The sequence below is a fragment of the Populus nigra genome, chromosome 7 (assembly GCF_951802175.1).
Source record: "Populus nigra chromosome 7, ddPopNigr1.1, whole genome shotgun sequence".
NCBI classification, from domain to species: Eukaryota; Viridiplantae; Streptophyta; class Magnoliopsida; order Malpighiales; family Salicaceae; genus Populus; species Populus nigra.
In genome coordinates this window covers 1,465,748-1,537,836 of record NC_084858.1, presented here as the reverse complement: position 1 = coordinate 1,537,836, position 72,089 = coordinate 1,465,748, and the positions used below count along the sequence as shown (strand labels likewise).

General features: G+C 31.4%; 7 protein-coding genes across 8 annotated transcripts; 1 reads left to right on the top strand and 6 right to left on the bottom strand.

Annotated features, from left to right (window-relative positions):
• The first annotated feature begins 7,314 nt into the window (after positions 1-7,314).
• LOC133699601 (uncharacterized) lies at positions 7,315-14,626 on the top strand. 2 transcript variants are annotated; one of them, XM_062122903.1, is made up of 11 exons: positions 7,315-7,762; positions 8,156-8,280; positions 9,390-9,834; positions 9,964-10,079; positions 10,213-10,996; positions 11,323-11,760; positions 12,170-12,358; positions 12,431-12,658; positions 13,049-13,388; positions 13,556-13,745; positions 13,957-14,626. In XM_062122903.1, exons 1-11 carry the CDS (start codon positions 7,553-7,555, stop codon positions 14,423-14,425), a joined length of 3,534 nt encoding a protein of 1,177 aa, XP_061978887.1. In that variant the 5' UTR covers positions 7,315-7,552; the 3' UTR covers positions 14,426-14,626. The 2 variants fall into 2 exon arrangements, with proteins under 2 accessions (XP_061978887.1, XP_061978885.1); XM_062122901.1 differs by having other exon boundaries at positions 9,949-10,079.
• A 93-nt stretch (positions 14,627-14,719) lies between these two features.
• LOC133699602 (pentatricopeptide repeat-containing protein At2g22410, mitochondrial-like) lies at positions 14,720-16,816 on the bottom strand. Its single transcript, XM_062122904.1, has one exon. The coding sequence runs from the start codon at positions 16,766-16,768 to the stop codon at positions 14,762-14,764; it is 2,007 nt and encodes a 668-aa protein (XP_061978888.1). The 5' UTR covers positions 16,769-16,816; the 3' UTR covers positions 14,720-14,761.
• Positions 16,817-30,396: 13,580 nt separating this feature from the next.
• On the bottom strand, positions 30,397-30,759 carry LOC133699279 (uncharacterized). The gene has a single exon (XM_062122481.1). It carries the CDS (start codon positions 30,757-30,759, stop codon positions 30,397-30,399), a length of 363 nt encoding a protein of 120 aa, XP_061978465.1.
• Positions 30,760-38,969: 8,210 nt separating this feature from the next.
• LOC133699277 (uncharacterized) lies at positions 38,970-39,329 on the bottom strand. Its single transcript, XM_062122480.1, has one exon. The coding sequence runs from the start codon at positions 39,327-39,329 to the stop codon at positions 38,970-38,972; it is 360 nt and encodes a 119-aa protein (XP_061978464.1).
• Positions 39,330-47,606: 8,277 nt separating this feature from the next.
• Positions 47,607-51,044, bottom strand: LOC133698904 (serine/threonine-protein kinase SRK2A-like). Its single transcript, XM_062122010.1, has 3 exons — positions 50,760-51,044; positions 49,489-49,587; positions 47,607-48,135 (listed from the first exon to the last, which is right to left on the bottom strand). Exons 1-3 carry the CDS (start codon positions 51,027-51,029, stop codon positions 47,785-47,787), a joined length of 720 nt encoding a protein of 239 aa, XP_061977994.1. The 5' UTR covers positions 51,030-51,044; the 3' UTR covers positions 47,607-47,784.
• A 3,413-nt stretch (positions 51,045-54,457) lies between these two features.
• LOC133699276 (uncharacterized) lies at positions 54,458-54,817 on the bottom strand. Its single transcript, XM_062122479.1, has one exon. It carries the CDS (start codon positions 54,815-54,817, stop codon positions 54,458-54,460), a length of 360 nt encoding a protein of 119 aa, XP_061978463.1.
• A 5,202-nt stretch (positions 54,818-60,019) lies between these two features.
• On the bottom strand, positions 60,020-65,333 carry LOC133699761 (serine/threonine-protein kinase SRK2A). The gene is made up of 9 exons (XM_062123196.1): positions 64,882-65,333; positions 64,714-64,788; positions 64,525-64,626; positions 64,374-64,427; positions 64,184-64,276; positions 63,997-64,089; positions 62,188-62,292; positions 61,998-62,096; positions 60,020-60,641 (listed from the first exon to the last, which is right to left on the bottom strand). The coding sequence occupies exons 1-9, from the start codon at positions 64,999-65,001 to the stop codon at positions 60,291-60,293; spliced, it is 1,092 nt and encodes a 363-aa protein (XP_061979180.1). The 5' UTR covers positions 65,002-65,333; the 3' UTR covers positions 60,020-60,290.
• Between the last annotated feature and the right edge of the window lie 6,756 nt (positions 65,334-72,089).

Sequence of the window (72,089 nt, the reverse complement as noted above, 5' to 3'; positions counted from 1 at the left end):
CTCCAAGCCGGACTTCAAACTATGTCTGCAGCATTGCTATAGTTTTACAATAAGATTAGAAATTATTTCTGTAAACTTAAATGCTAACAGTCAAGGAGAGAGCCTGCCTGCTTAAAAATCATGTAAATTCTCGAAAGATTATTCAGAACAATTTAGCCCTAGTACTGTTCTTGAATAACGTGCCCATCGAGGACAAAATATTAGCTGGCGTTGTTTCACCTTCTTAATGAACAATGCCAAACCTACTCCCAGAAACCTAACACCTAGGAGTTGAAAAATGCAGGCAAGAGTTGCATTCAACTTCCGTCTTCATTTCTGTATTACATCCATCTACCTAACGAGACCTACTCGAAATAGTTTTCAGCTAGATATAAATGATTTAATAATATTACAAAAAATAATTTAAAACTAAAAATTTAAAAACACAGTTAGATTCCAATACCAAATTTTTTTTAATTTTACTATTAGTTTCTAATTTATATATATAACATGTTTCGACTTTTAATTTCTTGTTATTTTCTTTGTTTTTTTTTTATCAAAGTCTTTATTGCTTTTAATTTTATTCTTTAAATCAAGTTTATGATTTTTTTTTATTTTTTCAACAAAAATAATAAGGATTTCAATTTAATCCATCTTCTTTGGATTTCTTATTATTTTCCTTTATCTTTTTATCAAAAATTTTAAAGTTTTCAATTATATCATTCAAATCAAGTTTAATGTTTTTATTTTTTTAAAATAATAATAACAATAATAATAATAATGGTAGTAATAACGATAGCAATAATAATAATAATAATAATGAAACTGATAATAATTATAAGAATAATAACATTGATGATATTACTTATTAATAATAGTAGTAATCGTGATATTGATCATCATTTCTTGAATTGCTATTTTTTAAATCCATTTGTATGATTGAAATTCTTATTTTCTTTCAATTTTACTCTTTAATATTTAATTTATTAGAAATTGGACTTAAGAATTTTTGTAGATTGAATGCTTCAAGTCTAATTATTCGGATCACGAGTTTAAAAAGTCAACATATTTTATTTGAAAAAAGTCTTTATGATTATATTTATTATTTTATTGGGTTGTTCCAGTTATATAATCTGGGCTGCGGGTTTGGTGAGATATCCCGTGTTGACTTAACTCTAATTAACGTTATTATATATTTGTCTTGAATAGTTTTTTATGTTCTTTTTTAACCTCATTTCAATACCGGAACATTATTTTTTAATACAAAAAATAGTTCAGAGTGCGAACACCAAGGCTAGTAATAACTAAATAAAGTGAAGTGTAGAGCGATTTATGTTTTGTCCTAACCACAACTTTAAAAATATTTGATTAATTAACACACATCATAGTTTTGTTTTAAACTCTTTCTTTAAATCTTGATTAAAAAAAACAACAATTTATAATTTTTTTTAAAAAAATTATATTTTTAAACTGCAACTATAAAAACTACTATAATATATAATCTTATATTAAAAAAATTATTGAATGCATAACTTTCAAGTTATGTTTGCTTCCCAGGCAACTGAATTTTCTTAACATGGTATAGTATTATAAGTCTGGTTGTTTTTATGTTTTAAAAATGTTTTTGAAAAAAATTAATTTTTTTTATTTTTTCTTTGCTTTAAACTAAATTTTTTTATATTTTTAGATTATTTTAATGCATCGATATTAAAAATAAATTTTTTAAAAATAAAAAATATATTATTTTATTATATTTCTAAATAAAAAAACATTTTAAAAATTTGAACAACAATGCTGCTATTTCTTTTTTTTTCTTCAGCAGCTATTGCAGGATCTTGGTCGGCACCACAAATTCCAACCACCAACGAGGCCACCAAAGAAAGAGTGGCCCTAGGTCTCAGGTTCAAACCCTATGGCTGCTCATATGATGGCCACTAGAGGCTTACATGGTCGTTAACTTCAGGACCCGTGGGATTAGTCGAGGTGCGCGCAAGCTGGCCCGGACACCCACGATAATCAAAAACAAAAAAAAAAAAAAAAAAGAAAGAGTGGCCCACATGCTTCTGTTTGAGTTCTTTTACAATTTGTTCCTTTTATGCCTGTTACCATCAGCAACAAAGATTGATCACAGCCATGTACATTCCACAGCCGGCAGGATTTTAATTTACTTTTTTTACTGCGTGGGTGGGTCTTATAAAACTCTGTAAAATGAAGAAAAATATACCATAAGCTAATATATCTGAAAAAAAAATCAATTCGAATAATAGAAATATACCATCCTCAGTATTCTCTATCAATATTTGATTAGTCTATTTTATTTATCCATTTTGAATATAATGGAAAAAAAAACTGTAATATAAGCAGGGGGAAGGCTGAGCATCAAAAAAATATATATATATTTATTTCAAGTAAGGTTGGAATATTGATTGTTTAAAAGGGTAATATAGGAAAAAAGGCGTTTAATTAAGCTTGTCTACAGGGGATGTTCATTGTAAACCTTCTCATCCTGGAAAGATAAATTTGTTCTATTTTCTTTTCTTTATCTTCTCGAGTAAATGTGATGTGTTTTTTTATAAATTAAATTAAATTAAATTATTTTTTTAATTTTTTTTCAATGAAATTAGCACAACTTTGCGACTCATAAATTTATCATACTAATTCAAGTTAATTTATATAAATTTTTTTTAATTTTATCATTTAGCATTGAATTGTTTTAGAATTGAGCTTCATAATTATTTTTCTCTTGATAAATATTTTTTCTTTGTAGATCATCATTACTACCTTTCTTTTTAAATTTGGTCTATTTACTTTCATTGATTCTTTTTATTTAATAAGTAAATGAAATAATCTTATTAAATTTAATAGAGTATATGACTTATTCACAATTTTTTTTATTTTCTAAAGTACACCAACAATGTTTGAACATTATCATGTTAAAGAAAAACAGCTCGTGAGTCACTTATTTAGGATCTGTTTGGGATTGTGATATATTATTTTTTCATGTTAAAAAAAACAGCCCGCGAGTCATTTATTTAGGACTTATTTGGGATTGTGATAGGGGTTGTGGTTCAAAATATTTTTTACTTAGAAATACATCAAAATGATATTTTTATATTTTATAAAAATTATTTTTGAAATCAGCACATCAAAACAATTTGAAAACATAAAAAAATAATTTTAAATAATTTTTTTTAATTCTTAGCAATGTCTTAGTATTATTTTTTTTATGTTAAAGAAAAACAACCCGGCCATAATGAACGAGTCAATCCAATATATGAAATACCTCCAAATTTGGACCTAAAACGTACCACCGTTTGGTAAATACATGGAGGCCATGCTTATGCTAATTCCTCCCAGATCAGGAGAACCTAATAGAGCAAGCAAGAATCAAGTTGGCTACTTGTTGGCAAAGCCATTGGCAGGGAAGATAGTTTTAGAGAGCACGGAAAGTATAGCTGAGAAAAAGGATATAAATTTGACTTTCTTAAACAATTGGAAGTGCTAGGGAAGTGGGTTGATCCATCCATTTTCAACCAGCTCATTAATCAATTAATCGACCACAAAAGCTTCTACTCAAACTCAAAAAAATTAATAGTTTTTGAATATTAATTTTAAATTTCAAACTCAAAATTCAAGCTTTTTTTTTACAATAAAATATATTTTTGAACTAGTTTGTATGTTAACCGATACCAAATCTTGTTTTTTTTTTTTTTGGATTCGAGGAAACCCCACCTCCCCGGAAAGCGCACTTTGTGGGCCCAGGTGAGTGAGTAAAACCCCGGCTGTCCCAGGCTCTTACAAGAGATGCACGCCCTGACTCGAACTCGAGACCTGCTGTGCAGATCTCAAGCCCTTTGCCACCACGCTACACTCCCTGGGGACGATACCAAATCCCTTCCTAAATAATCTTAAACTTGCGCCTGTTCATTAAAAAGAATTTAATTTTAAGATTTAAACTCAAATGTTTTTTTTTTTTTTTGCTTTTTGAAAAGAAATAATATTGATTGATTTTGATTGAAAGTATTAGGATAGCGTCCCACAAAGCACAAATGGTCTTCATTGGCAACCTATGACTAATCCATTAGCTTAATTACGTCTGAAATCAAAAGAATTATTGCCTTTTCTTATGGGTTTGAACGTCTTAAAAGCATTATTAATCGATAATCAAGTTGTTATTTAATCTATTCCTATCAATTAAAGATTCAATTACAACAATGGGATCATTATTAATTATATATTAGTGGGCAGATTATATGAATCCATGGCTGGACGAGAGAGAGAGAGAGAGAGAGAGTCAAATAAAGCACTTCCTAAACACGATATTAAAACTTTCAAAATCAGTATCATGCGTTTAAAGTAATGTTAGTAAACATGTCAATTAGGTAGCTGGCTCGGGTTAGATTAAGAGAGAGAAAAAAAAAAAGGTGAAGAACAAGTCAAAATTTAATTTGACTTTTTTTATTTATTTAAAAAAGACTTTATCTTAATTTTTTTTTTAAGAGAAGTCTTAAAATTTGATTGATTCATGTTAGCTAACATAATCTATGACCTGAAGTCTAGATAGGGTTATAAACTGGAGTTAGGTTTAAAAACTTTTCTTAACAAAAAAAGGGAATCGAATCAAGTGAAATATGATTCATATTTTCACTAATTTAATTAACAGAATATATAAAGAGTGTGGTTTTTTTACTGTACTTTTTTTTTTTAATGTTCACCCTCTTGTAATTCACACAATTCAATATAGATTGTAAAAGTAAATTTTTTTAAAAAATTCAATTTAGTCCGTAAATTTTTTTTTGCACAATTGAATCCTTTTGAATCCAGATTAGAGCCTAATTGCAATTTTTTTTGTGAGGATTGAATTGAAAAAAATATGGCTTATGTAAAAAATAAGGGTAACATAAATGGCGGATCTGCAATTTATTTTCAAAGTTCATTTTAGTCTCTCATTTTTTTAGCTATTAGGTAATCAATCCCTATAATTTTTAAACATTACATTTTGGTACCATCATTTTCATTTTTTAGTCCTTTTTCGATGTACAAGAGAGAAGTTGTTGCTAAATTTCTATTAAAAAAAAGAAAGTTATTGTTGAAGATGATTCCGGATACTAAAACGATTGATTTTGGATTAAATGGTTTCATATAATGAGATGAGTTAAAATTAAGTGTTTTCTTATCTTGAAAACACCTAAAAAAACATATATAAACTTTGAAAGATTTTTAGTTTTTGGTTAATTATGAGTTTTGAGGCTATTTTTTTGAGATCATGATTGGCTAAACAAAGTTTCAAGGGTGTTTTTTTTGGTTAAAAAAGCCATTGAATTTTCTTATATATATTTTATATAGATGAAACTTACTTTTAAAATAAAAAACATTTATTCTTTTACAATATTTTTAAAATGTGCAGCCTTGCATAAATGTTTTTTTTTCCTTTTGTTTTATTCAAATAAATTTTATGTGTGTGTCGATTTTTATTATAAATTGATTTTCATAAATATATTTATCAAACACAATTGGGTAAATGACCCATATTGAAATATTAACTATCATTGATGCCTTTTTTTTTAATTTACTTAAGAAATGGTTTGTAATTTATGTAATTATATGTGTTCATAATTTTTTTGATTTACTTTTAAGATTTTTTGTATGTAAAAAAACACATTAAAAAAATTCTAGATGTTCAATTTTTTTTATCATGTACTGGTGTTTTCAATTTGATCCATATTTTTTTGATTTTTTTTTTGATTTTTTAATAAAAGTTTTATTGTTCTTAATTTCACCTTTCAATCCAAGTTGATTATGTATTGTTTTTTTTTATTCTCTTCAATTTAACTTTGAATTTAAAAATTCATTGCCGCCTTTTATTTTATTTTTTCTCATGATCTTAACTCTCATTCTTTTAATTGTTATTTTTTAGATTTTTTGTTTAATGTGTTTTGAGTCATCCTTCAACGTTGCATTTCCTAGAGACTGAGCTTTATAATTTTTTTTTATGTATAGTACTTTTGGCATAATGACTCAGGTCACGAGTTTGAAAAATTAACAAGGGTTGACATCTTTTTTTTTCTTTTTTGATAGTGTCATACGACGTTGTATTCTTTTAAATGGCTTTGTGGTTATCTTTAATTTATTTTTCTATCAAATTATCTTGATCTCATGATCTAAAAAACAAGTTTGTCAGGTTAATCCAGACTAGCTCACCCCTTAATAGTGTACCGTGCTGGCTTGGATTGGCTCACACAAGCTTTTTATCCATTTTTATCTTCTTTTTTTTTACTTTGTTTTGTCCTTCCATGTTTAGAGGGTGTTTGAGAATGCAACATCGATTGCTTTTCAAAGTATTTTTCATTCGGAAATTCATCAAAATAATATAATTTTTTAAAAAATTATTTTTGACATCAATACATTAAAAAAATCCAAAAATAAAAAAAATTAATTTTAAGCAAAAACAAAATTTTAATTTTTGAAAAACATAGTTTTAATCATGTTTCCAAACACTATGTTAACTAGTTAAAAATTAAACAATATCATTTTTTTTTGCTCTTGCACAAAATTTTTCCCCATGTTATTATGCTCACTTTTATATATATATATATATATATATATATATATATATATATATATATATATTTGGGACTATAACCCGGGTAATTAGATTTTTTTCTCCATGTAAACTGCATTTCAGTATATCTCAGAAGGCTACCTATCACACCTTATATCAGAGCATAAACAGTTAAACACAGTAACTTTTACACTCAAAATTATGATTTGAATCCATTTTGTCATTTTTGTAAAATGAAGGAAGTGGTTTATCCCAAACCACCTATGTGGTGTGCGTAATCTAATTTATATTAAAAAACAAAACATAACACCTTTTTTTTTAGACTAGATAATTATAATCATTAAAAAATTCTTTCAATTAATTCATAATTGTATTTCAGTTTCTCAAATAAAAATGAGAATCAATATTTTCTTTTTGTCATATTTATCTAATGGAGAGCATGAGTATTTCTTTTTTATCCAGGTAGATATCATGTGGGTTTAGCTTAGTTAATTAAATTAATTAAATTTAACTGAGTTAATCTCTAAATTAATTTAAAATAAAATTAAAAAAAATAAGATTTCATATCGATTAATTACCCGGTCGGCCTACGGAACCGAATTGATTTTCATGGCAACTAGTACAGCTATGTAAAAAAACAAAAGGCAAGGGGCAATACATGGAAAAAAGAAAAAAACGACAAAAGAGAGCCGTTGAGGTAGATGACGTGGCAGGAAATAGCCGAGGAGGTGATGAAGATAAGTAGAAGTAGAGGATGAGTAAAGAGAAACTCACGTAAACATAAACACACAGGCAGACACGCTTTCCGTTTCTTCATTCTCTCCAAAAAAAAAAAAAAAAAAAATAAAAAAATTCAAGCAAGAATCGACGCAGCTTTTCCCCTTTGATTTTTCTTGTAAATATAAATAAATATATAAATAAAACCAGAAATCCATCAAGAAATAAAGAAAGAAAAAGAGTTAGAATTTTCATCACTTACTGCTTCTGTTGCTGTTTCTTTGATTTTAAATTATGGATACCGGAGTAGAATCGTCGCCGGAGACGGGGGTGGTGGTTGGTGGAATTGCGCTTGATTTTCCTGTCAATGATACGGTATCGTTTTCGTCTCCGAGGAGAATACCGAGAAAGCTTCAAAAAAGACTCTTAGAAGCCAAGACTCCAACAACCAGTAGTGTTGAAGAAATCGAAGCTAAACTTCGACACGCTCATCTCCGTAGACAGGTTCCTTTTTATTTTTTATTTTTTTTACTTATTTTTTATTTTTTTCAATTTTAGCCTTTTATTTTCATGATCAAAGAGAGCAACGTTTTAACTTTCGTCTAAATTCATACTCATAATTATTCTTTTTTTTCTCCTTTGATTGATTGTCATAATTATTACCTGTTCTTTATTTTTTATTTCCGATTTTTTTTCCTTGAAGAAGCGATTTTCTGTTGATTTTAATATTTTTTCTCTATAAAGTTTTATTTTGTGAATGTGATGATTTTATAAGTCATCTGTGTTACTGTAGTGTGAATTTTTTTTTTCCTTTTCTTGTTTTGGTTACCCAATTCCATGCTAGAACCATTTTTAATTGATATACTACCATTATTTTGGCCATTTGTTTGAGAGCAGCAATTCTATGAGAAGTTGTCAAGCAAGGCTAGACCAAAGCCAAGAAGCCCCCCACAGTGTTCATCTCATGAAGAAGACCTTGCGCAACGCCTTGAAGCAAAGCTTCACGCCGCGGAGCAAAAAAGGTCGTGTCCTTGTTAGTTTTGAGTTATGCCGTAGTTTTTTAATGGATTATTTACTTGTTGTCTTTGACATTAAAGCTTTGGGGTTATCTTTGACATTAAAGGTTGGTGGTGTGGATTGTTATCCATGTGATCATTAAGCATCTACATGAATTATCATTGTTGTTCCAGGCTCACTCATATTGTGTTGATTTCATCACTTGCTTCAATGATGGGTCATGATGCTGCTTCCTTGGTGATGATTCATAATTTGTTTTTCTTTTCCTACCTTTTATTGACATTATTGTGAATTTCTTCTCTGTCTTTCTTCTCTATCTACGTTGTCCCTTAAGCTTTTAACCTGAGTTCTCATTCCTAGGATATCTATGTGTCTTTTACGCTCATAATCCATGGATACTAGTTGACAACACTTGTTCATGCACCGCATATTTTTTTTACAGTTTTTTCACTTGTCCTAATTGCATGTCACCTATCATCAAATGGTATTTCATTTAGTAAACAAATACTGACCCGTGCTATCCTTTTTCTTGACGGCATCTAAAATAATTTTGGCTGAAAATGTCAACTCTAAAAACAGATTTTGCATTTTTTATTCTCTTCCATCTGCACCGCAGACTTATTCTTTTTTGGCTTATTGCCCTGCATATTTTCTTTTTGTTTTTGCATTCTAATTTGGTTTCTCTATAGTCAATACAATATGTTAGATTTGCCCATTAGAAACAAATTGGAAGAACATTCCCTTCAAACCACTTTATTTTATAAATTTATAATTATTAGTCAAGCTGTGTGTTTGGGCTCTATCAAAGAACCATCTCACTCAAAAACTTAAGTTGTTTGGTGAGGTCTCAAGAATAATTTTGTATTACTCTCTAACACACCTCCTCAAGTGAAAGCTCTTTGAGCTTGAAACTTACACAAACCCACATGACCTTGTGCTTAATGTTTTTTAAAATAAAATGAGGGTGGTGAAATTTGAACTCGTGACTACTTGGTCAACAAATCTCTGATACCATGTCAAAGAATCTTCTTAACCAAAAAACTTAAACTGTTGGGTGAGGTCCCAAAAATAGTTTTATATTACTCTTTAACAGGCTCACATTTTAATATTTCAGGCTGAGCATTTTGGCAAATGCTCAGATGCGCCTGGCTAGGTTGCATGAGTTGCGGCAGGCAGCTAAAACTGGGGTGGAGAAGCGTTTTGAGAGAGAAAGGGAGAGGCTTGGAACAAAAGTGGAGTTACGGGTTCAGCAGGCTGAAGCAAATAGAATGCTTATGCTCAAGGCTTACAGGCAAAGAAGGGCCACACTGAAGGAGAGAACATCCCAATCATTATTGCGAAGAAGGGCTCGGGAAAGTAAGTACAAGGAGCGTGTACGTGCAGCAATTAACCAAAAGCGTGCAGCTGCTGAAATGAAGCGTATGGGATTGCTGGAAGCAGAAAGGAAGAGGGCATGTGCTAGGTTGTTGCAAGTTCAGCGAGTAGCCAGGTCTGTCTCTCACCAACGTGAGATTGAGAGGAGGAGAATGAGGGAAAAGCTGGAAGATCGACTGCAAAGGGTAAAGATATGTCTGAACTCTGAACTCTGAAATTAATAATTAATAACTTCTTATATTCAATTTGTAAGCTGGTTGCCTTTGCTTCGCTGCTCATTTCCTTGTTTTTTCGTCGAGTTTTATGATGATCAGGCAAAGAGACAAAGAGCAGAATTTTTGAGGCAAAGAGGACTTCAGCATAGTTCAGTTCGGGTAAACTGGAATAAGATGCACCAGCAGGCTGATCTCCTTTCTAGAAAATTAGCAAGGTATATAATCTGCACTTGCTATCTTGTGAAGTTTTGGTGAATCTGTCAAACATTAGCCCTGTACAAAAACATCTGGCTTGCTCTTTAGTATAAATTTCACCTGAATAATGTATACTTGCTCACATTCTTTTAGGTGCTGGAGGCAGTTCCTTAGGTCAAGGAGAACTACCATAGACCTGGCAAAAGGCTATGATGCCTTGAAAATCAATGAGAACTGTGTGAAGTCAATGCCATTTGAACAGCTTGCTCGTCTGATTCAATTGACTGGTACTCTTCAGACTGTAGAAGGTCTACTTCATCGTCTTGAGAGCCGCTTTAGAGTCTCAATGGCTGTTGCTGCCATGGATCATCCTTCCAGCTTGGACAACATCGATCACCTTCTTAAAAGAGTTGCCACCCCTAAGAAAAGGACCACTCCCGGGTCTTATACAAGGATTAGAGAGGCCAGAAAAGTAGGTGCCTCTGGGGAGTCTGCCAGACGTGCCGCAAAAATGTCAAGGTATCCAGTGAGAATAGTTCTTTGTGCCTACATGATTTTAGGTCATCCAGATGCTGTTTTCAGTGGTCAAGGGGAGCGTGAGATTGCTCTGGCCAAGTCTGCTGAATCTTTCATCCGAGAGTTTGAGTTGTTGATAAGGATTATACTGGATGGGCCCATGCACAGTTCTGATGAGGAGTCTGAATCCATTTCACAGAAACGTTGCACATTCAGGTCTCAGCTTGCAGCTTTTGATAAAGAATGGTGCTCCTACTTGAATTGCTTTGTGGTGTGGAAGGTTAAGGATGCACAGTCATTGGAGGAGGACTTGGTGAGAGCTGCTTGCCAGCTTGAGCTCTCTATGATCCAGAAATGCAAGCTCACCCCAGGAGGGAATAGTGATATCCTTACACATGATATGAAAGCCATTCAGAATCAGGTCTTATCTTTATCCACTTAAATAGTAGCTGATGTACATGACATGACCAAATGTTGCCACATTAAAATGGTTTTGAAGTTAAAAAAAAAAACAGAAACCTTTTTTTTTTCTTTTATAGTGATGTGAAAGTATTGAATAATTGCTGCCCTTTCAACTCTTGGCATGTACCATTAATTGCCTTTACCTTTGTTATTGAAAGGGGATGTTCGAGTAATTGAACAAATGATCATCTGAAATAAGCCTTTTGATAAGGTATTCATGCAGAATATTCCTTCCCATATTGGTATTTTCATTAAGATGATTGTCTTTTAATTGTTTCAATACAGGTTGCAGAAGATCAAAAACTTTTAAGGGAAAAGGTACAACACCTGAGTGGAGATGCTGGTATCGGGCGAATGGAAATTGCACTATCTGAAACACGATCAAAGTATTTTCAAGCCAAGGAAAATGGAAGTCCAGTAGGGTCACCAATAATGCATCTTCCATCTCCTAGCATGCCCCTAAATGCTGCTTCTGTTGCTAACACTGCTAATAGAAATAATGTGAGTGATGGTATTCAGAGGCCAAGCCATGTAGTTCGCTCCTTATTCAGAGAAGACACCTCCTCAGCTAAAGAATTTGGTTCCTCTGATGGCCCATCAGGTTCTGCTGTTGGAAAATTGTTAACAGAGAATGAAATGATCGTAAATGAATTTCTCCATGAGAAACGCCAGGGTTTTGTTGATCGATTCAATATTTCTGACAAAGATGAAAGTAGTATCAAGGTTTGTGCATTAACACAACTATGATCATTAACCAATAATCAATCCGTTGGAAGATATTGAAATTGGCATAAACATATCTCCATTAGTTTCATCACTTTTTTTTTATTTTATTATTTTCATTGCAGTTGCATGCTTTGCCAGGGAATAATGGTTGCTCCTCCTATAAAGCTTCTTTGATATTAATATACTGCTTTGTGGAAGCTTGTTAAAAAAAGATTTTGCCATCATTTATTAAGTCTAAGCCTTTAAAGTTCATTCAGACTTTGACATTTATCATAACTCTGTCCAGATTTCACTGGAGAAACTCTTGTCAAGAATCAAAACTTGTTTATAGTATCCTCCAAGCTGGTGATTAGTTGAGATTTAGAATTTAGATGCTAATTTTCCCTGCTCACCTTATTGCTTTCAGGCAAAGGTGAGAGAGACAATGGAGGCAGCTTTCTGGGATAGTGTCATGGAATCAATGAAACAGGATGAGCCCAAATATGATCGGGTTGTTCAACTGGTGGGGGAGGTGAGGGATGGAATTCAGGAGCTGGCTCCAGAGAGCTGGAAACAAGAGATTGTTGAAGCTTTTGATCTAGATCTTCTCTCTCAGGTGGGCATCTTTTCCTACTACTATGGTGTTATATATCTGTTGTCATACTAATTTCCCTTCTCTTATTATTAGGTTCTAAAGTCAGGTAACCTGGACATTGGTTACTGTGGAAAGATTCTGGAGTTTGCAATAGTTACGTTGCAGAAACTCTCCTCTCCAGCCCAGGAGGATTTAATGAAGGCCCTGCATCAGAAATTGTTGAAAGAGTTGACGGAGACTTGTCAGACCCAAGATGAATCGAAGCATCCACATATTGCTGCAATGATCAAGGGTCTACGATTTGTGCTGGAGCAGATTCAGGTGTGCATATTCATTCATACCTTTTATTTTGTTCTTGCTCTATGCTCATGTATTGCTCTTCCGAGTCAACTGTGCAGGAACTTATTTCTGGTCATTTCAGACAGAATGAAAAATGTCTTATTTTTGCTTCAATATACATAATCTTTCATATTTTCTGGGAAAAAACTGCTAGAAATTTCTCAGATCTAGCATGTATTTTTGTGGATCAAATCTGCTGTAATGTCCATATAACAGAATACGAGCACCTCTGCACAGCCAATCTCTGTATTATATGTGATATCTTTCTTTTCCTGTTCGCCGCTTTCTATTTGTGCTGGCCACATATTTTCTTGCTGAACCTAATACGCTTTTGAGAGTTACAGTTATCTGAATGATCTACATATTTGACAGGCTCTCAAGCAAGAGATTAGTAAAGTACGAATAAGGATGATGGAGCCTTTGTTAACAGGTCCTGCTGGTTTGGATTACCTTAGAAAAGCCTTTGCCAACCATTATGGGTCTGATTCGGATGCCTGTATCTCTCTACCGCTGACAATGCAGTGGCTTTCATCTGTTAAGAATAGTGAAGATCAAGAGTGGGAAGAGCACAAGAATTCTCTCTTTTCTTTGAAGAGCAATGACAATTCATCACAGGTTTTTGTACCTCTCACTACCCTTAGAACCGGTGGAAGCTTTCTGGTCAAAACAAATGGCATTGCAATGGGTTCTACTTCTGTACCTTCAGAGACAGGTATGCCAGGCTCATGGTAAAAATTGTAAATTTATACACAATATCTAGTTCTTTGCAAAGTTGACAAGAAAGTTTGTCTTCACATCACTATAAACAATAAACAAAGTTATCTTGTATGGGAATTACATTTCTTCCAAGACCCTCATTTTTTTAGCTGTTTCAATCAGATAACCAACAACCAGAACCAGAATGCACTGGTGAAAGAATTGATCTGTTGGTGAGGCTTGGATTGTTGAAGATTGTGAGTGGGGTTTCTGGTCTGACAAAAGAAACTTTGCCAGAAACTTTTATGCTAAACCTGTCTCGGTTGAGGTCTGTTCAGGCTGAAATTCAGAAAATGATAGTAATTTCTACCAGGTAAGTGATCCACAGACCATCCTTTGAGATGCTACTTCTAAATTTTCCAACAACACTGCCTTTTTGAGACCAGATGGCTTGATTGGAAAGATGCTCTGTCATTGTTTTCTATTTTCATTTTTTTGGGGCTGCATTAAGCGTAGAGCTTTCTCTTGCATCTTTATTTGATGTAAGAGGGTTACTAACTGATCTGAAACTTAATTATCTGCAGCATTCTTGTTTACCAGCAAACCCTCCTGATGGAGCGAGCGGTAAACAGCAATGCAGACATGGAGAGCATTCTATTAGAGCGCAGTAATAAACTGTCAGAAGTCCTAGACCGTGTTGATGATGTGGGTATTGAAGAAATAGTCAAAGTAGTGAGCGGGTTCACGCAAGATGATGAGGAGAAGCATAAGCCACGAAAGTTAGTCATGGCTAGGATGTTAGCAAAGAGCTTGCAGGCCGGGGATCCTGTTTTTGAAATAGTTTCCCGTGCTGTTTATTTGGCTCTAAGAGGAATTGTGCTTGGGGGCAGTGGACCTCGGGGAAGAAAATTATCACAAACAGCACTCCGGTCAATTGGAGCTGTCATGCTGGCAGAAAGAGTGGTGGCAGCTGCTGAAGTATTAGTGGTAGCAGCTACTGTATCAATCGGCGTTCACAGGCCATGGTATATAACTCTGACCGATAACATGTGATGTATTCGTGCTGTGTAAGAGAGGTGAATAAATAATTCATGCACGCCTGTACAGGGAACTGTGTGTAAGTAAAGCTTGTGATTAATTGCAGTTGTAGATGGGATTACGTGGGGGTGTGATGTGAGAATTCTTCTCGTGTAATGGAACAAGATGCTGTAAATATTATTTAAGATAACATCTATTAATTGTTTTTTATCTTTAGTTTTTATTTTAGTGCAATTAACATTAATTAAAAACATGCCTTAATAATCAAATAAACTAAATTATAAATTCCGGACCTTTATACAAAATTACTTTGATTATAAAATAGAAAAAATCAATTTAATAAATTCCAAGTTATTTTACAAAACAGTCCTCTAGTTTAGACATTGCAAATAATTGATCTAATGCGTTATAAATGCCTTCAGATTGCGGGTGTGATTCATCACCAGCCAAAAACTCGTGAAACTTGCCCTCAACTTCTACAATGCTACGCCCAGGGATCTTCTTCACCCTCCTCTCCCTCATCATTCTTCTTGCCATTTTGACATCACCCCATCTTCTCCCACTGGCACAAATATTAGCTAGCAGAACATAGATACCGCTGTCTTCAGGGTCCAGCTCCAAGAGTCTAGGAGCAGCAATCTTAGCTACTTCAACATTCCCATGCATCCTACAAGCATGGACTAGGGCACCCCAAGCAGCTGCACTTGGCTCCATTGGCATCTTGGTTATTAACTCGTATGCATCTTCTAGGAGTCCAACTCGACCGAGTAAATTGATCATACAAGCATAGTGTTCATTCTTGGGTTCTATACCATACTTTCGTTTCATGTTTTGAAAATACTCTCGACCTTCGGCTACTAAGCCACCATGACTGCAAGCTGACAGGACACCCACCAATGTAATATCATCTGGCTTAAACCCTCCATTTATCATTCGCTCAAAAACACTCAGAGCTTGCTTAGCGTGCCCATGAGAAGCATAAGCAGTAATCATGGAATTCCAAGAGACCAAGTTTCTCTCTGGCATGTCATTAAAAACTTTTGCAGCTTCATGTATGACTCCGCATTTAGCATACATGTCTATGAGCGCATTTGCTAAGATCACACTAATTTCGTTGTATCTCATTCTGACGTAGTTTCGATGGATCCACTGACCAACATCAAGGCAACCCAATTGACCACAAACAGGGAGCACACAAGCTAATGTATTCTCCATTGGAGCAAATGCAGCCTCCAACATGTTATGAAACAATTCTAAAGCTTCCTTCGGTTGGTTATTTTGAGAATACCCAGCAATCATGGCATTCCAAGAAACCACATTCCTCTCAGGCATCTCATTAAACAATGTTCTCGCCATCTCTAGCTCACCGTTTTTAGCATACCCGTTAACCATACTTGTCCATGAGAACACATCTCTAACCCCCATGGAATCAAAAATCTCTCTAGCAGAATCCAAGCAGCCACATTTCACATACATATCCAAGATTGCATTCATCAGATTTAAGCTACGAGTCACATTCCTTGTTTTTACATACTCGTGAAAAGTCTTCCCCAATATAAAATCCCCCTTCTGGGAGCAAGATGAAAGAACTGCAATCATAGTAACCTCATTTGGCTCAACACCACCATACATTAACATGGAGTCAAAAAGTTTCAAGGCCTCTTCACACCATTTATGCTTAGAATACCCATCAATCATAGAAGTCCAAGACACAACATCTCTTTCAGAGATTTCATCAAACACTAGACGTGCTAAACCCAAACAACCACGCAAACCATAAAAATGAACCAACCCGTTTTGAACCAACAAAGTATAAACAAAACCCATCTTCCAAACAACACAATGAACTGATTTTCCTTCTAAAACTCCCAAAGACTGCTCGCACGCCTTGAGCGCGAAAACAAAACTCCTACAGTCCATTTCAACACCTTTCTGAACCATTTGGCAGAAAAACAAGAAGCCAGTTTGGCCCATTTTGGCTTTAGAGTAGCCTCTAATCATGGTATTCCAAATATAAGTATTGGGGTTTTGTAACTGGGAAAACAGGAGATGGGCATGGTTTATATCTCCAGAGTCAGAGAGAGCGCAAAAGGCTAAGACACGACTAACCGGGAAAGTGTGGGTAATGAGAGCGGTTTTTGTCATGTGAGCTTGGATTTGCTTCAATTGAAGCATTGAAGTGCATGATTCCATTGCTAAGAGAATTGGGTGAGTGATTATGGTGTTGGTTGGTGAGTTCCATTTGGTTGGTTTTGTTGTCGTAGTCGAGAATTGCTTTAGAGACTGAAAAGTGAGAGAAGAGATTAAAGTGACGGCGGCGGTGGCTACGCTTCTTGAAGAAGACAATAATTGGTTCATATGAATGGACTTTCTGTTCTTTGCCTGAAATGTGAACTTTTAAAGTTTGAAGGCTGATTTTGATTCTAATATTTAATTACAGTAGAGAAAACTTATTTGCTTTTTAACCTTTTTATTTTTTAATAATACATTGATGGGTATTCTACTGGAATTAATTATTATTATTATTATTTTTATTTTATCTACTTGAGTCACTGATTTTTTTCATATTTAAATTACTATTTTTTATTAATAATGAGTGGCTTACAATTTTTTAGAAACAATGGAAAAAACTGTATATTTAGTGTCTAAATTTTTTATATTTTTTATTTGAATGTCTCTAAATTTTTATTATTCTATTATTTGAATATCTTAAATTTAGTATTTTCTATTTGAACAATTTTTATTTTTTTATTTTGTTGGATATTTACATGTATGCTATCTCGTAACTTGGTTCTAATAAGAATTTGTAAGAAAACAAGAATTAAAATAAAAAAAAAATCGGCAGAGAAAAAGAAAAGTTAATAATTATGGTCTAAGCTTACCTAATCTTTTGTTATATATCACATCTTGGTTTAAGCTTCTTCAATTATAGCTTTCAACTTCTCTTTTAAAATAGTATTATTAACATTTTAGGAGTGTTTGAAATTACTAGAAATTCTACTTTTGAGTGTCTATATTGTGTTTTAAAAATACATCACTTAATGACAATTATTTATTTATTATTTATTGTTGATATATTTTTTAATTATTTAATAAGTTGACTCGGATAATCTAGGATTCTAGATACGTGTAGTTGGCTCTTGAATACCTAATCCATGCGACTCGTTGCAATCCAATAGAAACCTAACCTTTTTAATTTTTTAATAAACAAAAAAATTAATTTGCAAATACCGAGGTGGAACAAATTACCTTGGAAGATTGTTCCCGAAAACAAAGTAAATTTACAAACACCAAAACTAACATATTTATCCGCGACAGGAATTGATTGGCAAACACTTTTCACGGGTGGGTGCTTTTTTCGCCCGCCAAGCCAAAAAATTATTATGCAAACACCTAGCCCCATATTTCTTGTTTAGGTGGGTGTTCCTCGAAGCAAAGCAAGCCTACCACTCTTTCTGCTTACTAATTAATATTAAAATTTGTTATACTAATACTAGATTTTTTTTTAAATTTTTTTCAGTGTAAAATTAAAAACTCATTAATATATATATATATATATTATATTCATAAAAAGAAAATTATATTTTTTCAATGTAGAATAATAATTTTTTTTGGTTTGAATACTTTAATTTAAAAGAAGAAGATAATATGAATAAAAAACCTTTTAAAATAATCCTTTAAACTTTATTATTTACAATATATATAACTTACATTCACATGAATTATTTTTAATTTTTCTATGTGAAATAATAAAACTTTAAATATATTTTTTCAATTTTTTCAGGTTGACTTGAATTAACCAGTGTAATTCGGTACCCGACTCCTTGATTGATCAACCTCGAACCAGGTTTGAGTTCGAGGGATCTTTATTTGAATTCTTGTTCAAAAAGTTCTTTGTTCTTCGACGTAGAAGTAGTTTTGCACTCATTGTTTCTACCACAAGTTTCTTTGTTTTCTACTTTTGGTTGGGCCAATTTTGATATTCAATTAAATCTATTTTTGGACTTAATCAGGTAAAAAGAAGAGAAGTTTCTCTTATATGTTACATATTTGATTCAGTGCTTTTTATTCACTCATTCGTACTATTCTCATTTAATTATTTGAATTTTAAAGCACTCAAAATAATAAAGAAGATACCTAGTTGTAATTTTGTTTTTCAATTTCATTGCAAGTAATAATAAATTCTCAGTTTCGGTCACATGAATGAATAATTCAAGTGTTGTTGGTGAGCGATTTTTGAGACATTTCAACTGTTAGGGTTATAACCCACTATCTATATATAAATTAGTTTTTTTACAAATAATCTAAGTTAAATACACACAACAATCATGAGTATAAGAGAAATCAATCACAAGAACACAACTAAAAAATATCAAATTTACGTGAAAATAACTTCATCATATAAAAAAAATAGAAGGAGAAACTTTGAAATAATTTACTATAATAAAGAAAGCAATGCAGTCACTAAAGTTATGAGATCAATGAAGTCTCCATGTTCTTGTAAAGATCAATGCCATTATTAGATCACTATCTTGAACACTATAGTTATCTATGATTGTTATATCTTGTAAAGCTCAAGCTCAAGTCTTCATTTTTTTTATCTGCAATAGTTTTTAATGTACAAGTTATGGGTAATGTATAAAAAGGAAAAAAAAAGGTGAAAAAAAAGTGAATTTGATTCGCCATTCCAAGTTATGGAGGCTAATGAAGTCAATAAGTATATTGGGATCGACATTAACAAAGTGCACAATCAACAATATTAAGGAACTTGATTAGCTACTCCGTGTTTGGAAGGCTAATGATACAAATGAGTTACATTTATATTGACATTTATTAAATTTGGCTAGTCATTTAATTAAATCATTTAAAATATTTTATCTGCAAATTTCTTTAATGTACAAGTTATAGGCAGTGTCTAAAAAGGAAAAAAAAAGGTGAAAGAAAAAAAAAGTGAATTTGATTCGCCATTCCAAGTCATGGAGGCTAATAATGTCAATAAGTATATTGGCATCGACATTAACAAAAGGCACAATCAATAATATTAAGGATCTTGATTAGCTACTCCGTGTTTGGAAGGCTAATGATACCAATGAGCTATATTTGTATTGATATTTCTTAAATTTGGTTAATCATTCCCGGTTTGGAAGATTAATGATACCAATAAGTTACATTGATATTGATATTTTTTTCATTCTTGGTTTGGGAGATTAATGATACCAATGAGTTATATTGGTATTGAAATTGGTTAAAATTTTGTTAGTCGTTCACAGTTTGAGAAACTAATGATACCAATAGATTACATTGATGTAACATCCCCAACTTTTAATTACAAATTATTAATTAGAGTCCACCATGATTAGATTTTAAATCAAGGAATTCTGGTTGGGGCCAATTTTGATATTCAATTAAATCTATTTTTGGACTTAATCAGGAAAAAAAAGGAGAGAAGTTTCTCTTCTATGTTACATATTTAATTCAGTGCTTTTTATTCACTCATTCTTACTATTCTCATTTAATTGTTTGAATTTTAAAGCACTCAAAATAATAAAGAAGATACCTAGTTGTAATTTTGTTTTTCAATTTCATTGCAAATAATAATAAATTCTCAGTTTTGGTCACATGAATGAATAATTCTAGTGTTGTTGGTGAGCAATTTATGAGATATTTCAACTGTTGATGTTATAACCCTTTATCTATATATAAATTAGTTTTTTTTTTGCAAATAATCTAAATTAAATACACACAACAATCATGAGTATAAGAGAAATCAATCACAAGAACACAACTATAAATATCAAATTTACATGAAAATAACTTCATCATATAAAAAAAATAGAAGGAGAAACTTTGAAATAATTTACTATAATAAAGAAAGCAATGCAATCACTAAAGTTATGAGATATATCAATGAAGTCTCCATGTTCTTGTAAAGCTCAATGCCATTATTAGATCACCATCTTGAACATTATAGTTATCTATGATTGTTATATTAATTCTAGAAAAAAACCCTAATATTTACTGCCACAAATTTCATTGCTTCTTTATTATAACAATCCAAAAAATCCCCTCATCTTTTCTCTTTTATTACTCTCTCTTAGTGTAAATCCCCGGTCTGAATTTTTTGATATAAAAAAAAAGGTTGAGATGGAATGTCCGGCTTGTAAACCCCAGGTTAAAGGACTTCATGGTATTAATGAAATATTAAGAATTTAACCCAGTAATTCAAGGGTTAATTTTTTAAATTATAAATTAAAGTAAATGAAGAGGGGGTGAAATTGAATAAGAGGAAGGATAAATAACACTAATTTAGTGCAAAGAAAGAATCTTGTGGGGAAAAATAAAAACATAAAGGCAAATAGAGTAAAATTGCAAATAGCAAAAAAGTTGACTATAAATGCCCACCTCTCATTATTGGTGGGGGGGTTGTGGTTTTCTTGGTTAAACCTTAGTAAATCTTGGAAAATTAAATTAAAGAGGGTTAGTTTTAGTGATCAAAAGGAATTAAAAGAAGATTTGAGTTAGAGAAAGTGAAGGTTTTCTAGGATTTATTGAGTATTGAGGGATGGTTTTGGGAGGAGAAGAGAAAAAGCGAGGAAAAAACTAGGTTCTCGGTTGATTTCTTCTCATTTATTGGTGATTAAGAGGTAAGAAGTATACTATAAATTATTTGATTTAGTTTTGTTGTGGATTTATGCACTTTAATGAAATGTTAACTATTATGGAAAGTTAGGGTTCATGAAAGAATTGTTTGAAATTGTTTGTTTAACACTTGATACATGTTAAATGGGTAACAAAAGAAATGACTATAGAGTTAATTTAGGGAACAAAATTAAATAGGGGCATGCTCCGCCATGGTAGGGATTTCGGCCAAGCTTCGAGCTTGGGTATAGGGGGATTTGATTCATTTGGTTTAATTACCTTGATAATTGATTTAACAAATCAAGACTTGCTAAATGAGGGATGCGTTTAATATGGTTTAATTATTATAATACCGAGTTAAATTATGCTTAAATGTATGATAAATGACTTATGATGATTTGGTTGTGTGAGAGTTAAAAAAATCCTTGATTTTCATGGGTATAATTTGGCTAAATTGGACAATAAAGAAGAGTAATAAATTGATATGAATCACCTATGTAAATATCATGAAAATGTGTTTTCAAACTAAATTGTGCCGTGATGATGACAAATTGTATGAAGAAAAAGAAAAGAATTTTTTTTTTCTTGAAATCATGATATGTTTAGGTGTTGAGAATTACTGTGGAGGAGCTAGATATGGTTTCTAAGTTTAAAAATAAAATAAAATTTAATGGAAATAAATTAAATCATGCGAGGGCAAGGATACTATTCAGTTAGATCACAATTTAAAGCGGGTGTAGGGACGTCACAAATAATAGGTAGTTGTCTTACACCTTACTATTTTAATTAAATCATTTAAAATATTTTATCTGCAATTTTTTTTAATGTACAAGTTATGGGTAATGTATAAAAAGTAAAAAAAAAAGGTGAAGGAAAAAAAAAGAAAGTGACTTTGATTCGTCATTCCAAGTCATGGAGGCTAATGATGTCAATAAGTATATTGACATCGACATTAACAAGTGCACAATCAATAATATTAAGGAACTTGATTAGCTACTCCGTGTTTGGAAAGCTAATGATACAAATGTGTTATATTTATATTGACATTTCTTAAATTTGGCTTGTCATTTAATTAAATAATTTAAAATATTTTATCTATAATTTTCTTTAATGTACAAGTTGTTATGGGTAGAGTATAAAAAAGAAAAAAAAAGGTGAAAGAAAAAAAAAGTGAATTTGACTCGTCATTCCAAGTCATAGAGGCTAATGATGTCAATAAGTATACTGGCATCGACATTAACAAAGTGCACAATCAATGATATTAAGGAACTTGATTAGCTACTCTGGATTTGGAAAGCTAATGATATCAATGGGTTAAATTTATATTGACATTTATTAAATTTGGCTAGTCATTTAATTAAATCATTTAAAATATTTTATCTGCAAATTTCTTTAATGTACAAGTTATGGGTAGTGAATAAAAAGGACAAAAAAGGTGAAAGAAAAAAAAATGAATTTGATTCGCCATTCCAAGTCATGGAGGCTAATAATATCAATAAATATATTGGTATCGACATTAACAAAGGGCACAATCAACAATATTAAGGATCTTGATTAGCTACTCCGGGTTTGGAAGGCTAATGATACCAATGGGCTACATTTGTATTGGTATTTCTTAAATTTGGTTAATCATTCCCGGTTTGGGAGATTAATGATACCAATAAGTTATATTGATATTGATATTTTTTTTCATTTCTGGTTTGGGAGATTAATGATACCAATAAGTTATATTGGTATTGACATTGGTTAAAATTTTGTTAGTTGTTCACAGTTTGAGAAACTAATGATACCAATAAATTACATTGATGTAACATCCCCAACTTTTAATTACAAATTATTACTTACAGTCCACCATGATTAGATTTAAAACCAAGGAATTTTTTTTGTTCTTATATCATTCATTATTTCATTAGGTCAAATCTTAACATGACATTTTTAATTCCACTAAAATTTCTCCTAGTTTTTAGCACTTTTAAATGTCAACATCATTTATCATTCACAATTATTACAACTTAAACATATAATCGAATCATCCAATCATCTAGTAATCATTATCATATTCAACCTAGTTATCATAAAACTTTTTTTTCCTCTACAATAAATATATAATTAAGATATAAGAGAGTAGTAAAAAAAAACTCACATATTCCTATATAAAAGTAAAAAGTGCTATTATGCAATAATATCACTACATGGTTATAAGAATAAAATATTTCATGTTATTAACATTCAGATTTAGATGCACATAAAAAGACATTTTTAAAATTATAATACATGAAAAGTTGTAAAAATTTCTACAACAACCTTAATAGTTACTAATCAAAACACAAAAGTAGTCTACTGCTCGGGATGAATGTGAAAAGATTCTGAAATCAAAATTTGATTATTTAATGAGAAACATTGTTTAATGACCAATATAACAAAACAAGATTATATTTATTTATTTATTTATTTTATTTTTATTTCTTTTGTTATAGCAACGTAACATGAAAGTGAACTCTTTATCCAGTGAATACCTTAAAAATATCCAATTTATATAGTGTCTTTATTTCCCATTATTGTCATTTAAACCTCTAAATAACATATCATCTTGGTCATTAGATACTTTGATGCCTCTATCACCGCTTGTGCACTAGTCGATCTTAATTCTGGTCATCAGGTGCACTGACACCTTTAGTACCACTCAGGGTACTAGTCAGATTTAATCTTTGTTGTCAGATTCATTGACACCTTGAGTACCACTTAGGGTACTAGCTAGTCAAGTTCAGTTTCGGTCGTTAGATTCACTGATGCCTCTAGTACCACTTAATGTATTAGTCAAATTCAATCCACTTTATTTTCATTTTCCTTTTTTTTTTATTTCCAACATCATCCTCAACTTAGATATACAAAAACACTTTAAGAATTTATCATAAACTAATATTCAAAACTATAATATAAAAATATATCAAAGAGGATAACACCTACCTAGTGCATGTTCTTGTACCATCGCTCCTAATTGTTTCTATGACCCAACAACTTCCCCTATATCATTATGGTTATGATTATTATTAGATTTCAACCATCAACCACATTTCAGTTCTATTTCATTCAAATATTAACAAGGAAAACTTTCAAAATTACACACACACACACACACACACACATATATATAATTCCTTTATGTTCATACTCATTTTCTTAGTTTTCATGTTAAAATTATCTATTAACAATAATTCCAAGCAATATTAGAAATTTGTAAAATCTTGGTTGGTTTAGTCTACCCAACCCCAAACACTTTTGGTATTTTAATTATATCTAGAGTTGTAAAGCTTTGTTTTGGCCATGGTTGGTATTTTTAGAAAGCCAAGATGTAAGGCTACAACTTCCATGAAGGAAGCAATACCTAGTTCTGCCATTTACCTTCTGAAATGTATCCTTAGTAGTAGCATATCCATGCAGCCAAATAGAAATTCAATTTGACATTCCTTCCATTATTTGTCAATAATGGGAGTTTTTAACTCCAAATAAAGCAAAGTCAGTTTTATTTGAAATTTAAAACCTCAAGCTACAACTTTCATGAAGAAACATATTTCAAACTCCTTTATTTGCATGTCCTAACTCCTATTAGAACACAGGTGACAAAATTGTCAAAATTTTAGCTTACAAGTCTAAAACACAACTAAAACATTTTCATGTGTTCTTTCATCATTTATGATAGCTACTTCCATCCTACAAATCTCTTAACATTATTCATACATAAGTCTCTCATAATCAACTTACTCATATCCATCCTTTAATCAAAATGACCTATTATAGAAGAAAAATGTAATTCCTTTAATTTTCTCACACACTCAATTCAATTTATTCATGCGAACTCAATTCAAACAAGAATTTAACAACTTATAGTCCCCTCCCCTTTAAATCATTCTCTTGGCTAATACTTTATGGCCTAGAAAAGTGACTCTTAAATTCTCAATTTTTAGGGACTTACTTATAATTCAACTTCCTAATACAACACACATCATCTCTAAATACAATTCCCCTAATAATTTCATCAAACAAACTCATTCCTCAAATTCTTTCCCCTTGGCTGAACCTTAGCAAGTGATGGGAATAGGTTTTCTTTTTGATTTTCTTCTAAATTGGATCATCACCCATTCAAGATTCATGTATAAAAGCATTATATGAACACTACATTAAACATTTAATTAACCATTCATTCAAACCCACTTTCCATAATGCATTTTCTAATAAAAATATATCATTACATAACATAAATATAATTAAATCTTAGATTAAAGCTTCTAACCTCTTAAACACAAGAATTTGAAAGAAAGAAAGTATTGAAAACAAGTTTTCCTGCCCTCCTAGTTTTTCCTCCCAAACCTGCTACTTTTTATGTCAAATTCCTCTAAGATTTCTTCATTTTTTTCTAGCTTAATCTCCTCCTAATCCCTTCTTACCCCTTTAATTTTAGTATAGAAGTATGAATTTAGATCGAATATTGAAAAAAACTTGAGAAAAAAAATCTTTTCCTCTCTTCTTCTCTAAGCAACTGGCTACTCTTGGCTTCTTTATGCTTATATACTCATCTTTTTTTTAAACCTTTATAGACAATAATGCCCCTCCTTTTAATAATAAAGTATTTTTCGTTTAACCGGGTATTCTGTCTCGTCGACCTAACTAATTTGAATAAAATATAGTTTTTTTTCATTTTATTATTAACATAAAAAATCCCTCATTTTAATTTAACCCATTTTATTTTTGAATCAAAATTTTAATACTTATGAACTCATAAAATTCTATCTGAGGGTTTACAATTGGTATTGACAATTCTTAGATTTGATTAATAGTTCCCAGTTTGGAAGACTAATGATACCAATGAGGTTCATTGGTGTCGACATTAATATGAAATGTATAAGTGGAAAATATGTTTGAGTAGTTGTTCTTAGGATAAGAAAAGACGAATGATGTAAATGAGTTCATTAACATCGATATGAAAAATTAGAATGAAAGATAAAAAGAATGATAAGTAAAATGGTGTTGTGACATGCACGATGTCAGATGACGGGTATGGATCTTTGATCGAGAGAGTTTTGGATGTGTTGGGATTAATCATAAAAATATGATTAATAGAGTTCAGGAGTCGCCACCTAGTATTTGGTTACTAGAAAATCTAATGATCCATAAAGTCTAGATAAATGGACTAGTTGTGTATGAGGAAGATGTATCACCCCCAATACACCCTACCTATGGTAAGCTGCATTATTGATTGATTATTCTAAGTCAAGTTTTTATTTGTTGGTCTATTTAAGGTTTAAGAAAAGTCATTCTCAGTAAAAAGTCTTTATATTATCAAGTTAAAATCTAAACATTCTAAAGCCCAAAAGAATTATGTAAAATGAATATTTCAAAAATTAAAAAAATAGATTGATTTTTATGATATTTTTGAATTTTTAGCCAAATTCTAATGGATAATCACAAACTTGTTATGATATCCATCAACTTTTTTTTTGTGTTTTTTAAAGTATGATGAAAATGCAATTTTTTTTAATGAAATATGAATGAAAGTTTTTAGAATTTGGCCATACACACACAAATAAAAATATATTTTTGTATTTTTTTCAGATAAGAATTTTTTTTTAATTTTGAAAAAAAGTGAATATTTTTAATACCAGATCAAATTAATATCTTACAGTGTAAGTCTACAAATGAAATACTAAATGAAATTGGTAGAAAAACTCGCAAGTAACCAAAAATAATTTTAAAATAATCTTGAAATTCTTTAGAATTTTAGAAATCAAATAGGGTTTGTTTGGCAAAATATATAAAATAAAAAACTAGAAAAGAAAACTTAAACAAAGTATATGCACAACTCCAATGAGATCATCAGATCACACAAAAGAAAATTCATAACTAAGAAAATTAATCAATCCAAACACGTCCGCTCCTCGACACAAACAAATCAAGATTTGATTAAATTTACAACCAAATCTTTTTCTAAACTCAAATAAGCAACAATATCCTCGTGACCAAATATTAACCAAATCTCATCCACGCAATTATTTCAGTGTTAAACAAATTTTATCTACAAATTAATCAACATGTAAATCATGGAAACAATAATACATCATGCTTTATTCAACAAATTCTAAAGATCATGTTTTGAGAGCTTAAGAAATGGACCTTAAAATGGAGACCAAAAACGTTGCTGGACGAGAAATGTGTTGCTGCTGTGAACTATGCTCCTCTGTTGCTCTCGGTTTAGAAAACAATATGCAAGGCTACTGGATCTTGGACTATTGTTGCTTCTCGCGGTTGAGAGAGACACTTGCTACTTGCTCACGGTGGAACCGGAGTTGCTGATGAAGATCAATCTCTGCTGCTAATATGAGATGGTTGGCCCTGCTAATAGAGGAGGTGCTGCTACTGCTAACTCACGATTGATGCAGAGGAGACTAAGGCTTAGCTGCTGTTGCACAGCTGAGAAGAAAATCTTGTTGCTGGAAGGAGGATGATGCTGCTGAGAGGAATTGCATGAGGATATCGGTCACTTCTGTTGAACCGCTGAGGAGAAAACTGCTGCTGCTGGAGATCAAACCACGCTGCTGCTCTTGGATTGGAATGGATCTCTTGTGGTCAGCTGAAACTTTTGCTGGTGCAGCTCTCGTCCACAATGCTGGCGCAAAGGGGAAGAAGTGTTGGGCGCTCCTGTTTGCTGTGGAGAACTTGCTGGACATAGCTGCCGGCCTGAGGAAGAGCTAATGGAACACTGGAGGCTCATAGTTCAGCTGAGCAAGACGAAATTAACTACTGGATGCTGCTGGACTATGGAAGAGATGGTTGTCCGTGTGGTGGACGCTGCTGTTGACTACAATGAAGGGCTGGAGTAGAAATGGTCAGTTTTTACTAGGAGGAGAAGGTCTTGGGTTTTGCTAAGACAGAGAAGATGGAGGGAAGTGAGAGAGAGAGAGAGGTTCTGAAATCAGTGTATGGAGGTTTTGGTTGGTGTAAAAAATGAAGAAGAAAACAAATAGGGAGTGTGTGCTTGGCAAGTGTGGAGGGCACTATTTTTTTTTCCTCTGGGAGAGGAGAGTGTGGGGTTAGGTCATTTTTGTGTGCCTTCTCTAACAGGTAATATTAATATCTATTTATAGATATTTTTTTATTTATAAAAAAAATATATTTTTTTAATCAAGAAACCTGAAATCACTTTAATCTCTTTTTTTTTTCTATGCATTTTTGGTTCTCTTATCTGTATTTTTTTTTCTTATTATTTTTTTAAAAGACAATGTTAATATCAATTCAATGAAAAAAATAAACAATAATTTTAAAATAAACACGTTAATAGCTGAACATGTTTAAAACAAGTTTTTGAATTTTAAGTTTTTTTGAAAAGACATTGAGAGAAAATGATACAAATACATCAAAAAATTCTATTTTAATTGCTATTTTTTAAAATAAATTTTCTTGATTTATTTTTTTAATTTTTTCTTACAACATTTTATTATATTTAATTTGTTTATCCAATCTTGGTTCTCATTCTTTTGATTGCTATATATTTTTTTAAAAAATTATTTTATTTTTCGATTTAGTCCTTAATTATTTTCTTTTATTTAGTTTTCTATTGGATTTGGTCCTCATTATTTTGATTGTTTTTTTTTAATACTTTTATGATTAAAATTTTTACTTCATGATTTTTTACGTGGCTGTCTTTTATAAGGTGATCCCGATCTCATAACTCAAACCGGTTTAAATTTGATCTTTTTAGTTCCTTTATTATTATTTTTTTAATTTATCATTAGATATTGTGTTATCGGACCTTAGGCTTTGTTGTTCGTTTCAATTTTTTTTTATGAGGTTATTCTAATCTTACATCTCATGTAGCAGATTAATCGAATTTACTCAAGTTGATTCTTTTTTTTCTTGATGTTTTTTTACATGAAATTAATTTTTTTTAATTTTAGCATTTGAAATTAAATTATTGGCATTTGAGCTTTGTGATTTTTTCTCTTTTTTTTCTATGGGTTACCCTTAGTGTGAGTTAGTCAAGTTAACTCGGATTTTTTTAGCGTTAGTTTTATTTAACCTCAATCTTTTTGCTAGGTTTTTTTAAAAAGAAATATATATTATGGGTGACGAGTTAGCTAAATTAACTTAGGTTGACTCTATTTTTTAAAATTTTATTATTTGATATTAAATTATTAATTTATTTTAATTTTCTTTCTGGAAGCTATCTAAATCTTATATTTCAGATCATATGTTAATTAAATTAACTTAAATTGATTTCGATTATCATCTTTTATACATTCTTATTTCCCATTAAAAAAAATCTAGCCCTGTCTGCCTTGGACCTCTAGCCACGTTTGTAGTTTACCCTGGATGGAATCTTTGCTTGATTTAACAGGCGGTGACAACTTTCTTCTTCTTCTTATTATAATTATAGTAAAACTCGAGTAATGAGTGCACATTGATCAATTCATATCTCATCCCTTCAACAAAGTCCAAAAGAAATCGCACATGCCTCAGAGCATCAACGGTGTTGCCGCCCCCACACCAACGGTATCGTTCAGTTCTAGGCCGATTTATCAAGCAGCTCAGGCGTATGATCCTGTAGTGCCATATGAAGCTTCTTTTCAGTAATGTATCTTTAATGCCAAAGCCATCAACTAGACGATTCATGCAGCAGACACCGAACGTAATTCGTTGGTATACAATATAGATTGCTTAATCGATCGAACAAAAAAACATGCAGAAATATCCAGACAATGCAAGATTTAGCCCTGTCTCTCTCTAGATATCGTAGTGCTAAGCTGTGAAAGCCTAAAAAAAAATATAGGCTACTTGAGGAAGATCTGGATGTGTAGAGTGATAGTAATGGAAAGGAATTCTCTTTGTGGTTGTATACTAAATATTTAGGCTCTTTATTAGTTTTTAGGCTCCAGCTATGCCTTGTACTGCTCTTAATTTGTTTTGTTTGTGCTTGGATCGATTATGCCTCATGTTCTATTACTCGAGTCTGAGCTTTGAGCGTAGACCCCTCAATCTGTCAATCAAACTAAACATGAATCTATCCCGTCTCAAGCATAAAGAAAATCTAAAAAATAGAGCGAGTGCAGGAGGTTTTGGAAATTAACATGATTTGAGGACAGCGCAATATATTTCAAAATACATATATAAACAAGCAATCAAGAACAGCAATACAATCATTTAATTAGCTAGAACGATGCTAATTAATTATGACTAGAAACAATCAAGCAGAAGCACATATATAGCATTAATTTAAGGAAGCACACCACGCTTGGATCTCTCTATTGTGCATGTATATATACATGCATATGCCCGCTCCAACATGCAAATAATAACTAGTTAGCTCGAGGCACATCACCCCAAACCTCCTCGCCAAACAAGATGATTTTTCTCTTAGCTTCAACCCTGAACTGTGACCCGAGGCGATGGTCATCCTCACGAAGAAGAACAACCCTGTCACCAATTCTCAGTTCATAGTCGGCAACAAATTGAAGCCAGCCTATAGAAAGCCATGGCTTGTTGTAAACTCCATTTGATCTCTTCCTGCAACGAATTACCCGAAGCTTACCGCTGCTGTCTTTGACTTTCAAATCAACAAAAAATTCCCCTGCGAAATCAAGATACTGTAAAGAACGAGATGGCAATGAGAACTGAAATTGGATATCAGTATATTTTAGCTCTTTGTTAAACATCTCCATTTTGATTTCTTTGGGACGTGAAAAGAGAGAGAGACATTTATAATACTGATATTTTATCAAAGTTGGGGGTAAAACAGGCATTCATCCAGAATGACAAGTGGCATTTATATTGGGGGTAAAACAAAAGGAGGCGAAAACACTGAGCCGCTCGTGCCCAGAGTTTGGAAGATATTCGCCTCGACAACCACAAACCCCTCCTGGACCCCACACTCTCCTCTCCCAACCGCTCGTGCCCAGAGTTTGGAAGATTTTATTTTTTTGATTGTTTTGAGCCGTCAGATTGAAGTGGGCAGACCGGGCTAGATTTTTTTAATGGGAAATAAGAATGTATAAAAGATGATAATCCAAATCAATTTAAGTTAATTTAATTGACATATGATCTGAAATATAAGATTTAGATAGCTTCTAGAAAGAAAATTAAAAAAGCAATAATAATTTAATATCAAATTATAAAATTAAAAAAAAAAGTTAACATGAGTTAATTTAGCTAACTCGCCACTCATAATATATATTTTAAAAAAAACCTAGCAAAAAGATTGAGGTTAAATAAAACAATTTTAAAAAAATTTGAGTTAACTTGACTAACTCACACTAAGGTTAACCCATAGAAAAAAAAAAAAATCACAAAGCTCAAATGCTAATAATTTAATGTCAAATGCTAAAATTGAAATAAAATTAATTTTATAAAAATAAACATCAAGGAAAAAAAAGAGTAAGCTCGAGTTAACTTGATTAATCTGTTACATGAGATATAAGATTAGAATAACCTCACAAAAAAAAATGAAACAAATAACAAAGCCTAAGGTCTAATAACACAATGTCTAATGATGTATTTTAAAAAAAAAAACATTAATAAAGGAACCAAAAAGATCAAACTTAAACTAACTTCAGGTTATGAGACCAGGATCACCTTATAGAAAGGCAGCCATGCAAAAAATCCTGAAGTAAAATTTTCAATCATAAAAGTTTTAAAAACAAAAAAAAAACAATCAAAATAATAAGGACCAAATCCAATATAAAACTAAATAAAAGAAAATAATTAAGGATTAAATCGAAGAATAAAATAATTTTTTAAAATAAAAAATATATAGCAATTAAAAGAATGAGAACCAAGATTGTGTAAACAAATTAAATATAATAAAATGTTGTAAGAAAAATTTGAAAAAAAAATAAATCAAGAAAATTTATATAAAAAAATAACAATCAAAAGAATGAAGATCAAATTTAAATGAAAAGATAAACTGAAATAAAATGATGATGGATGAACTTGAGAAAACAAATCAAGAAAATAAAAAAACATAAAAAAAAAATCAAAAGAAGAAGAACTAAATTTAATAAAAAAAATAAATTAAATGAAAGAAATGCCTAGGGATGGAAATGAAATAAAAATAAAAAAGCATTAAAAAAAATTAAATAATAATTAAAAGAATGAGAATTAAAATTAATAAAAATAAAAACTAGATGATACAATTAATTTTTAAAAGAGTTGACATAAATTTTTAAGCTAAAAGAAAGAAAAAAAATTACCGAAGCCAACTGTGCACCTATATCATATGCACATGCCTCACCAGCAGCCTTTAAGTGAATATATATATAAATGAAAAGAATAAAATACTTAAAATCAACATTAGAGATTTTTTTAGTTTAAAGGCAATTATGTTATTTTACTATTTAAAAAAATAAAAAAAATATTTATGCAATTTTTTTTTTGGCTTCTAAAAGGATCAATATAATTTTATTATGTAAAAATATTGAAAAAAAAACCAGAATAAAAATTGTACATTTATTTTTTTGCTTTCAAGGGAACAAAATCATTTAATTGTGCTAAAATAATATGTGTAAATTAATTTATCCTCGATTAATCTTATAATATTTAATATATATAATGGAAAAGAAAATTTATTTCACCCCAATTAGAAGATTTGTTAGTTTTTTAGAATTGCAAAAACATAATTCTATTATTACCCAAAATAACTTTATAATTTACTTTATAATTCTATTGTTTACTACTTTCCATATTCAAAGTAGTTTATGGACAATTGTTGTGAGCCAATTCTATTGTTTACTACTTTCCATATTCAGTTAGTTAATGGATATCTTAGTCTCAATAATCGCACGCATATTTAAAAAAATAAGGGAAAATTACATTTAGTTTCCTATAATTTAGTTTGTTTATACTTTACATAGACACAACACCCATAAAATCAAGTACAATGGCACCTAGGTATTGGCAAGATTTCTTGTTTTTATTTTCTGGGTTCGAGCTTCAGTATGTATACTTGTTATTTTTACAGTGTTTTATTTGTTTGGTGGGCTTGCAGAATGTTCAATGAATCTAAAAATTAGTTATGATGTGTTTAAATTGACTCGGACGCTCCAATTTAAAAAAAATACAATGATATTATTATGTTTATATATAATATATTATAAATTTACTGAATAAACAGAACACCCATCAAATCAAGTAAAATAATATTATTATCTTTATATATATAATATATTAAAATTTTACTAAATCGACAGAACACCATCAATCATGTAAAATGATATTATTACATTCATATATAATATATTAGAAATTTACTGGATCAACAGAGCACTCATTCTGTATTCTTTGAAATTATTTTTATATGTCAACAGTATAAAAGACTAGAGAATATGTAGACTCATCTTTGTAATTTTTTTATAAATTAATTTTTAATATTTTTTATTTTAAATTAATATTTTTTAATATTTTTATATTATTTTAATGTGCTAATATTAAAAATAATTTTTAAAAAATAAATAAAAAATATTATTTTAATATATTTTTAAGTAAAATACATTTCGAACACCCTTAGCTCAATTGTTACTCATCACTTCTTGTTCTAGAATCCAAATTGGTGCTTTAATTGAGAGCTCCGATTAATGGCATCCCACAATGAGTGAATTGAGGTGTTAGAAACCTGCAGCCTCTAAACTCTCAATTTGGATGTGGGATGTCCGGCAACAGATTGGCAACCTCTAGGAGGTGATCATGGAGGGACTGGGGAGGTGCAATTGGCTCTGGCCAAGAGCATTCTCCCCTGGATAGTTGAAAATATTTGCACAGAAAATTAAAATCTACACCTCTTCATCATTATTTTTTTGGTTAAAATATGATATATTTCTTATAAACTTTTCTTTTCTATTTTTTTTTAGTTTTGAGATATAATAATGGAAATTAAATTAATTAAAATCAATAGCAAAGCTTCCCTATCTTCCCTGGACCTTGTTCAGCACCCTTGTCAAGCAGGCCACTTGATATTGTAATTAGCATATATACAATGTACGCAGTCAGGTAAGAAGAAAGTGAAGGCTTTAATTAGCCAAATGAGGATATGCCACCAATGAATTATCCAGGTAGCGTAGTATATGTATGTATGGACCGGTGGGGGTAAAGCTACGTCCAAGAGAAAGCTCAATCATGCTAGATCAAAAACCTAGTTAAAGATTATCACAACTTTTAATTTAACTATTAGATCGACCTCAAATATTTTTAGGTGATTCTCGGAGTTTATTTTTGCAAAGAGATCAACTTGCTTGCTCTAGCCCCCTCTAGAGAACCCTTATGGATGCTAGAGCTATTTTTGTTATTTTTCATTGAATTTTCTGGATTTATTATTATTATTATTATTATTATTATATTTTACGTTAGTTTTTCTTTTTGTTGAAAGGATTATAATTTTTCTTCCTTGTTAAAATTAATTTCAGATCTATTTAAAAACTTATAAATCTCTTAAAAAGACAGAACTAGATTGTAATAAAACTAGGAATTAGGTTTTTGTGTGCAGCCCTGCTCAGTCAAAAATCTATCTATCTTGCCTCTTGTCTTCGTATTTGTGCTTCATTTCTTGTAAACGATTAGCAGCTTCTGGGCAGAGTCCTGGATGTAGTGATCTGGGAGTCAGGCGGATCAAGCTGAGAACAGAATAAAACTGCGTGAAAGATTAGTACACATAATCTGACTCTATCAATGCTATTAGCTGGATGAATAAGCCTCGCAACCGTCCCTGGAAGCATCATAATCTGTTCTCCTTTGTTAATAGGCTGAAAGCATATTTTGGTTCAATCTCCTTCTCCCATATTTTTCGTGAGAGTAATTGCATGGCAGACTGCATGGCTAAACAAGGAGTGCAGAGATCTAGTGAATTTGTTTCCTGACTTTGACTCCATCTTTTTTCTGTGGCTTGCTCTTGTGTCTTCTCCCACTATGTCTTTGAGTTTTTTTTGTTTTTGTTTTGTTCTGTTTAGCTTTGAGCTCATTCGGATGGCTATTCTAAGGTTTTCTTTGCTTTTATTTTTCTTATACTGCGCCTTATCCTATTTATGGCTTTTTGCTATTGTAAGATTTTGTGTAGTTTCTGTACTACTCCCGCCAGGCTTTGGCATTTAAATAATATACACATCTTTCAAAAAAAAAAAAAAGAAGAAGATGAGTACACATAGAATGCACAAACCTTGAGTCAGGACTGCATCATAATGTGTTGTGTGTTTGAGTTTGTATTATTATTTATGTTCGTAGAAAGTACAAGATAAGAATATTGGGGAAAAAAATAGTACAATTGTACTTCTGCTCACCTCAGGGTTCATTCATGAATATATCATAAACCACTCTAACTTGCATGAAGACAAAGGTAAAACGATGAAAAGGTCATCCACCAGGCATAAACTCATCTAACCGTTGTTTCACAGGTCCACTTATGACCAAAATAAATAAATAATATGAGAGCATTTAATATTGAATGGCAATTGAACAGAGTAAGTGGGATATCTATAAGGTCGAGCTTCTCATGTTCGGCATTTGGTGTATACGGAATATGTTTGTCTCGATGCGCGGCCTCATTGCCTTGGTGTAGGTTTCGGATCCATTCTAAAGTTCAAGGTTTGTGGCCCAGCGGGGTCAATTGTGTTTCTTAGAAGTTAGAAGTCATCTCTCCCCATCTCAGATCCTTCAGATTCATGTATCCCCACCTAGGTAGAGTATAGGGCCATATAGTCTCACCTAGGTCTAGGCAGCTTGGTGACCCCGGGAGAAGACCCTGGCTTGTTAGTTTTTAGGCTCGAGCTATGATGCCTCCTGCTCTTTGTGTTGTGCTTAGACTGACTCATAGATTTAAATTCCGGTTTAGTTTGCTTGGTTAATTTAGAATTCGATTAATTTAGGAGTCAGGCGGATCAAGCTGAGAACAGAATAATAAAACTGCGTGAAAGATTAGTACACATAGAATGCACAAACCTTGAGTCAGGACTGCAGTCTAAGCTCAAGTCAGGTGACACAGAAATCTCCTTCGGCCTTGCAAAATTATTTTGATCAACAGTTGAAGTTACGGGCGGAGACTTAGAAAGGGCTGGTTGAGGTGTGCGACCCATCACTATATGGTCCATATCAAAAGGTGGAGATCATGGTTTGAAGCCAAATGACAAGGTTGCACTGCGTAGCGCTTGCCCAAAATAGACCAGTCAGGGGTGGGGCAACCGCGTATCTAGCGTATGAAAATTTTAACCCTATTAATTCATTTTCTTTAAATTCTAAATATTATAACAATTTATTTCTGTGCGTCTTCAATGTTTGAACCAAGCCCTCTAGGAGATTTAAACAGGAAAGTGCCACTGACACAGCAAGAATTAAAAAATATAGAAACACTCTCAGATCCTCCATGACCCCTTTTTACCTTTTCAACTTGTGAACTCTGCAATCTCTGAGGATACACTGCTTACAAAAACTTAGTACCAATGCACTTGTGGCTTTTGTTCCTAGACAACTTCGAGTTCTTGGTGACTCGGGAGTATCATGACTGGTTTGTGCTGACCAGATTGAGTTCATAACGAGTTAAAACATCAATTTATGTATTTATTTATTCGTTTGAACTCAACAAGCTTTGTCATTAAATGCAAGATTTGCCTATGGAAACACAAATTAAGTCGAATAAGCCTGTTTGTGAGCTCAGGTGCATGTGTTAGTGTTCCATTAGATGTTAAGAACGACGTTATTCTCTTACCATCACCCTTGAGAGAGAGTTATGATGTTTTGACTCGCAATTTACTGTTACACATCTGGAGTTTCTCGACTTCCCTCGGAGTTCTCTCTGTTTTCATTTCCATATAGCAAAGACGTTGCCACGTTGTACATTTCTTGAACTTCCATGAACGTGAGCATTTCACAATGGATCTCTAGTTCAGATGTCTAAAGCATTTTTTTGGTCTACGTAAATTCACCCTTTTCCAGTTGATCAATAGGGGCTGTAAATTTGTAATGCTTTCACTTTCTACATGTTGAAGAGGTTGCTTTGCGTCTGAATATAGGTCGCCATGAATATGAGTGGAGTATTGCTTACAGCTTGGATCTCTGCATGGACACATAATTTGCAATTGCATAGTAATATAACTTTGTTAATCTAAATTTTCCTTAACAGGGAGAAGGATGCTTAAACACAGGAATTTTTGGAAACAGAAAGAGCTTGTCTTGCAGACTGTCGTTCCCATGGAGTTCCGTTATTAACCTAGGGGTCAACGGATGACCCCTAGGTTAAGCCGAGTTTAATACTATTGGTTTTGGATTATCAATCATGGAAAGAATTGGAAAATACATAAAAGAGAAGGGAATAGAACTGGCTTTTTTTCAAGACGTTCCCTAAAAGATCATTCTTTTCAAAGTTAGTAATCGTCTTGGTGTGCTGATAATAGTTGGGAATCATGAAAACATGTAAAAGAACTCCCTTATTGGATTTTTATTGGATTCAGAGGAACATCTAATGCTTAAGTTAGTAAGGTTGCGAGAGAAATGAAGCTTTAGAAGTTGTCTTGTGTTGTGTGTTTGAGTTTGTATTATTATTTATGTTTGTAGAAAGTACAAGATAAGAATACTGGAAAAAAAAATATTACAATTGTACTTCTGCTCACCTCAGGGTTCATTCATGAATATATCATAAACACTCTAACTTGCATGAAGACAAAGGTAAAACGATGAAAAGGTCATCCACCAGGCATAAACTCATCTAACCGTTGTTTCACAGGTCCACTTATGACCAAAAAAAATATATGAGAGCATTTAATATTGAATAGCAATTGAACAGAGTAGGTGGGATATCTTTAAGGTCGAGCTTCTCATGTTCAGCATTTGGTGTATACGGAATATGTATGTCTCGATGCTCGGCCTCATTGCCTTGGTGTAGGTCTCGGATCCATTATAAAGTTCAAGGTTTGTGGCCCAGCGGGGTCAATTGTGTTTCTTAGAAGTTAGAAGTCATCTCTCCCCATCTCAGATCCTTCAGATTCATGTATCCCCACCTAGGTAGAGTATTGGGCCATATAGTCTCACCTAGGTCTAGGCAGCTTGGTGACCCCGGGAGAAGACCCTGGCTTGTTAGTTTTTAGGCTCAAGCTATGATGCCTCCTGCTCTTTGTATTGTGCTTGGACTCATAGTTTTAAATTCCGGTTTAGTTTGGTAGGTTAATTTAAAATTTGGTTAATTTAGGATTGAAATCGGACTGAAATTAAAAAAATTAAAAAAGTTAAAAGTTTGGGTGACCTCATGGGTTAATTTAGTTAAAAATCTAGTTATAATTTATTGATTATTTATTTATTTATTTTTATCTAAAACAATATCATTTTAATTTATAAAAAAATTTAAAATTAACTCAGTAATCCAATCAAAATCTAAAACTCGTGATTTGAGCCTTTAATTAAATTGATCACATGTTCAGGTTTAAAAACTCTGCTTAACTATGCTTCATGTTCTGTCACTCTAGTGTGAACTTTGAGCGTAGACTACTCATTCTTTCAATCAAACTAAACATAAATCTGTCCCCTCTCAAGCATAAAGAAAATCTAAAAATGAAGTGAGTGTAGGAGTGTTTTCTGAGGACAGCGCAAATATATCTCATATATATATATATATATATATATATATAAAAGCAATCAAGAACAGCAATGCTTCTGTTTGATTGTTTATAGTGATAATTAATTAGCATCGGTCTAGCTAATTAAATGATTGTATTGCTGTTCTTGATTGTATATATACAGCAATAGAATCATTTAATTAGCTAGACCGATGCTATTTAATTATCACTATAAACAATCAAACAGAAGCACATGTATAGCCTGAATTTAAGAAAGCACACCACGCTTGGATCTCTCTCTTGTGCATGTATATATACATGCCCGGCCCGCTCCAACATGCAAATAATAACTAGTTAGCTCGAGGCACATCACCCCAAGCCTCCTCCCCAAACAATATGATTTTTCTCTTTGCTTCAATCCTGAACTGTGACCCGAGGCGATGGTCATCCTCACGAAGAAGAACAACCATGTCACCAACTCTCAGTCCATAGTCGGCAACAAATTGAAGCCAGCCTTTAGAAAGCCATGGCTTGTTGTAATCTCCATCTCTCTTCCTGCAACGAATCACCTGAAGCTTACCGCTGCTGTCTTTGACTTTCAAATCAACAAAAAATTCTCCTGCGAAATCTAGATACTGCAAGGAACGAGATGGAAATGAGAATCGAACTTGGATATCAGTATCTTTTAGCTCTTTGTTAAATAGCTCCATTTTGATTTCTTTTGGGTTGTGAAGAGAGAGAGAGAGCGTGATTATGTATAAGCAATCAGCTTGATTGATAATTGCAGTGATCATCAGCTTCTGAATTTATAGAAAAAAAGTCTAGTGCATGAGCTGCTCGAGACTATTGCTGTGCTGATGGTAGAAAGACGTCGAACGAAGATTTAAAAAATCGTGTTCAGTTCATTGATTTCGTGTGGCATTCATTTTTTTAATGAGAATCGAAAAGTTGCAAAATAAAAAACTATTTTCATGATTTTTGAGTTTTTGACTTATATGCACGAGTTAAAAACTGGGTAGAGCAAGGTGCAGAGTTTTTCGGCGTACCTGGAGCGGCCGGTGTGCAAGATGAAGAACTATCTTTATCAAGTGCCTGGTTTTCGCAAGTTAAAACGAGTTTACGATCGACTGTCGATGTCAGCTGCTCACGTCCTGGCTCAATTGGTCTTTCAAAAAGCATAATCGCTTCTGTTCTCTTGTTCTATCAGCTTCCGAATTTATAGAAAAAGCCTCCTGCATGATGCTCATGACTTTTGCTGTGTTGATGGTAGAAAGACATTGTTTCTAATTTCCAGTTTAATTCAAGTTTAAATGTGTCACCTCTAGTTTAGAAGTTTAGATGGTAGTAAACTTTTATTAAAAAATTACTCAATACTATAACCAAGTTATTACAATACCTTATTTTACTTATAAAATATCTATTTTTTTTAATAATTAAATGCCAAAAATAATTATGTAAAACATACACTACCACAATCTTTAGATTTACCGATGGAATTTTCCGTCGGTATTTGCACTATCATTCCGTTGGTAATTAATTTGCTAATGAAATCATTGACGGAAATGCTCCGTCGGTGAATCTTTTATCGGTAATTTTTTGTTCGTTAGTAATAAAAAATTATTATTACCGATGGATTTTCTAACAGAAAAGACACGTAAAAAAAAATTATATGTTTCATTTCTTCGGTATTTTTCTCGAAAAAATAACGTTTGTAATTCCGTCGGTAATTATTTAAAAATATTTAAAAAAATTCATTTTACAAAATTATAAAATAATTAAATTAATATAAACCAACACTCTGTAATACTCAAAACACTTGGAAAAAAGAAGAAGCAAATCATATGGAAAAAAAATCCTACAACAATATTCATACAATTATTAAGAACAAAAACAATTAAAAATAAAATAAAAAACAAATATAGTGAAAAAAACACAAAAAAAAAAAAATATTACCTTAATGTGGTTGCAGGTAAAGCTAAAAAGAGATAAAAAAAATTTTGTAAAGTATATTAATTAAAAAAACTAAAAAGAAGAGAGGAGAAGAATACATACTGAGCATGGAAAAAAAGAAAAGGAGTTGAGGAGAGAAGAGAAGAAAAAAAATGAATATTAATGTTTTTTACATATAAAAAAGAAGAAGAAGAAAAAGAAAAAGAAAAATTATTGGGATGCAAGTCATTTAGGTGAATTGCACTCTTCAATTAAACAAAAATGGACTTCAATAATAAAAAAAGAATTGTTGTTCTTATAAACAAAAAAAATTATAAATTCAAGCGACAAACTTTCAACAATTATAATTCTTAATCCACAACTTTAATTTGGTTAAATGAATTATTAAATCATAGAAATCATGACATACGATAATTAAATATCATTATGACTATAACACAGTGAAAAACCAGTTTCTTATCGCCTAAAGTTACCAACTTATTATCTTTTTTTTATTAATTTCTTAATTTCATTATTACTTCTAACTAATTTGTCACAAGTTTATAAAATCACTTCCAATAACACTTATCAATCTAAAACTCCATATGCATAACATTCACTCCTTAAAAGTGATTAAAATTCAAATATCATAAAAACTCAAATTCTTAAACCTATCTCAATAAACCTAATATGCATGGAAAAACTCAATTAAAATGTAAGGGTAGAGAAGATACACTTTAAATTGATACAAAAAAAAAAAAAAACAAAGATTCCCTAGATCAAATCCCTTTCTTTATCTTCATCTCCCTCACTATGTTGATATATGTTTTGATCACAAAATAAAGTGTAAGCTACTGTAGAGTTTTATTTTCTTTTTATTCTTAAAATTATTATTATTATGTAATTACTAATATAAGCATTATTAATTATTATACCCTTAATTAATAAAAAGTTACCCTTAATTAATAAAAAGTGCATAATAAAAAACATAATTGATTATATTATTCTATTTATTATTACTATTTTTTTTTAGGCTTTCACAGCTTAGCACTACGATATCTAGAGAGAGAGAGAGAGAGAGAGAGCTACATCTTGCAAAATCTGAAGATTTCTGCATGTTTTTTGTTTGATTAAGCAATCTATATTATATACCAACGAATTACGTTCGATGTCAGCAGCATGAATCGTCTAGTTGATGGCTTTGACATTTCTGAAAAGAAGCTTCAAATGGCCCGATAGCATCATAAGCTTGAGCTGCTAGAAGCCTAGAACTGAACGATACCGTTGGTGTGGAGGGCGGCAACACCCTTGATGCTCCGAGGCCATGTGATTTATTTTGGACAGACAAGGACAATTTTTTTTCTTTTTTTTAGTTTTTTTGGCCAATGGAGAAAAGGACTTTGTTGAACGGATAAGATATGAAGTGATCCGTGTGTACTCATTAATCGAGTTTTACTATGATTATAATAATAATAAGAAGAAAGTAGCGCTTACAACTTTTTGCCGAATACTTTTTGTAGCTCGGCCGACAAGAGAATTATAATTATAAGACGAAGAAAGTAGCGTCACCGCTTGCGCAATCAAGCGAAGATTCCGTACATAGGTGGCTCGCAATCAAGCGAGGATTCCATATAGGGTAAACTACATGGGTGGCTAGTCGTCCAAGGGCCAAGGCAGACCGGGCTAGATTTTTCTTAACGTGAAATAAGAATGTCTATATGAGAGATGATAGCATGTGTCAAATCAGCTTAATTTGATTAATATATGATTTGTGATATAAAATTAAAATAACCCCTAAAAATGAAAAAAAAAAATTGCCACCCATGATATTAATTTTCTAAAAAAAAAAAAAACCAAGCACAAAGATTGAAGTTAAATAAAAAAAAATGTTAAAAAAACCTAATTAAATCGACTAACTCACACTTGGGTTAACCCATAGAAAGAAAAGCACCAAAATCACAAAGTTCAAAGTTCAATAATTTAATATCAAGTAATAAAATTTAAAAAAAAATTAATTCATGTTCACTTGACTAACCCACCACATAAGATGTAAAATTAGGATAACCCCACAAAAAAATAAAACAAATAACAAAGTTGAAGGCCCAATAATCCAGTGTCTAATGATAAATTTAAAAAAAAAAATATTTTTAATAAAGAGCCTAAAATGACTGAACTTAAATTGGGTTCGGATCATGAGACACCTTGAGACTAGTATTAGAGTTTTTATTTTAAAGACAATTATGTCCCTTTAGTGTTTCTAGCGCTCGCGTGTTTTTTTTTTTGTGCAAATTTATAATTTTATAATTTACACAATTGAAATTTGAAATACCAACTCATTTAGTTATTATTAGTTAGGTAGCCCGCACTACGCCGCGGGCTCACCTTTTATTTTCATAAAAAATTGGGTCCTGATGATGGCAGGTCCAAGGCTATTTGGGCCCTATATATGCAGGACCCAAGTCTATTTTGGATACTGCCAGCCAATGACTCAAGGTTATTTTGGGTTCTGCAGCATTCGGGGACCAATAATAGTTGGGACTTGGTGTGCCCAAAAGCCACGTGTGCGCAAGGGTAAGCCCAGCACAGAGACAGGAGCCTAAGCGCCACGTGTGCGTCGTGGTGAGCCCAGCATAAAGGCAGGAGCCCAAGCGCCACGTGTGCACAGGGGGTGGGCCCAGCACTGAGGCAATAGCTCAGCGCCATGTGTGCACAAGGGTGTGCCCACAACCAAGGGAGAAGCGCAAGCGCCACGTGTGTGCTGGAAAGTGCCCAGGACTGAGGCATAGCTTCCAGGTCCAATCCCACATTGGATCTGGACGCGACCGCGTCTAACTCCATTTGGACGCATCCACGCCTAATCCCAAGTTGGACATGGATGCGATTCATAACACAAATAATATTATTTTTCATTTCAATAATATTTAGAACACAAATAATAATATTTTTTTATATTAAAACTTTGAATTATAATAATAATAATAATAATAATAATAATAATATAACAAAAATAATAATATCTTTGAGATGAATACTTTGTATTATAAGAAAAATAATAATATTAACAAAGCAAATTATAATATTTTTTATATTAATACTTAGAATTGTTGAATATTTTTAATAATACTACGCTGCGGGCTCACTTTTTATTTTTATAAAAAATACAACAAAAAATTATAAGATAAATAATAATATTTTCTTTCAAATTTATAAATTATTTTATCAATAATATTAATTATAATCAAAATAACAATATTTAAAAACAAATAATAATATTTAAAAACTTAGGACCAATGAATATTGAGTCTTGATCCTTACGCTAGACCCATTAATCATGGGTTCTAATACTCGACCCATTCCCCTTGAGTCTGGAGCCATGACCCAAGTGTCATTTGTCCTCAATGCGGGTCGATCATGGCTCACCCAGCACAGCCCAAGCTCCACGGGTGCGCTGTGGGGTGCCCATCACTGAGGCACAGCCCAAGCGCCACGTGTGCGCAGGGGGTGTGCCCAGCCCCCAGGCAGGAGCCCAAGCACCACATGTCCCCACGCGGTTTTTCTTCGATAGTAATAACATTTTTTAAAAATTTATTAATGATGATAATAATAATACTCATATTAATTTTTAATTATACCTTTCAAATCAAATCTTTGATTGTTTTTTAATATTAAAAATATTTTTTTCTAATTTAGTAATTATTTTATTAATAAAATTGATTATTATAAAAATAATAATATTTATAACACAAAAGTAATTTTTTTAATATTAATACTTTTGATTATAGTAAAAATAATAATATTCATAACACAAATAATACTATTTTAATTCCAAGAATATTTAGAATACAAATAATAATATTTTTTTATCTTAAAACTTTGAATTATTATAAAAATAATAATATTATAACAAAAATAATAATATCTTTGAGATGAATACTTTGTATTCTAAGAAAAATAATAATATTGACAACGCAAATTATAATAATTTTTATATTAATTATTAGAATTGTTGAAATTTTTTAATAATATGACGCCGCGGGCTCACTTTTTATTTTTATAAAAAATACCATAGAAATCTATAAGATAAATAATAATATTTTCTTTCAAATTTATAAATTATTTTATTAATAATATTAATTATAATAAAAATAATAATAATATTTCTAAAACAAATAATAGTATTTAGAATCCTAGGACCTAGGAACATTGAGTCTTGATGAAGGACTCAATAGAATTGAGTCCTTACACTAGACCATTGATCATGGGTCCTGACGCCCGACCCATTCTTCTTGAGTTTGTAGCCATGATCGAAGCGCCACTTGTCCCCATTGGGGTGCGATCATGGCTTAACAGCGTAGCCCAAGCGCCACGTGTGCGCTTGGGGGTGCCCAACCCAAAGGCAAGCGGCTCAAGCGCCACCTGTGCGCAGGGTGTGCCCAACACTGAGGTAGGAGCCCAAGCGTCATGTGTGCGCTGGGGGGTGCCCAACACTAAGGCATAGCCCAAGCGCCATGTGTGCATAGGGAGTGTGCCCAGCCCCCAGGTAGGAGCCCAAGCACCACGTGTCCCCACATGGTTTTTCTTTTATAGTAATAATAATTTTGTAAAATTTATTAATGATGACAATAATAATACCAATAGTAATTTTTAATTTTATCTTTCATATCAAATCTTTGGTTGTTTTTCAATATTAAGAATAATTTATTTCTAATTTAGTAATTATTTTATTAATAATATTGATTATTATAAAAATAATAATATTTATAACACAAAAAATAATATTTATAATATTAATACTTTGACTATAGTAAAAATAATAATATTCATAACACAAATAATATTGTTTTTAATTCCAAGAATATTTAGAACACAAATAATAATATTTTTTATATTAAAACTTTGAATTATTATAAAAATAATAATATTATAACAAAAATAATAATATCTTTGAGATGAATACTTTATATTGTAAAAAAAAATTTAGAGCACAAATAATAATATTTTGATATGAATATTTTGAATTATAAAAAAATAATAATATTGAGAACACAAATAATAATATTTTTTATATGAATACTTTGTATTATAAGAAAAATAATAATATTTTTCAACACAAATTATAATATTTTTTATATTAATACTTAGAATTGTTGAATACTTTTAATAATACTACGTCGTGGGCTCACTTTTTATTTTTATAAAAAAATATATAAACAATTAGAATATAAATAATAATATGTTTTCAATATTAATAGTAATATTTTCTTTGAAATTTATTAATTATTTTATTAATTATATTAATTATAATAAAAATAATAATATTTCTCACATAGAAACCAACCCAAGCATAACATGTGCGAACAATACAATTCATAATAAATTCAATTAACAGTATCCAAAAAACACTAATCAATTTTAGTTATAGTTAATCTTAAGCTACACGCATTCATCTTTAAGGAAATAAATGAAAATTATATTGAATCTCCTATAATTTAGTTGGTTTTTTCATTTTGCTTTAATTGCTTGCAAATTTTTACTTTACATCAGAACACCCATCTAATCAAATAAAATGATATTATTACATTCATATATAATATATTAGAAATTTACTGAATCAACAGAGCACCCATTCTGTATTTTTTTGAAACTATTTTTATCTGTCAACAATATAAAAGGCTAGAGAACGTTGAGCATTCAGCAGCACGACATAAACTAAGTCTTTCCTATCACTTCTTGTTCAAGAACCCAAAATGGTGCTTTCATTGAGAGAGCTCCGATTAATGGCATCCCACAATGAGTGGATTGAGGTGTTAGAAAGCAGCCTCTAAACAACACTCAATTTGGATGTGGGATGTCCGGCAACGGATCGGCAACCTCTAGGAGGTGATCATGAAGGGACTGGGGAGGAGCAATTGGCTCTGGCCAAGAGCATTCTCCGGTGGATAGTAGAAAATATCTACACCTCCTCATCATTTATTTTTTTGTTAAAATATAATATATTTCTTATAAATTTTTCTTTTCTATTTTTTTGTTTCGAGATACAATAATGGAAATTAAATTAATTAAAATCAATAGCAAAGCTTCTCTATCTGCCCATTTCTTGAACTTCCATGAACGTGAGCATTTCATAATGGGTCTCTAGTTCAAGTGTCTAAAGCATGTTTTTGCTCTACGTAAATTCACCCTTTTGCAGTTGATCAATAGGGGCTGTAAAACCGCTTTGCAAATGAATAAAGGTCGCCATGAATATGGGTGGAGTATTGCGTACAGCTTGATCTCTGCATGGACACATAATTTGCAATTGCTTAGCAATGTAATTTTGTTAATCTCGAAGATTTTCCTTCAAGGATGCTTAAACACGGGAGTTATTGGAAACGGAAAGAGCTTGTCTTGCAGACTGTCGTTCCCATGGAGTCCCGTTATTGATAAATGACCGCATTGATGCAAGTGATGCTACTGGGGTGTACATGCATGCAGTCTGACATGCCTGCTAGATCAATTGCCTGTTCGGTTTAATGACAAACTTAAACCAATATGGGATCCCGAATCAACAAGTTTGGTATCTATCTTTAAGGTGGCGCCGAATAGTGTTTCATAAAAATTCAAAAAAAATAAAATTAATGCATTAGTATATTATTTTAATATACTAATATCAAAAATATTTTTTAAAAAATAAAAAAAATATTACTTTAATATTTTTGAAACCAAAAAACAATCACTACTACATTTTATAAACAAAGAGTCATCATAAATATTGTTATTTACCAGGTTCCTGCTTAATAAAATTTGACCCTAAGAAAGTTTCACGTGGAAATTTCAAAAAACAATGATCAGAAAAGCAATCAAAGTGATTCAATTTTTATTTATTTTTTTAGAAAATCTGAAAATGCTTTGCCATTAGTTTTTTTGAAGATTCAAAGAAATAAAAAAAATATCTATCCAACAAACTTAAACTCTTGAAGATGTTTTGACAAATAAATTTAAAAGAAGAAGATGAAGTTTCAGGGCTCAGCCATTGTGATTTTTAAAGTTTTTAAGAAAATAAATAGTGATTTTCAAAATTTCTAATTCAATGTTTATGACAACTCTAATTCTCATACAGTTCAATAGTTTCACACCCATTCTACCCAATATGATGCTACAATTTACAAACATTTATTCAGGACCAGCCCATTAGCACACAGTTCTACGCAAAGCACGAAAGCATAATGTTAATGTAGAAGGAAGAGGGAATGAAGCTTAACTGACATGAACCTCCCCACTTGCTTGTGCCTCCTTAACTCTCTTCTCATACTCATCTTCTTCTTCTTCTTCTTCTTCTTCTTCTCCGCCCTTTTCTTCAACACCCTCTGCATCATCTTCCTTCACGTCATCATCTTCTTCTCCTACCCAGCCAAAGCCTCCAATAGATCGGGATACTGGGGGAGGAATCTTGGCCTCTTCCACGATCTTCATGATTTCTTCAACACTTTGAAGGGAAAAGGTTGGGTTTTCTTTCCTGTAGTACATGGCTTGAGCTACCTCTGTCAGTTCCCTTGGCAGGTTCTTCAAGAACCATGGATGGCTCTTGATTTCTTTAATTGTGATCCTCTGTAAGAACATGTATGGTTCAAAGAAACCATCAGAATTCGAATATTTAATCCATTAAAAATCAGAACTTTAGTTTTCAGGAACTTTCCCTGCCTAACTGAAAATTCAGTGTCCATGGAGAACAATAAATAAATGAATGTAATATCGCTCAGAATAATTTGCAACGCAAATCCTATCATTGTTTTCTGAATATTTTCTACACCATTAGCTTTCATTTTGGGCGACAGCATCCTTTCTCATAGTGCTCAATGGACATCCACCAGCTTGCCCTGGCAAGAATGCAGGGGTTTGATGGACCCTGCATCATTCATGAACAAGCTTATTTTCCCTATTCACAGAACCATGTATACTCGATTTCCTTTCTTTTATTATCTCAACAGAACAGCCATTGTTTCTCCTTCCTTTCCTATTTACTCGTTTTGGGGGCCATTAGTTTCTCTCATTCTGAGTGTTTGTGGAATACAATTTCAAGTTTCTTGACACAGCACGGGATCACTTTGCACCCAGGTTAACCAGCACCCACCAGCATAATAATAAACTATGACCTCAAACAATTCAATCCACATGCTATGAGGGTTCTCAGCATCTTCTCCAAATCCCTTATTTGAGCAATTGGCATGTGTTAAATTTATTCACAAGATCCAATCATAAAAATTGCACTCCAACTTACTAGCTGAAGGTTGGACTGGTAACTCTAATAATATGCAATTGCCCTTGGCAAACCATATGACACAAAGAAAAATAAAAACATCAACAAGCAAAGAAAGAAGAATCCCTTGTTCAGTCTTCCTGGTTTCTGATACAAAATTCTAACCAAAAGGAAACAGATGAGAAGCTCCCCATGGTACAATATACAACCAGACCCATGTCTCACAACAAGCAGTTGCAATCATGTACATGCTGGCAACTTTGTTCCGAACAGGATATCAGTAAATTCAATGATGTGATGCAAGAAGAAAAAACACCAGAGGGTAGTGTTTCAGACAATGCATGAAAAATTTAAATAATAATAATAACAACAACAGGGGTGATGAGAAGAAGAAATAGCAACACCGACAACAACAATTATGCAACAGAATTAGATGGTAAGTGAGCAGGTAATTCTCTAATAATTTTTATGATTTTATACCCAGTTATTTATGTTTGAAAAGACTTGTAGCTAATGTAACAGAAAGTAGGCTTATATCAAGATATTCTATCAGAACAGCAATACATGAAAAGGAAATCCACAGAACTCTAATTTCCCGATTGATTAAAATTCAATGAAATCACATCTACCAACACAATGTAGTATGACGTATCTTCACAATATAAGTTGATTGTCAATTTTAGACAAGATTTATTCATCCATACCCGGATTGGATTTGCAACGAATATGCGAGAGAGGAGATGTCTGCATTCCTGAGATATGTGGACATTGTCGGGGATCTTGTATTGAACTGCCATTATTCTCTGCAGGTAAACAGCAAGAAATTCATCAACAGTAAAAAAAAAGAAGAACAACTAGAATAGAAGAGAGACACACACAAGAGAGAATGTAATACATTGATTGTTTTCCTGAAATTCTTTGGGTCCTCCTGGTCCTCGAATGGATATGCTCCCACCAGCATAACATACAGAGTCACCCCACAGGACCACACATCCGCCAACCATGAGGAAAGCAACACTTAGTTCCGCCATTTACCTACCAAATAATACCCTTAAACACGCAATCCTACAGAAATCTAGTTTGACCTTCCTTTCATTATTTTTTCATAATGGAAGGTTTTTAACTTCAAATAAAGCAAGGTTAGTTTTATTTGAAATTTAACACCCCAAGCTACAATTTTCATGAAGAAACATATTCCAAACTCCTTTATTTGCGTGTTCTAACTCCTGTTGCAACTTAGGTGATAAAATTGTCTAAAATTCAGCTTACAAGTCTAAGACACAACTAAAACATTTTCATGTGTTCTTTTATCATTTACAATAGTCATTTTCATCCTACACATCTCTTAACATTATTCATATACAAGTCTCTCATAATCAACTTACTTCTATCCATCCTTTAATCAGAATGGCTATAATTCCTTTAATTTTCTCACACACTCAAATCATTTTATTCTCGCGAACTCAATGCAAACAAGAATTTAACAACTTATAGTCCCCTCCCCTTTAAATCTTTCTCTTTGCCAAAACCTTATGGCCTAGGAAAGTGGCTCTTAAATTCTTATTTTTGGGAATTTACTTATTATTCAACTTCCTAACACAACACACATCATCTCTAAATACAATTCCTCTAATAATTTCATCAAACAAACTCTTTCCTCAGATTCTTTTCCCTTGGTCGAACCCTAGCAAAAACCATCGGCATCGGCTGCCTATATCCCACCTCAGCTCGACGTCCATGTGAAAAAGAAAAGGGGAAAAAGAGAAGCTCCTTTGTTAATTCAATTTAATATTTACGATATTAAAGTAGAATTAAATAAATAAGATAAAGACAGAAACCCACAATAAAAGTAGAAACGAGTTCTTTCCAAGTAAAAAAAAAGACTTTACCTAAAGGGGTTTAAAAATTCTTTTTATGGCCAAAGCAAAGAAAACATGAGATAAAAGAAAAATAAAACGGACAAGGAGCTTCATACCTGGCTATGTTGCGAGCAGTTTATGGCAGTTGTTGTGTGATCTTTATGCTTGAGTGTTTGCTTGTCTAAATGGGAATTGAGAGGCATGAAGACACCAACAGCAGATGGCGAAGCTGAGGCAGAAGAGGTGGTGGTGTCTGAGAGATCTGAAGGAAAGAAACTGAAACAGAAAAGGAGAATGATGAGGAGGACCAAGACCAATACTTGGATCCATATCAGCCAGGGAATTCTATAGCCTTCTACTGTAAGCTCGTCGCCAAGATCAAACATGGGTACGTAGAAGAAGACACGGTACGTGTGGAAGCGGTTGCCTGAGGGGGAGAGGGAGAGAGAGAGAGCCCCAGGAGCCAAGCTAGGAGGAGGTCAAGGGGTGGATGGAGGCTTCGAGGGGGAAGAGGTTGAAAACATAAAAATTGAATATTATATTTATGGATTTGCTAGCCATGAAAGTCGGCCTTTTGGTTTCGCGTGGTTCTGAAATAAGATTCTATTATTTATGTTTAAAAACTTCATCTGCATCAAGATAGGCTCCCAAATTCAAGAGTGCATGTAAAAAATGTATATATTAGTCTAGAGTTGATCATGCAAGATACCAACTTCATTTGCAAAATTCTCATCACCGTCGGTCAAGGGGTAAAGAGATTGTGTAGAATAAATTTATTCTCTAAATTATTATTATTTAATTACTAATATAACCACTATTAATTATAATACCTTTAATTAATAAAAGGTGCATAATAAAAAACATAATTAATTATATTATTCTATTTATTATTACTATTTTTTTATTTAGGTTTTCACTTAGCATTACGATATATATATATATATATATATATATATATATATATAGAGAGAGAGAGAGAGAGAGAGAGAGAGAGATTTTTCTGCATGCTTTTTGCTCGATCAAGGAATCTATATTGTCTATATATTTAAACACAGCAAAACCCTACTGGTTTTGCTGTGTTTAAATAGACAGACAAAATCTACCGGTTTTTGCTGTGTTAAATATATAGACAATGACGCTGCAATCAGGGGCGGAGGGATATACGAGGCTGAGGTATAGGGTTTTGCTGTGTTTAAATATACAGACAAAATCTACTGCTTTTTGCTGTGTTAAATATATAGACAATGACGCTGCAATCAGGGGCGGAGGGATATACGAGGCTGAGGTGTGCTGTAGCCCAAGTAAAAAAATAAATCACGCATTCACGCTTGTACTGGTAGGATGGGGTTTTGGATGTCGAGAGGGTTAGGTGCTGGAAGTTGAGGTGAAATTTGGAAAGAAACTGATACAGAAGTGAAAAATTCTCTATACAACTGTTATTAATTATTTTTACTTAAATTGATTAAGTGTTTATGATATATATGTTAATTGGTTTTTGATATATTGCATATTTTTTATTAAATTATTAGACAAGAAATTATTGAAAAATAAACTTTAACATCCCTTAAATTATTCCAGAGTTTATTGTAGTATAATTATTTTTATTGTATGTTATTTTTATTTTTATTTTTATTTTTATTGTCTTTAAATTTTCTTAATGAAGGTGAGAACATTTTTATCAATCAACCTTTTAATTGCTTGCTAATGATGACTGTTTTTGTTTTTAATTATAATTACAATGTCCAAATATCTTTTTAGATATGAATAGTTTATCTTTTATTATATAAAAAAGAAAATATTGTCTTCTTTAAAAAAAATGAAGAACTCCTAATTATGAACTTGAAAATTAATTTAATTATATCTTATTTTTTGTCAACTAATAAAGCATTGCTTCGAACTTTGAGAGATGCCGGATTTGATTTTCTCCCTGTATATGTGTACTTTATTTGCACACAATAAGAGATTAACATACCACATATATATATATGAATGCTTCGTCTAAAAAAACTACAAGTTATTTATGTCAATAACAAAAATCAGTAACAGTTTACCAACATTATCATTATGATATATTTAATTCAATAATAGATTTTTAGTTTGAATAATTAAATTTTAAATTCAGTGATGAGATAGTGAAATTCCTTGTACTTAACTCTGCTTTAGAATCTAAGGATAACTTTAAATCATTTAAAGTTGATGTTATTTGCTAGATTGCTAAAAAAATTTATCCTGCAGATTTCAATGAACAAGATATATATTATTTGAGATCTCAGATAGAGTATTATTAGATTGATGTGATTCATCATAAGAGCTTTTAGAATATGTTTACCATTTATGAATTATATCGAGGATTAGTTGAAATAAATAAGTCATAGCACTATCATTTGATTGACAAGTTGATTCATCTTATTTTGACTTTGTCTATTTTCATTGCCACCACAAAACGAGTATTTTCAGCAATAAAACATGTGAAAACTATGTTTCGCAATTAAATGAAAGATGAGTTTTTAACATATTTTACGATGATTTACATTGAACGAGAGCTTGTTGAAGATATTGATTTAGATTCAATCGTAAATAAATTTTATTCCACAAAACATGGAAGGGTGCAACTTCGATAGTGTAATTTATTTTTAATTTTATATCCTATAAATTCAAATTAAAACTTTATTGTTAACTTAACAAATTTATATATATATATATAACTTAATAATTAATCTTAAAAAATAATTTATATATATTTGCTTGATAGCCAATAAGTACAGGAAAAATTCATGTCTCCACCCTTGGCTGCAATCAGATTCTTGAAGAAACATAGTTTTATTAGTAGCCAGCACCTTTATCACAAAAATGTGTACACGTTTTGGAATCTAGTTGCTTCTCCGAGATCATAATTTATGGGACCACAAAAGGATGGCTTTGGGCTCATCCTGATAGTTGAATATATTAAGTTTAGTTAAATTATTATTTATATTTTATTAATAAAATATTGAGTTCATTAATGTACACATTTATATTTTTTTTTAATTAGAGTTAAACATCAATTACGTGTCAATAAAACATCTAAGAGTTGTTACACAAAAAGTTATTTTCATTATTTTTTATTTTGACCGTGACATAATTAAGGCGTTAATTATTTATGAACTAATTAAAAACTAGGTTAAGGTGGGAGAACACCCTAGCTCGAGCTATGCCTCGCGCTCTTAATTTGTCCTGTGCTTGGATTGTGCCTCATATTCTGTTACTTGAGTCTGAGTTTTAAGCGTAAATAATAATAATAATAATAATAATAAAGAAAAGAAAAGAAAAAAAGAGTAAACTGAAAATTCCAAAACCCCAAGATATAAAGAAGAGGTGCTCTTCCGTTTAGCTGATATCAAGGGGAGCGAGAGCAGTGCTGTGTGTGAGGGAGAGGGTATGCAAGAGAAAGACTGGAAGCGGCAGAAAGAGAAGCATGTGGAGACGAAAACCTGAGGGGATAATCATGATGTCCTTTTTAATTTTATATTAGTTTTCAAATAGCTAATGGAGCACTTGTGTATCTCTGATGTCATGCATGGTTGACCCCTCAATCTGTCAATCAAACTAAACTTAAATCTGTCCCGTCCCAACCATAAAGAAAATCTAAAAATGGAGCGAGTGCAGGAGTGTTTTTTCGTAATCCATACTGAAAATTCGGTGCTCAACACATGATTTGAGTACAGCGCAAATATATCTCAAAATACATAGATAAAAAAGCAATCAAGAACAGCAATACAATCATGTTGGAGTGGGCATGTATATATACATGCCCTCTCCAACATGCAAATAATAACTAGTTAGCTCGAGGCACGTCACCCCAAACCTCCTTGCGAAACAAGATGATTTTTCTCTTTGCTTCAATCCTGAACTGTGACCCGAGGTGATGGTCATCCTCACGAAGAAGAACAGCCATGTCTCCAACTCTCAGTTCATAGTCGGCAACAAATTGAAGCCAGCCTTTAGAAAGCACTGGCTTGTCGTAATCTCCATCTCTCTTCCTGCAACGAATCACCCGAAGCTTACCGCTGCTGTCTTTGACTCTCAAATCAACAAAAAAATCTCCTGCGAAATCTAGATACCGTAAGGAACGAGATGGGAATGAGAATCGAAATTGGATATCAGTATCTTTTAGCTCTTTGTTAAAGACCTCCATCTTGATTTCTTTTGGGCTGTGAAAAGAGAGAGAGAGATTATGTATAATAAGCAATCAGCTTGATTGATAATTGCAGTGATCAGCTTCTGAATTTATAGAAAAAAGTCTAGCTCGCGTCCAAACATACATCCATACCATATATTCATACATGCATACCATTCATGAAAATTTTTTAATGAAGTGTTATTTTATATATAATTTTTTAATTAGAATATTCAAGATGCTTACAGATAAGAAAAAAATCAAAAGGTTGTTTGCAAAACTTGGGTGCTGATTACGGAGTTTGTCTTGTGAAATAATTAAAACTAGGCAGAGGTACGGTATCCTTGGAGGGAGTATGCTTAGTTTTCGCAAGTTAAAACGAGTTTACGATCGACTGTCAATGTCAGCTGCTCACGTCCTGGCTCATTTGTGGTCTTTCAAAAGGCACAATCGCTTCTGTTCTCTTGTTCTATCAGCTTCTGAATTTGTAGAAAAAAGTCTGTTGCATGCTGCTCAAGACTATTGCTGTGTTGATGGTAGAAAGACATCGAACGAGGATTTCAAAAATCTTGTTCAGTTCATCGATTTCGTGTGGCATTTACTAATCTAGATGGTTTAATCTTCACGTGGAACAAGAGAACAGAAGCGATTAATTGTGCTTTTTGTTTATTCTATGTTTTTTCTTTCTTTCTAATTTTTAGTTTAATGTGAGATTAAATACATCAATATTAGCTTAAAATGTTCAAAACCAAACTATAAAGTCGTTTCTTGTCCAAAATAAATTTTAATTATTAACTATTAAATTTCGCTAATTAGAAATATTTTTTTGTAAATTAATAAAAATTCTCAAACAAATATTTAAAATACTCTAAAACTCTTCGGTAACATATTAGAAACGACAAGCTTTTGGGACATAAGTTATTCGGGTCCATTGCACTCTTTAATTAAACAAGAGTGGGCTTCAATAATAATAATAAAAAACCTAGGCAACAAATAAATTTAGAATATATTTAAGCAGTGCGATAATGGTTGTTTTTTAAATAATTTTTTGTGTTAAAATGCATGTCAATGATATTTTTTTATTTTTTAAAAATTATTTTTAATATCAGTATATTAAAACGATTCAAAACGTACAAACCATATAAAATTTTAAAAAAAATTAAATTTTTAAAAAACATGGTTGTGGTTGGAGATCAAATTTTTGGCCATCGTAAATATCAAATTAAATTAACAAAGGAGCTTCTCTTTCTTCTCTTTCATGTTCACATGGACGTGGAGCTGAGGTGGGATAGAGGTAGCCGATGCCAATGGTTTTTGCAGGATGAGAATATTAATTGTATACTGATGACGAACGCTGCCGGCCGGGATTTGAAAAACCGAGTCCACAAATCAGAATCTAGGGCTCGATCAATGCTGCAAAGACAGAATAATAATAAATTTATTCTTCAATTATCATTAACTGAGATTGAAAAAAAAAAAAAACTCTAGATGATGACGGGATGAGTAAATACATCACTAGCTTAAAATGATTCTAAAATTCCATTAAAAAATCACCCAGCACTAGTATCATATTATCACAACACCCTATTTTACTTATAAAATATCTATTTTTTTAATAATTATGTAAAACATATGACAATAATGATATTATAAAATATAATCAAAAAAAGGCTAAGAAACTTTTTTATTTTAAGCGAAGAAGTATTCTGAGTATAATTAAAGTGGAGGTGTCAACAATTATTACTTGCATCTATTTTTAGAAAATCTTTTATTAATTAAATAGATTAATTCATATAAAAGTCAATTCCTTTATGAAACACCTTGAACGCATTTAAATTCTACATAAAAATATATTAATTTTAGATATTAGAATATTTAGAACCAAACTATAAAGTTGAACTCTTCAAAAAAAAATTTAATTATTAACTACTAAATTTCAATAATTAAAAATAATTTCTTATAAATTAATAAAAAATCTCAAATAAATATTTAAAATACCCTAAAACTCTTTGGTAACTATCATATAGAAACAACAAGCTTTTGGGACACAAGTCGTTCGGGTGAATTGCACTCTTTAATTAAACAAGAGTGGGCTTCAAGAGTTTTCCTATGATTATAATAATAAGTAGAAAGTTGTACTTCTACAACTTCTTTCCAAATGCTTTTTTCGGCCGACCGGAGGAGTCACCGCATGCGAAAATCAAGCGAATACTCCATATAGGATAAACTACATATGTGGCTAGTGGTCCACGGGCTAGAATTTTTTTGATGTGAAATACGAATGTATACAAGATGATAACCCTAGACTTTAAGTCAATTTCATTAAAAACAATTAAAAAATATTTGTAAAACTCAATAATTTAATATCAAATAATAAAATTAAAAAAATCAAATTAAAAATAAATTGAGTCAATCTGAGTTAATTTAACTAACTCACCACCCATGATATAGATTTTTTTAAAAAAAACCTAGCAAAAAGATTGAAGTTAAATAAAATAAATGCTAAAAAAATAGAGTTAACTTGACTAACTCACACCAAGGTTAACTCATGGAAAGAAAAGAGAAAAATCACAAAGCTCGAAGGCCAATAATTTAATTTCAAATGATGAAATTGAAAAAAAAATCAATTTCATATAAAAAACATCAAGAAAAAAAAATCCAACTCAATTAATCCACTACATGAGATGTAAGATTAGGATAACCCTACAAAAAAAAAATGGAACAAATAACAAAGCCTAAGGCCCAATAATCCAGTGTCCAATGATGAATTTGAAAGAAAAATTAATTTTTAATAAAGGACCTAGAAAGACCAAACTTAAACCGGCTCTGGGTTATGAAAAGGCAAGCGAGCAAAAAATCACAAAGTAAAATTTTCAATCATAAAAATATTAAAAGCAAAAAAAATAACAATCAAAACATTGAGAATCAAATTCAATATAAAACTAAATCAAAAAAAATAATTAGGAACTAAATCAAAGAATAAAATATTTTTAAAACAAATAAAAAATATAGCAATAAAAAAATCAAAATCAAATAAAAAATAAAATGATAGTGGATGAAATTGAGAAAACAAATCAAGAAAATAATAAAACACAAAAAAAAACAATCAAAATAATAAGAACTAAATTTAATAAAAACAAATTAAATGAAAGAAATGCTTAGGGATAGAAATAAAAAAAAATTCAAAAAGCATTAAAAGTAAAACAAATAACAATAAAAAAATAATGGTTAAAATTGTTAGAAATACAAACTGAAGGACATAATCGATTTTTAAAATGGTTGGCATGAATTTTTAGCCTAAGTGTGTGTGTGTGTGAGAGAGAGAAAGAGAGAGAGAACAAAATCACCGGAGCCCAACTATATCTCCATCGTATGCATTAGTAAACCTAAAAATAACAAAAAAACTATAATGGAAAGAATAAAATGCCCTTGAAACCAGTATTGGAGGTTTTTATTTTATTTTAAAAGCAATTATGTCTCTTTATTGTTTTTTCAAAAAAATAAAAATATAAAAATGCTCTTTTGTGCAAGTTTAATGTTTTTTTATGCTTTTAATGGATCAACATAATTTTATTATGCAAAAAATATTGAAAAGATAAAAAAGCTCCAAAATGAAACTATACATTTTTATTTTTATTTTTATTTTTATTTTTATTTTTGCTTTCAAAGCAACAAAATCATTTAATTGTGCTAAAAAATATGTGGATAATTTATAATGCCTATTGTATCTTATGGAAAAGATAATTTCATTCCAATTGCAAGCCTTGTTAGTTTTTTTTAAATTGCAAAAACATAATTCCATTGTTCCAATGAACAATGCAATGTATTTAGATCACATTATTTTAATGAATTAACAGAACACCCATTCTGTATTTTTTGAAACTACTTTTATCTCTCAACAATATAAAAGGCTAGAGAATTTTGAGCTTTCAGCACGACATAAACTAAGTGTTTCTCGTCACTTCTTGTTCAAGAACCCAAAATGGTGCTTTAATTGAGAGCTCCGATTAATGGCATCCCACAATGAGTGGATTGAGATGTTAGAAAGCAGCCTCTAATAAACTCTCAATTTGGATGTGGGATGTCCGGCGACAGACCGGCAACCTCTAGGAGGTGATCATGAAGGGACTGGGGAGGTGCAACTGGCTCTGGTCAAGAGCATTCTCCCATAGTTGAAAATATTTGCAGAGAAAATTAAAATCTACACCTCTTCATCATTTGTTTTTGTTAAAATATGATATATTTCTTACAAATTTTTCTTTTCTATTTTTTTAGTTTTGAGATATAATAATGGAAGTTAAATCAATTAAAATCAATAGCGAAGCTTCTTTATCTGCCCTGGACACCATTGTCAAGCAGGCCACTTGCTATTCCAATTAGCATAGATAATGTAGTCGGGTTTGAAGAAAGTGAAGGTTTTGATTAGCAAAATATCTATCCAACAAACTTAAACTCTTGAAGATGTTTTGATAAATAAATTTAAAAAAAGAAGAAGTTTCAGCGCTCAGCCATTGTGATTTTTAAAGTTTTTAAGAAAATAAATAGTGATTTTCAAAATTTCTAAAAAAATAAAATTAAGAAATAATTAAGAGATATTTTATTATTATTTTTTCAAATAAATAAAAAAACCTCAAGATAAAATTGATTTTTATATTATTGACCATTTTCAAAAACAAACAAATAGTGAATAAGGAGTTTCCATGTTTTTTCAAAAGAAATTAATTTTTTAATGTCTTAAACATTTTCAAGTATTTTAATGATTAAGCATTATCAAGAAAAAATAAAGCTTCTGAAATTTTTATTTTTCAAGAAACATTTTTCATCCCTTGAATATTTTTAAAATTCTTTTTAAGAAAAAACATTAATTTTGAAATTCTTAAACATTTTTTAAAATATCAATTGATATCTTATGGCGTGATGCAATTGAATCCTGACTTAATTTTGCAAACATAGAGTATATTTTGACCAGGAACAAGGGTGATCTTCTCCTACAATTACACATAAAATAAAAATATGAGCAAATAGCAGAAATGAATAACTACATATCACATGCAAAATTAAATCAGAGAATGATATCAGAGCAATGCTCTTGAAAGAACATGGGACAGAATCAAAGCTACACTAATCAATGGACACTGCATGTTATTGCAATACCCTGCTTCTAATAAAGAACATGCCACTTCTAAGGAATAAGACATCCTTGCATGATCAAATCCAATCTAGACAGGCAACCCAAACATAATAACCCTTTCAAGCATTCAAATCCTCCTAATTCAAGGATCGTAGCAGCTAGAAGTCCTTCCTGCTCAACACAGTTTAATTCAATGTTTATGACAGCTCTAATTCTCATACAGTTCAATAGTTTCACACCCATTCTACCCAATATGATGCTACAATTTACAAACATTTATTCAGGACCAGCCCATTAGCACACAGTTCTACGCAAAGCACGAAAGCATAATGTTAATGTAGAAGGAAGAGGGAATGAATCTTAACTGACATGAACCTCCCCACTTGCTTGTGCCTCCTTAACTCTCTTCTCATACTCATCTTCTTCTTCTTCTTCTTCTTCTTCTTCTCCGCCCTTTTCTTCAACACCCTCTGCATCATCTTCCTTCACGTCATCATCTTCTTCTCCTACCCAGCCAAAGCCTCCAATAGATCGGGATACTGGGGGAGGAATCTTGGCCTCTTCCACGATCTTCATGATTTCTTCAACACTTTGAAGGGAAAAGGTTGGGTTTTCTTTCCTGTAGTACATGGCTTGAGCTACCTCTGTCAGTTCCCTTGGCAGGTTCTTCAAGAACCATGGATGGCTCTTGATTTCTTTAATTGTGATCCTCTGTAAGAACATGTATGGTTCAAAGAAACCATCAGAATTCGAATATTTAATCCATTAAAAATCAGAACTTTAGTTTTCAGGAACTTTCCCTGCCTAACTGAAAATTCAGTGTCCATGGAGAACAATAAATAAATGAATGTAATATCGCTCAGAATAATTTGCAAAGCAAATCCTATCATTGTTTTCTGAATATTTTCTACACCATTAGCTTTCATTTTGGGCGACAGCATCCTTTCTCATAGTGCTCAATGGACATCCACCAGCTTGCCCTGGCAAGAATGCAGGGGTTTGATGGACCCTGCATCATTCATGAACAAGCTTATTTTCCCTATTCACAGAACCATGTATACTCGATTTCCTTTCTTTTATTATCTCAACAGAACAGCCATTGTTTCTCCTTCCTTTCCTATTTACTCGTTTTGGGGGCCATTAGTTTCTCTCATTCTGAGTGTTTGTGGAATACAATTTCAAGTTTCTTGACACAGCACGGGATCACTTTGCACCCAGGTTAACCAGCACCCACCAGCATAATAATAAACTATGACCTCAAACAATTCAATCCATATGCTATGAGGGTTCTCAGCATCTTCTCCAAATCCCTTATTTGAGCAATTGGCATGTGTTAAATTTATTCACAAGATCCAATCATAAAAGTTGCACTCCAACTTACTAGCTGAAGGTTGGACTGGTAACTCTAATAATATGCAATTGCCCTTGGCAAACCATATGACACAAAGAAAAATAAAAACATCAACAAGCAAAGAAAGAAGAATCCCTTGTTCAGTCTTCCTGGTTTCTGATACAAAATTCTAACCAAAAGGAAACAGATGAGAAGCTCCCCATGGTACAATATACAACCAGACCCATGTCTCACAACAAGCAGTTGCAATCATGTACATGCTGGCAACTTTGTTCCGATCAGGATATCAGTAAATTCAATGATGTGATGCAAGAAGAAAAAACACCAGAGGATAGTGTTTCAGACAATGCATGAAAAATTTAAACAATAATAATAATAACAACAACAGGGGTGATGAGAAGAAGAAATAGCAACACCAACAACAACAATTATGCAACAGAATTAGATGGTAAGTGAGCAGGTAATTCTCTAATAATTTTTATGATTCTATACCTAGTTATATAGGTTTGAACAGAGTTGTAGCTAATGTAACAGAAAGTAGGCTTATATCAAGATATTCTATCAGAACAGCAATACATGAAAAGGAAATCCAAAGAACTCTAATTTCCTGATTGATTAAAATTCAATGAAAGCACATCTACCAATGCAATGTAGTATGACGTATCTTCATAATACAAGTTGATTGTCAAGTTTAGACAAGGTTTATTCATCCATACCCGGATTGGATTTGCAACGAATATGCGAGAGAGGAGATGTCTGCAATCCTGAGATATGTGGACATAGTCGGGGATCTTGTATTGAACTGCCATTATTCTCTGCAGGTAAACAACAAGAAATTCATAAACAGTAAAAAGAAAAAAAAGAACTTGAATAGAAGAGGGAAACACACAAGAGAGAATGTAATACATTGATTGTTTTCCTGAAATTCTTTGGGTCCTCCTGGTCCTCGAATGGATATGCTCCCACCAGCATAACATACAGAGTCACCCCACAAGACCACACATCTGCCAACTGAACAAACAGAAATGAAAATTATAACAAATAAGCAAAGTGAGATATATTCATGTCCTTTGCCAAGAAGATATTCAAAAAAATTCAGATCTTAAATTTGCATGTCTTTGTTCTTTACAGTCCACAGAAGAAGTTTACCTGCTTTTATTTCCTAAAGTATCACATGCAAATGTGTAATGTATAATTGAAGCCACAAGCCAATCAAAAAAAGAAGACGACAAAGTTCAAATTGACATGGCAAAACTGATATGGGTATTTTATTTTTTTTCTTGGTCTTCATAGTTTATACTGAAGCTAGCCATTCACAATGGTTGACAACTAAAACTAAAATGAAACTGCAACAGGAAAACAGAGAACAGGAAACATGTGACTGAAGTACAACTTCAACCAGAAACCTGAAATAAATTTGAGAAAAAAGAGGTGTATGCTACTCTCGAACCATAGGGAACTATAGTTTTGCAGGATCGTTCAAAAGGTATTGCCAAGCAAAATCCAGTGTTCTAAATCGAAAGGGTTAGACAAGGGACCTAGAACAGATAAAGATATTTTTCTTTTTACATTTTAAGATTGGGATTTCACAATCTGTTTTGGGATTTTTATGGCTTTATCACTGAAAGTACATTGTTGGTAATTATAAAAAATCAAGCCATCTTAGTGACAGTTGAAATTTCCTTGAGATGGGTTTGCCTAAAATACTCAAACATTTGAAATTTCCTTGAGATGGGTCAGGTTTTCAAGATTTTTCTTCACCTCTACCTGTGAGGATTGAGCTTCAGACCACACACACACACACATATATAAAAGAAATCACAGAAAACCATCTAAAGATTAGATCTGCTGGTTTTAGCCTTTATCTCAATTTCACTTGGTTCACAGTCCACTTGCAGCTGTCAGATTTAGGCTCTTTTGATGAACTAACAAACAAATAAGCCATCTGAAACTACTGAGGCTAGAAACAGAAAGAGCAGCAAATGGCTGGAACAAGTTTTGTTCAGAACTGACAGCTCAAGTCTCTAAAGCTCAGATCTAAACGTGGTGAGATTCAAACTTACAACCTGAGGATATAAACTAAACCAATTATAGAGTTCTCTGTATAACAGCTACTTATTGAACTCGTAACTTCTAACTGGTGATACCAACATGCAAATATTCTGATGATATAGGATAAGTTTCGAAAGCTAAATCCATCTAATTCAGATGACCATGCAATTCTTAAATGCTTGACCCCTAAAAGGCAATCCTTCATACAAAATTTAACTTCCTAAAAAACATATGAAGTTTCAAAAAAATGTATGTTAATTTCAATTTCAATTCTACGGGTAGAACACAAAATGGCAGTCCTCCATGCAAAAAATGAAAAACCTAAATCAATGGTGTGCAAATTAGTCCTGTTAAAGTTGCAAAGAAAATAATTTAAGTAACGAAAAAGGAAATGCAACTATAATGATCTGAGTATAACATGTTCAAACATTTATTTTAAGAAACAGCTAATTGTTGATGAGTCATGCTAGCATGCAAGCTACCACCAGATGCAGATAAGGAATTTCAGGATAACATCACCTCCAATTTAAATCTAAAATGGCCCTTGGCACTTAAATCAAAGTAAGAGTCTTGGGAAATATTGAAGCTGTTTAACTAATGATCTCAGATTGTTATCTGGACTTCAAAGGAAAACATATAGACTGAAATTAATCTGAGATTTACCTTGCCATCGTATTCTCTCCGAGAGAGAACCTCTGGAGCAATATAAGCAGGAGTGCCAACTGTAGATTTGGGTCTTGAATGCAGCAAAGACGACTGCACAAATAAAATTGATAACAATCTAAAAACTACACAAATAAACCAAGATAAAAACTACAAATATTAGCACCAATTTGCTTTATCAAACAACCTTAGAATAACCAAAATCACAGATTTTCAACCGCGGTGCCGGGCTTCCATCCAACAAGGTATTTTCCAGCTTCAAATCTCTATGGCATATTTGCTGAGAATCAATAAAAATAAAACAAATAATATCAAAAAATAAAAAGACAAAAATTCAATCAGCAATCAAAAAGTATAAAAAAATCAACTTGCTTTACCATAGAGTGACAGTAACTAACTCCTGAAATAAGCTGTTGGAAAAAATACCTCGCCTGAAAATAAATAAAAAATCAAACTTATTCAGCATATTTTGTATTTAAAAATTAATCAAATAAGAAAAACAAAGAAAAAACTAATTAAAAATAAAACCTCATCTTCACTGAACCTTCCAGCATTGCAAATTCGCTCGAACAGCTCTCCTCCGGCAGCATACTCCATGATGATAGCAAGATGAGTAGGCGTCACAACCACCTGCCAAAAAATTAAAAAAAAAACTTCTCGAACAACATGCACCAAAATAATTAAATAAAATAGAAATAGAAATTAAAAGAAATTAACCTCCTTGAACCGAATTATGTTAGGATGGCGAAGCGATCTGTGATTGATAATCTCCCTTGCTACATTTTCATCAATCTAATCACAAAAAAAACAGATCTAAATTACTCCACCAATACAACACACTACACTTCTACCATACCTCTTCTTCTTCTTTGAAAAGAAAGTTACCTTGAGGCCACGCTCGATGTATTTCATGGCGACAAGTTCTTTGGTTTGCTTGTGCCTCATCAGCCTTGCCACTCCAAAATTACCAGATCCTATGTCTTTCACCAGCTCGTACCTCTCCATTTTCCTTCTCTTTATAAATATAAGAACAGAAAAAACAAATATTTACCTCAGTTAATTATACCTCTTCCTTCTCCTTCAATTCATTTCCAAAAACCAAAACTATATACTTTCGAGGAAGAAAGCGGTAACGTCGGTGGCGGCGGCGGTGGCGGCGGTGGTGGGGAAGGGAAGGGAAGCAGAGAATCTGATGATGAAATTTGAAAGAAACTGAAATTAAATTAAAAAGGAAGAAAAGGATATAGAATTATATAGATATGCTGTAGCTTTTTTCTTTTCTTTTCTTTTCTTTTATTTATTTATTTTTGTTAAAGAGAGGGAATGTGTCACAGAAATGGAATATCTTTTTCTCTCTCGATCACTGTTTGTTATTTTGGTGAGAAATGTTTCCATGTGTGAGGCCTCACTTTTGTTTATTGTGAGCTTTACTTTATTTTTTTTTTTATTTGACTGTCAAATGAGACTTCTCACACATTATTAAAAGAAAAAAAAAGAGTTAACGGTCTCCTCAATCTTCATCCACTATTTTAGATGATATTACACTTTGATTTCTCTATTTTAAAAAAATTACACTTTTCACATTGTATATTGATGAAGAAAATGTGTTGCTTTTATACATTTATGTAAATGTGTGGTTGCGGTTATTTTTTAAAGTATTTTTTACTTGAAAATATATTAAAATAATTTTTTTTATTTTTTAAAAATTATTTTTGATATCAGCACATCAAAATGATTTGAAAACACCAAAAAAAATTAATTTGAAGCAAAGAAAAAAATAAAAAAAATTCAAACTTTTTTAAAAGCAATTATGAAACGTAAAAACAAACAGGGCCTTTGAAAATCGAGACTTGGTTGTGTGAGTTTCGAAAAAACATGAGTTTTTCTAAGGGGAATGTAATTGATATAATAAAATCAGAGTACAATTCTTGTTGGCTTCTTTTAAATGCGTATTTGGTATTTTAATATGTGTTTTTTAAAAATATTTTTTATTTTAAAATATATTAAAAAAATTAAAATATTTTTTTTATATATTAACATATCAAAATCATTATAAAATATTAAAAAATATTAATTGGATGCTTCTTCAAGCCACACATAAAAATAAGTAATGTTAACTCTATTATAATGTCTAAAACCAAATAATGTCTAAAACAATGATATTTTTAGATTTAAAAAAAAATTAAAGAGAAAAGTTAACTCTATTAATCTTTAGGTGAAAATTGTATTTTAAAAAAAAATATAAGATGCGAAGTTTGGCTGATGGTGAAGGTAATTAATTATATTAAAATAGGAAAAAAAAATAAAGAAATTTTACATTTCAATAGATTATTCACTTACACTATGATGAAGATGAAGGTAGAGTTAATTTTTTCTTGAATGTTTAAAACATATTTAAATATGGTCAATGTTTTAATTTTTTTCTATTGATAATAATCATGTGAGAATTGATCTGATATGACTCGATTGATTTTGCATATTTAACATCAACCCAAACAACCTATAAAAACATACTTAGACTTAAAAAATATTTCAAGATAATATATATTAAGAATAACAACATATTAGATTGACTTGAGTCCACTCGAGTTAACATGTTAAATTCATGACTCGAGTTATGAAACTATGATAACTCTATAGAAAGTAAATCAAAACAAATTTTGAAGTGTAATTCTTAACCAACTAAATGTTAAAGGATAAAATTGAAAAAAAATCAATTAAAAAATGATCTAAAAAAGCAAATTGAATTAACTTGTGAAACTTGTGACCTGGGTCATAAAACTGATATAACTCCATAGAAAGCAAATCAAAACAAAATTACAAAGTACAATTCTTACTTAGCCTAACATTGAAGAATGAGATTTAAAAAAAAATAAAGAATAACCCAAGTTAATCCGCTAAACCCATAACCCGAGTCATAAGACGGAGATAATCTCGTAGAAAGAAAATAAAAAATACATGATTTAACCCACCAAATTCACGACTCTAGTCATGAGACTGAAATAACCTTACAGAGAACAAATCAAAATAAATTATGAAGTTCAATCCTCAATAGACATTGTCGGACCTAATATTGAATGATAAAATTTGTAAATATTTTAATTAAAAAATAACATAAAAAATAAGTCAGGTCAACTCGGGTTAACTCGTTAAACACTTTTTTTAGGTCATGAGGCTGAGATAAACTAATAAAAAGTAAACACAAAAATTATCAAACCTCATTCATAATAAAACACAATATTAAATTGTGAAATTGTGAAAAAAAAGTCAATTAAAAAAAAACTAAGTCAACTAGGTTAACCCGCTAAACTAGTGACCTGGATCATGAAACAATGACAACCTGATAAAAAGCAAATTTAATGTTAAAGGACTCGTGATCCAGGTCATGAAATCAAAATATTTCTTAAAAGCAACCTAATTTAACCAGGGTTAAAATATCAAAACTCGCGTACGTGATCATGAGATCAAGATATCCCCTTAGAAAATAAGTCAAAACATATTATGAAGCTCAGTTCTCAACCGACTCAATATTGAATGATAAAATTGAAAGAAATCTCAATTAAAAAAAATAACCCAAATCAATTCATGTTAACCCGTTAAGAACTATTCTTAGATCATGAGGTCGGAATAATCTAATAGAAAGTAAACAAAACAAACCATGAAATCTATTTTCTAATTAATCCAATATTAAATGATGAAATTGGAGAAAAATATTTAAGAAAAAAACTCGAGCTAACTAGGTTAACTCGTCAAACTCGCAATTTGTGTCATGAGAGTAAGATAACTAAATAAAAAACATTCATTGTAAAAAAAATCAAAAAAGAAAAAAAATCACTTATGTAAATAAGGTCAAAATGAGCTTTTATTGTGAATTTTTTTTTTGGATTCGAGGAAACTCCACTTCCCGGAAAGCGCACTTTATGGGCCCAGGTAAGTGAGCAAAACCCCGGCTGTCCCAGGCTCTTACAAGAGGTGCACGCCCTGACTCGAACTCGAGACCTGCTGTGCAGATCTCAAGTCCTTTGTCACCACGCTACGCTCCTTAGGGACTTTTATTGTGAATTGCTATAGTGAAAACCGCATATGTTTTAGTATATTGTCTAATAATAATTTTTATGCTTAGGAAAAAAAACTCATAAACTTAATTGTCTAGCAATGATATGAGCCCCTCACCTATATTTCTAAAATAAACCATTCTCATGCTATTTATTTCTTTCTTTAATAAGAGTTTTTTTTTATTATTTTCTTTGGGTTTTTGGCCCTTTATTTTTATCCTTGTTTAAATTCCATCATTTAATATGAAGTTTTTATTTAATTTTATCATTTAGTATTCAGTTAATGGTAATTTTTTTTTATTTTTTTTTCAATTCCAACATTTAATATGGGATATTTAATTCCTTTGGGTTTTCTTTTTGTTGTGATCTTTCATTTTTCTTTTCAATTTCATAATTTAATATGAAGTTTTTATTTAATTTTATCTTTTATTATTGAATTGATTTTTTTCTTTGGACCTGCTATGTGAATAATGTCACATTGGACAACTCCCACACGATTTAATTTGAAATCAAGGCTAACCAAATAGTCGGGTTGAGATTTTTCAAGTTTAAATTGTTATATTGAGTTTCATGACAATATTAAAAAGTTTTCGAAGTTCTAAATATTATTTTTTCACATTCAATTTTTTTTATCCAAGCTAGTCGATAAACTAATACATGCTAAAATGATAGGTGGAATGAAAAATGTCTTTTGTCAAAAGATACATCGTAGGTTAGAATCTTATCAATCAAGAATAAAATCAAAATACATTAACATTAAAAAAAAGTATATAAAAGAATCAAAGATACTTTACAGAATGAGCATGAGTGTGTTTGGTATTGTGGTAGCTGTTGTGGTTGTGGTTTGAACAAAGTTATTTTATAAAAAGTACTTTTAGTTGGAGTTGGTTTGAAAAAATATATGTTTGGTTAAAACTGTGGTTGAAATTGAGGTTGAACAAAAAGTAGTTTAATGTGTTTGGTTAAAAGAATGCTTTTTAAATTGAGGTTATATATATATATATATATATATATTGTAGATTTAACTAATACTATTACATCATGAAATAAATAATATTGATATCAAATATTTTTTATTATTCCATTAAAATATGTGCAATTTCATCATGTACGAAATCTATCGAATAAGGACTATATTTTACATGGTTTCTTAAGCGCGCAACAACATCAGATAAAATATCATCAAGAATAAAATTGAGATTGCGATCAAATTCTGCAAATGCTACGTATGTTATCAAATGATCTCCTTCTAATTTTTTGAATAAAACACAATTAAAAATAAAAATAAAAATTGAATTTTTTTAACTGGAACGGACCCGGCAAGAACAAAATTGGAATTGCGATCAAATTCTGCAAATGTTACACCATCAAGCGATTTCCTTCTAATTTTTCAAATAAAACACAATTAAAAAAATAAAAATTATTTTTTTTACTCTCCACTGTTCACATAAGTGAATAGTGGAGAGCCACACCCTACTGTTCACGTGAACAGTGGAGTTGCACTCTCCACTTTAAAAAAACACAGCAAGAAGCATGAAAAATTGCTTGCGCAAAACCGCAGGTGAAACATCAAATTTTCATGGGTCCTATAGCCAAAACACAGTTGCTGAAGATAACCAAATGTTATGTTATTGAGTTTGACAGAAAACACAGAAGCTAACACAGAGCCAAACACTCTTCATATCCATAATTTGATCATAAGAATACTAGATCCACCATTTATCCGAACAAAAATCTTGATCGTGAAAATACAAATTTGGTATTATACCTTTTATTGATTAGATATAATCCTCCATGAGACATATAAGAAAAAAAAACTAGAAAAGACTACCAACCATGAAAAAAATCTTGTATACGACATACCACCATTAAAGAGAGGAGATATAAGGGAGGGGAGAGAGAGATTTTCATCTTGTTTGGCATTGCGATCTAATCATGTTTTAGAATTTTATTTTTATTTTTTAGCTTCAAATTATTTTTTTAGTGTTTTTAAATCGTTTTGATGTGATGATATCAAAATTATTTTTTTTAATATTATTTTGATGCATTTCTAAGCAAAAAGCACTTTGAAAAATAATATTTACCACACTTTCAAACAGATCCTTTGAAAAGTCAAGAAAAAGGCTGTTAGGACAAGGCAAACAATTTTAACTATTAAATTTTTGCATATTTATTATTATTTTTCTATATGAACAAATTTATCATTTTTCATAAACCTTGTAAAAATAAATTTTACTTTGCATAATTATGCATTAAAAAATAAAAATATGTATATTTCAAATGTGTAGTAGTATTTGCCCATTTAGTATTGCATATTGCGATAACTTCTATTTTTAAAAGTGATTTTCGCATAAAAAGGCATTAAATTGATGTTTTTAGATATTTTTCGATGGCCTTGATAAGTTGTCAAAAATAAATAAATAAAAACCTGAAAAAAACATCATTTTAATGCATTTTCAATTGAAAATTGTTTTTAAAAAAGCACCATACATCACATTACCAAACACATACTAAATTATTCCAATAAGAAATAAAGTTGCACTTTATTTTAAACTAGTTTTGATCCTCAGTCTTGTGCCGTGATTAATTTTAATTGTTTGTAAATAAGCAAGTTTTTATTTTTCTCACTAAAAGATTATCTTTTCTTTAAACCTATAATTAAACTTTGAAACTTACAAAAATGTTTATTTAGATTTGATGACTCAATTTGGAATTCAAACCAATACCCTCAAAAGAATTCCAAACAAAAGAATTTATCTAACATTATGAATTGAATTCAATTTACATGGTTCCAAATAAGCTATAAGTTTTTGCTTCAGATACAGTAAGAAAAAAATAGAGATTATATCATTTCATTATATTACTATTTTGATTCCTCGCACTACACTACAAGATGGAGCATTTTTTCTCTCAACATAAAAAAAGGTGAAGGCACTTGTTAACATTTTGTTTACCTTTAAGAAAATTTTTAACTACAAACTGAAAAGTTTATATGTGCGTTCAATAAAATAAATAAAAAATTATATGTATAAGTAAATGAAAGGAAAATCAAAACAAAAAAAAAAGGAAAAAGGACAAAAGATTGATAAAAAAAAACTTTAAGTGTGAAGGTTTAAGAGCCTAACACAAGGATTTCTTAAGTTTTGAAAGGGCAACAAGTTTGTAGAAGCAAGATTTGATAAAGAAAAGCAAAGAGGGTAGTAGTTATTCTAGGAGATTGAATGTATTACTTTCTAGTATAAAAATGAAGTCAATGTGGCCTATTTGAGTTGTTTTTTATTATCATTTGGTCTGTATTTATGTTTACAAACATGGAGATAGAGTTTGGAATGTTTGACAAGTAGTGTTGTGGTCACTCTTTTTTTTACTTTGATAGCCTGATTTTGTTTTCTGAAACTCTTTTGGCTGTTTTAGATGTAGTAAAAGTCTTCTATTCAAGTTGTTTCTTATTGATAAAATAGTGTTGTTTTAGTTTAATTTAAGCAATATATATTCAAGCAATGATGTTTATCCTGGATTTGCTACGTGTGTTCATGAACAAAATGAGTTTAGAAAACTAATTTTGAATTTATATTGTATGAACATGTAGGTTGTTTTAAGTTGATAGTTTTTGGATTTGGTATCTCTTGCATGATTTTGATGATTTGATGTTGTTTGTTGGCTTTTTTTATTCAAATATGCTTTGTTATGGTAACGTGGTTCTTTAGAACTAAGAAAGCATGTTTTAGAGGTATAAAAGGTCATTTTCTAGGTTTGACAGGTTGATCTTCATTTATGGGTTTGTTGGGCAATGTTCTTTTTGTTCTTAAGAAAAATATTGCCTTAACCCTATAATTTAGACCAATTTTGGTTAAATTCTTTGCACATAAATCTTCAGGCAACTTGACTAGCTAATAATCTAAAGTTTATTTGCATTAATAACATGTTTTTGGTAGATTTTTATCTTAGAGTTTTGGTTTTGAATTGAAACTCATTTTGACAAAATCATGGTTTTTAAATGATAATTAAAGTGCACGAATGATAGATTATTGATCCTTG

What these genes read in the sequence shown, in the direction of transcription:
- LOC133699279 (XM_062122481.1), bottom strand. Translation starts at nt 30,759, where the DNA reads ATGGAGATGTTTAACAAAGAGCTAAAATATACTGATATCCAATTTCAG.
- LOC133699276 (XM_062122479.1), bottom strand. Translation starts at nt 54,817, where the DNA reads ATGGAGGTCTTTAACAAAGAGCTAAAAGATACTGATATCCAATTTCGA.
- LOC133699277 (XM_062122480.1), bottom strand. Translation starts at nt 39,329, where the DNA reads ATGGAGCTATTTAACAAAGAGCTAAAAGATACTGATATCCAAGTTCGA.
- LOC133699761 (XM_062123196.1), bottom strand. Translation starts at nt 65,001, where the DNA reads ATGGAGAGGTACGAGCTGGTGAAAGACATAGGATCTGGTAATTTTGGA. An exon ending in GTGATTTTGGTTATTCTAAG is followed by an intron (nt 64,090 to 64,183) that starts GTTGTTTGATAA and finishes TTATTTGTGCAG; the next exon opens with TCGTCTTTGCTGCATTCAAG. An exon ending in ATTTCAGGAAAACAATCAAT is followed by an intron (nt 62,097 to 62,187) that starts GTATTACATTCT and finishes GTTTACCTGCAG; the next exon opens with AGAATAATGGCAGTTCAATA.
- LOC133699602 (XM_062122904.1), bottom strand. Translation starts at nt 16,768, where the DNA reads ATGAACCAATTATTGTCTTCTTCAAGAAGCGTAGCCACCGCCGCCGTC.
- LOC133698904 (XM_062122010.1), bottom strand. Translation starts at nt 51,029, where the DNA reads ATGTTTGATCTTGGCGACGAGCTTACAGTAGAAGGCTATAGAATTCCC. An exon ending in ACTGCTCGCAACATAGCCAG is followed by an intron (nt 49,588 to 50,759) that starts GTATGAAGCTCC and finishes GTTTACCTGCAG; the next exon opens with AGAATAATGGCAGTTCAATA. An exon ending in TCGTTGCAAATCCAATCCGG is followed by an intron (nt 48,136 to 49,488) that starts GTATGGATGAAT and finishes ATGTTCTTACAG; the next exon opens with AGGATCACAATTAAAGAAAT.
- LOC133699601 (XM_062122901.1), top strand. Translation starts at nt 7,553, where the DNA reads ATGGATACCGGAGTAGAATCGTCGCCGGAGACGGGGGTGGTGGTTGGT. An exon ending in TGGAAGATCGACTGCAAAGG is followed by an intron (nt 9,835 to 9,948) that starts GTAAAGATATGT and finishes TTTTTCGTCGAG; the next exon opens with TTTTATGATGATCAGGCAAA. An exon ending in ATCTAGATCTTCTCTCTCAG is followed by an intron (nt 12,359 to 12,430) that starts GTGGGCATCTTT and finishes TCTTATTATTAG; the next exon opens with GTTCTAAAGTCAGGTAACCT.